The sequence below is a fragment of the Labrus mixtus genome, chromosome 13 (genome assembly GCF_963584025.1).
Source record: "Labrus mixtus chromosome 13, fLabMix1.1, whole genome shotgun sequence".
Classification (NCBI taxonomy): Eukaryota; Metazoa; Chordata; class Actinopteri; order Labriformes; family Labridae; genus Labrus; species Labrus mixtus.
In genome coordinates, this window is record NC_083624.1 from 11,266,551 (window position 1) to 11,337,618 (window position 71,068).

Here is a 71,068-nt window from a genome sequence, read left to right on the forward strand (position 1 = left end):
CTCTGTGTACCTTCCCATCCTCCCACTACCTGCTATCCACAGTCCAGATTAGGCCAGGAGCCCGGTATGATAATGCTGATCCATTTACCAGGAACAATTGAGGCTTTGGAAGTGTCTCATCACCTTGGAAACGCTCCATCACCAATATGCACGGCTCCTTATCCGTCTTAGCCAGTGCTGCTCATTGAGCTGCCATGGGTTAACAGTAAGACGTGGACTGAGCGTACAAAAATGAAACGGACATCATATACATCAGACAAAATCAATGCCAACACAGGAACGCATGTAGAAGAGTGCTCACGCATGGTCCTTCAACATGCATTAACCCACATGAGCATTTGCTGCTTCCGAGTAAATTATTGATCCAGAAGCACAATGAGGCAGCTCAGGCATAATGTGGTTTCAGCGCCGACTCTTCAGACTATAGCAAGAACTCATAACACACACTTTCACACCCACACACAGGCATCCAACATCTACTTTCTACTGTAGTTTAAAGGAGTGAAAAACACTCTGTTCTTGCTGCAACTACGGCTGAGGAATATGGGTCATGCTGCCAGGAAGGGAACAGCACAAATCTTTCACTTGATTTGGCCAACACGCTGTTTTTTCGCACAGAGCTAATCACCATGGTGAGGCCTTGCTCCTAAAACTCTGTTGCATAACTGATTTCAAACACACTCACTCACACAACACAACCCCGCGCGCGCGCGCACACACACACACACACGCACGCACGCACGCACACACACACACACACACACACACACACACACACACACACACACACACACACACACACACACCACCCACATACCATGACTTATTGCAGAATTTCAGGACAGATCTTTTGTTTTTTTACATTAAGCACGGCTGCCCTCTAGTGGTATGGTACCATTACTACAATGACATAGTCAAGTACATATATATATATATATATATATATATATATATATATGAATACGTCCTTTTTTTTTTTAGAAAAGCAGAACATTGACCAAATAAAAAGCAGACAAAGGAAAAGAAGACATGAATAAAAAAGGCAAAACAATGGACACCCACCTTTCCCACAGAGGGAATGGGGCAAACAAATATTTAGAAATAACCAAAGAAGAAGACACAGGAAGAAGGGGGCTCCAACTACAAAATAAGATACCTGAAAAAGTTCTCTCAGACAAACGTAAAACAAAGTCAGTTATCAGGTAATTTGGTGTAATTATAACAAATGAAGTGAAATAATCAGGTGCATTTTTGACCCTGTTACATTTACAGATATTGCTGGATTCCAGTAAATTATGGAAATTGCGATATTTGTAAATAATATATGTGGGCAGATCAAAGCACCGGTTACCGATTAACTTGATTGGTTGATGATGATGACTTGCTTGCAAACCGACCTAACATTTGCTGCGTGATGGAAGTTTCCGGTCGCCTCAAATCATCAGGTTAACGAACATCACTTTGTGGTCTAATAATTAATATAAAATATTTTCTCTTTATTGTAAAGGCGGTGAAAATGTCCTCCCATCAGCAGCAGGTAATCATTGTTTGAATATTATTTAAATATTAATTATTATAAAGGGTCAGTGGCGTTTTAACCGTTGACGTTGGTGACGTCGTTTACTTGGTCGTGTTTTTCCCAGACGCTGTGGTCCACTCCCTGGTCCTGCTGGCACCTTCCTCTGCCCTTTGAGCTGACCCTTCTCCGGCCACAGTTCTCGGCTAATGACCACGCAGGGTCGGCGTTTCCTTCCCGGCTGAGTCCATATTATTTCAAAACGGTGATAGAGAGTGCGAGTAAGTTACGCCGCCTAAAACACTGCTGATGAAAACAATGTCTGTAAAAAGTTATGTGCGTCGTAAAGTACGTCGTATTAATATTGTTAGGGCTGTTAGCATTAAAGAGGACATATTATACCCCTTTTCAAACAATGTAGTGCACAATATGGCAATATGTCTCAGCTACTACAGGAGGGTTGGTTAGGCTGACTACATAAACCAAAGAAAAACTGTAACATAGGTCCTTAATAAATCCAATGATTGTGTCTTTATCAACAGAAGAGAACAAGAGATTCTTTCTGGAGAGGTACACAGCTTCATCCTCACACACACATCTCTCTCTTGTTTAAAATGACCTTCAATATGAATAACAACAAGCTTTTGTCCCGTGTGCTCCAGGTCTATATTTGATTTGGTGGACGCTCATCGATACCTCTCTCTGACTGACCAGAAGCTGCTGGGCTGGTATCTGGGTCTGTCTCAGGAGGACAGGAAGCTCATACAAGGTTTGTTTCAGTACGGACACCCGGGTCACAACATCTGCTGCGAACATGTTTGAGTATCTCAGCCCGACCAAACCTGTTTAGACCGTCGTCAGTGTTTGATTAATTGTTAAGGTGGTGTTGTAAGCCTCTGTACCTGGGGCGCACGCACTGACCAGTAGGCTCCCACCGCCCCTGATGACTCTTCTCATTCGTGTTGTCTGTTCAATAGAATCGTTTTCCTTTCTTTCTGGTAGATGAAGGTGGCTTTAACCAGTTCCTGCAGAGACATCCTGCTCTACAACTGTCCAGCCATCATGTTTATGTGAAGTGTAAGTCTGTACAGCTTCATTAATCTTCTAATAGAGGAGACCGATCACACACTGACTGTTTTTAATTACCCACACTGCAGATGACATCAGACCTGTGAAGTCAACCAAAAGGCACACGTAAGTCTCACGTGAGGCGCAGTGAATGAATAACACAGCGTTTAGTTTTCTTGTTACAATCTTTTATTTTTCTTTTGAATCCAGAGAATCAGGAAGGAAGTGCGCATGTGGTAATGAGCAGATCTCACACTTTGACTTTTAACATTTGATTTAAACCATAACTTTATCCTGAGCTAAACGTGTCCGTCTGTCTGCTGCTCTTCAAGAAGTGACACAACAAGAGTGCAAAATGCTCCCCAGCAGTGTCAAAGACACCTTTAGTCTGTTCAACTGCAGCAGCAACAGAGATGGATCCCAAAAACCTTCCCATGAGCAGCTGGCTCATCTTCAAGGTGGCTTCCAGACGGCCTTCGACAGCCCCCTCACTCAGGAACTGAAGCATCAGAAGGCCCACGCAGTCACTGTGAGTAGTTTCTGTATTACACACGTCTAGCCTCAGGTAAGTCATCGAGCTTTATTCTTATTGGGCGGACGATGGATTTGTTTTGAAGGTTCCACCTCTGTACCAGCTGAGTGAAGAGAACACATGTCCGATGGCTAACAGTAGCAGTATAGCTGTGCGCAAAGACCCAGCAGCCCTGGCCAGCTTCTCAGTGGACGTGGAGCTGGAACGATGCAAACAGGTGGGGAAGGAGGAGCTCAGGAGCCACACTGCGGAGACACAAGACCAGACTACAAGCTTCTCATACGCTAAAGTTGAGACGTTACAGTGAGTAATCATCGTGTGCCTGATCGTACTGTATATCTGGCAGTTTGAACTCTAAAGCTATGGAGGGTGATTTAGTCTTCCCTCCATGGCCGCCACAGGCCTTTTTATTAAGCCATCCAATCATTTTCAGACTTGTTTGGATCTCGTCTGTTGAATAGCTCGAGGAGGGAAGAGAGAAGTTGGGTTTTTCTTTTTTTTTGCGATAAATTCTGACTGATCCTGCACCAGCGGTGAGGCAGAACGTGTTCATGTCTTCGTTGAATGTTTTTTGGACATCAGTGGTTTGCAAAGTGAAGAAGAACTTGTGTCTGGTTCAAACTAGAGGTGCACTGAATGACTGGCTGCTGATTTTCATCCTTTCTGGGTGTGTGCAGATACCAGATTAACACAGATGTTGCATGCCATGTGCACAGCCATACAGACACTAACAGCACAGTCTCACACACACACACACACACACACACACACACACACACACTATCATGTTAGCAGTGTTGATGCCCATCCCCAGAGGTGGAAATCATGGACCTACTGGAGGATAAACTAAGGCTGCTTCCCGGTGAATGCATGTCATATCAATCTAAGCACAGCGTTTCATGTTACAGGTCTGAGTGGCCGACGATTGATGACCAGTCTTCTAGATACTTCAGCTATGACCCTATCCAGTTGGATACAGCAGAGTCCAGTGACTCAAGCTGTGAGGATTCCGGTGAAAGCTTCCACAGCATCATGGAGGACGATCACAGCATACTCGCCTGTCTGCCCCTTGAAGAGGTGACGGCAGGAGCAGGCGTGGGTGATTCCTCGACGTCTGACCCGTCTGCCGGGAAGACGATCACTGCAGAGAAGTCCACCTCCCCTCTGCCGCGCCTCGCTACCTGTGACGTCATGGTGGGGACTGAGCAGGCAGCATGCACGCCAGCTTTCACCCAAACTGAGGAGCCACGGACCTCTGACAAACACATCATCACTGAGGTCCACATGGCAGATCTGGACTATCTAGCTGAGGTAACACTGAAAACAAAGAGACATCTTTTGTAGAAGCTTCAGCAAAATATGACATCAGCTTTCCATTTTTAACCTCTCAGGTATTTATCAAACTCAAGACAGCCGAAGAGAAAAGGAGAGAGCAGAAAGAGGAAGAGAAAATGAAAAGGTAAAGTTCCACACAGTCCTCCTTTTAGACGTTCTGCTGTTGAACTTTCACCTGTAATTATTTTATCAATCTGTTTTGGGCAGTTCTGGTTGTTTAACGAGGAAGGAATGCGAGTGTGTGGAGCGTGCTCAGCAGGCCGAGCTGTGCCTCCTGGCTCTGCAGTACAGCATGTGTAGACAGCACACCTGGAGACTGTACTGCACGTCTGCTGACAGGGACCAGCTCGCCACACTGTAAGGAGACGCCATTGAGCCGAGTGTACCTGTGTTCACCTTCACTGTTCCACTTAGACACTTCATTAGTACTTTAATAACCCCCCTCTGTGCAGGGCAGGTAGTCCACCTGCAGACATCGTGAATGTTCTGCAAAAACTGGAATCTGACTTCAACCAGATGAGGGATCAGATCGTAGCAGGGGTTCCTCTGGCTCAACTAAAGCCTCTGTCAGTGGACTGTGAGAAATTAACCACAGGAGCAAGTTACATCCCTGCACAGGTACGACTCGCACTACTAACCCTATAATGTCTGAAAACCTCAAACTGTACAATAAGTGTTAATCCGTCATTTCCCCGTTTAGACGTTGGGTGATCTGCTGGGAAATGTTCCTTTCAGGTAGGTCATCTTATTTATAATCGTGTCGTTCACGCTCAGCCCTGGTGGTAAACTGGACCGACACAGGGAAGTTTTCTGATCCACAGCAGCTCCCAGAAGACACAAAAACCAGAACCATCCGGGGAAGAGAAAAGAAGTCCTGAGAGTCAAAGCAGACCCGGCGGTCAGGTATGCTCCAGAGCGAGACAATAGAGCTGCAGTGATAAACATCAAGTAGAGCCATTTTCAACAGTTTTAATAATCGATACATTAATGAGTAGGGCTGGGAAGTTAATGGAGTAATCATTGAAGTTACAATTGTGTCCTCTCACGATCATGAAAACAAGATGAAACAATGAAAGTTGCATGTCGTGTTGCGTTCGTTTTGTCAACAGGTTCAGTCATCGATGAGTATTCGTGTTTAATAATCGGGATCTCGATATCAATCAAAATAATCGTGAAAATTATTCTCGAGCAGCCCTATTATTTAGTCTTATTTTTATTTATTTTATACGATATATTTTTTGGGCTTTTTATGCTTTAGTTAGAGACAGGATGGTGGATAGAGTCAGAAATCAGGGAGCGAGAGAGAGAGTGGGGAATGATATAAGGGAAAGGAGCCACAGGTTGGACTTGAACCCAGGGCTGCATACTTCAATGCCTGCAGCCTCTGTACATGACCGCGCAAACTAACCACTAGGCCACTCGCGCCCCATTTAGTCGGAAGTGTCAAACATCAGCTGATTCCAGCTTTGCAACTTTTCTTGTCATATGATATTAAATACATATTTGACTGGAAGTTGGACACTTTTATTGGGGCTAATTCATGTTTTTCAGTGACGTCACTAGCGCGGAGAGCTGGAGGTAGCTAGTTAGCGTTAGCTAGCGATAGTATCAGCTGTCAATCTTAGTGTTCTGGGGCAGTAATTTGAGTTAATGGCAGGAATATTTAGATTTAGTCAACACTATAATTGATGTCAGGATGAGGAGAAGTCCGATGTTTCCCGTCACAGGGAGAGTCTAACTGCTATAATCCACAAAAGTCCTCCTTTCTGTTTTGTTTTTTTCTCGGATTAAATTCTGTAGAAGCAAAACTCGGGCTCGTCTCCTCGTTGGTTAGTGTATCATATTAAACAACACCTGTATTGAATTTGAAAAATCAAAGAGATAAAAACAGTTAGGGGGACACTATGACCAGTAACCAGTACAGTGGTAGAGAGCCTTTCTTGCCCTCCAGGTGGGCAGTTCCATAAGAGTGTGACATCACGCAAAAATAGAATTTTGAAGTTTCATGTAATCCTCGTCAGTGTCCACAGCCCTTGTATTTGACTCTTTTCTTTCAGACGGAGGAAAAAGAGATGAAGACCGAACGACGTAAAGCCAAAACAGCTGTGACTCTGCTCCTCCAGGAGAGAAACAGCATCCACAATGAACTCAAGCCAGACGAGAAGCAGACAGGTGAGCAGAAAACAGAAACCCCTCTTCATATTATTACATCATTAACTTGTTAGAGTCCGAACAATAGAAGAGCTCTTTTTGTGAATAAGTTTCCTGCAAAGAGCTCAACAGCAGCGAGGCGTGGTACGACGCTGAAGAAGATCTGTGTGCTGCAGCAGCTGATGGGATGGCAGAGGACCCGGCAGAGGACCCGGCAGAGGACCCGACAGAGGACCCGGCAGAGGACCCGGCAGGGGGCCCGACAGGGGTCACAATAAACATCAGTAAGTAAGTAAGTGGTGAGTAAGGGTCTCAAAATGTTTTTAATACCAGGTGAACCAGACGATACAATCTGTTATTTTAATGATAAATACTGAAAAGACCAGAAGCTAAAACTTCAGATCTTCAGTTGTGTTTGTAACGGATGGTCGTGTCTGTATGATAGATATATTTCACAACGTCAGCATTATTACACTTTTGATGTTTAGACATAGTGCAGGATAGAGGCTGACATTTTTTGGGGATGTCTCGGGATTCCCGGGGTATTCCCAAGGGTAGGGAGGGTATTTCACTACTAATCAAGGGATGGGACGAGAATCAAGATCACAATAGAACAGTTTTATCTGCACACACAAAGAAATGAATAAAGGCTGTTATTTCTATCAGATCTGGGGTCTGTTTACTGGTTAAATGACGACACAATCATGTGCAGCTGCCACGTTACTCAAACAACAATTCTGAGAAAGCACGTAGAAGTGATGAGGGAAAGGCATATCTGCAGCACAAAGCTAAAAACAACGAGCCGGCTGTTCAACTGACAGAGCTCTTATAAAAAAATAAAAATAAAAAGCGGGAACAGGATGAGACCAGAGTCCACTGGGATGAGATATTTTATTTATTTTTTTGGATTGGGATGGTAGTTAAAAACCAGAATAAACAGGAGTGCGGATGGCCCAGCGGTTATGTGGTGCGTCCCATGTACAGAGGCTGTATTTCTCGTTGCAGCGGCTGTGGGTTTAAATCCGACCTCAGCCCTTTGCTGCACGTCATCCCCCGCTCTCTCTCCTCCATGTTTCCTTTCTCTCTCTTGTGCTGTCAGGTCTCATTAAGGAAAAAAGGCCCAAGCATATATTTTAACAAACAAGAACAGAATGAACCCAACATTGGGTGCATAGGACTTCTGTTTTAGTTACCATGGTGTCCAAACAGATATCAATATTATTTGTTTATACTAGAATCAAAATTCTGGTGTCAGGACAACCCTAGAAGAGTTCAAGGAAAGTAGCTTGAGCACTTTGACCTCCAGAGGTAGAGCTTTGAATACATTTGGTAGCATCTTTGTATTGTTTTATTTTTTTACCCACAGAGTTATCTTCAGAGGAGGGCAAGAAGTCTGTCCTGTTTGTTTCCAACCTGCCCAGTAACGTGACAGAAGTGAGTTTATCATGTTGTACCGGTATGTGTTGGTTACAGCCAGCAGAGGGCAGTAGAGAGTGAAACTAAAAGTTTGTCTCCTCCAGCATGATGTGATGATGCAGTTTGAAAAATACCATGCATCAGAAGTCAGCGTGTCTGCTTTGAGGAACGGTGTGAGGTGAGCTGATGGTAACACTAAGATTCATGTTTGGTTTCATCTCGTCGTCTAAGCTGCTCTAAATATTTAAAAATGTGGAACCTTCTGTTCTCTCCTCCCCATATGTCGAACTCTTTCAATATCCGTGTAACAGCAGCCTGTATGTCTGGCTTCTGTTCTAGTGTTGCCATAGTGATGATCAGTGGAGCCCAGTGTGCCGAGGCTGCAGTGAGAGAGCTGAACGGCCGCAGCATGCAAGGCCACACTTTACATGTGGAGCACATCAACAGAACACCTGAAGGCCAGAGTCAGGCATCGCCCTCCATCGGTGGACCTGAGTCTCCAAGAACCTCCAACACTCAGTCCAACAAAACTGAGAGTCAGGTGAGGAGGATCAGGACAGGTAGATCTGAACATTCTGTCACTTCAGACATGCTGTATGATCCACAAGGTCATGATTAATCAGTATGAAGAGTAGAAGATAAAAGGACTTCAGATAACTGGCACATTTTGCCAGTTTTGGTAGAAAGCTTACTGACTGTTTTCAGTATTAAAGACGTCAGCTGCAGCTACCTGATAAGGTCACAATCTGAAACACTCTGACACCATGTGTTTTAAAACGCTTAAAAAAAATCTTCAGTCACAGTAGAGAGAGAGCAGCAGCAGCAGAGGGGATACATTCAAATTCACATGTTGGTTTACCTGGATTATCAAACATCGAGCTTCTAGTTGCGGTAAAGTCCTCTGTAAATCAAAGTATAATTTTTAAAGGTTGTGTCTCTTGGAGGCTGAGGAGGAGCAGAGGGTTCAGCCTCGTCAGCGGGGCCTGCGGTGAATGACACCCCTCTGAAAATGTACGCTGACTTGGATTTCTGTACTCCCACTTTTGTTTTCCACCAGTGGAGATACAGAGGACGACTGACCTGTTGGCAGCAGACTTTCAACACGACACAGACCCTCAGTCCTTCCTTTAAGTGTGTCTGCCTTTAAGATAAACATAGAACTGCTCTGGTTGGATCGATCCACCTGTATTGAATCATCTATCACCATGTGCCGTCACAGTTTGGATTTCACACGAGCTCTGCTGCACATTAAATGTTTTATTGTCATATTTTAGTTTCTGTTTATGAATTAAGGAAGATTTATCTTTAATCTAAAGATTAAAATCTGTTCACAGATATTATTAGGCAGCACGGTCACAAACACTGCTTTTAGAATAACGCTCTTCACCGACTCATCAAACGAGAGAAACAAGTGAAGATTTGCTCGACTAGTTGAAATGAACTGAAGTCACATGCTACGGTTCAGTGTTGACTTTACACCTCTACTAAAGACAGAACTTGTATCTAGCTGGTGTAACAGACCGCTTTAATATTTTAAAGAGGACAGATTATTTCTAGATCATGAAATAATCATCATTCTTTAAAATCTGAACAACTTCATGAAGAAGAATCTGTTTCCTGTTCTCTCTCTAGCAGACCGCTCAGCCGCTGCTCAGCTCCCCCACCAAGACCAGGAAGGTGGTCTGCATCTCTCCCATCGCAAAGGGAACATGCGTACCCCAACACTACTGCACCATGGGCAGCTTCGACACCCTGATGGCAGAGCTGACGCAGCGGCACCCGGACGTCGGCAGGCAGAGGATTGTGGACGCTCTGCTGGAGCTGAAGGCCAAACACCAGGGCGTCCTGAGCGGTCTGCCTCTCAGGACCATCAGGGACATGACGTCCCAGCTTCTGACCAGGCCAGCCAGTCCAGAACAGTTCTAAGGACGCCGCTCTTTAGAGGCTTTTTTTTTTGTTAGCAGTGATCTGTTTGAAGTTTTGTTGTTGCTATCACAGCTCCAGGTTTAAAAAAGAGGGGAGGGACTGAACACGTTCTTCTAAAGCATTTGGTCTAACGGACCATGTTTTGTGTTTTGTTTTTTTTGACAAGTCATCAGATTGTTAATTAATGCTGAAGAAGCTTTGATGATTGAAAGAGTCTTGTCTGCCAGGTTTGGAAGTTACTTTAGTTCATGTATGCACACGTTAATGCAGCAGCTCTGTTTCTTTCTGAACAATAAAATAAGATGCACATTAAAATGTTTTCTTACCTTTTTATTGTTCTCCTCCTGAGCCCCTCCTCTCTCTGCTCCTCCTCCTTTTTAATGTCATGTGTTTCCTCACCTCCTCTCCTCACCTCCTGCTCGCCATCTACCACGAGTATACAGTACATCCTAGACTTACTAGTGTTATTATATTAATTAACATTTCTTTTTAAAGATGACACAGAGGCACAGATGATTTATTCTCTTAGCTAGACTCATTTCTGTTAGTGTTTCTTCATCTCCTCCAAACACTTCTCTGAAGCAGAGCAGACTCCGAGTCCAGATCAGGATCAGGTTTTATTGTGATGAACATTTACACATCTAAGGAATGTGACATATTGTGTTGGTGCAAAACAATAAGCAAAGAAATAAAGCACAAATAATAAGAAGCTAGAAATGTGGAGAATAAAACTGAAACATATTTTGGAGAATAAAGGTTGAGTAAAAATGGCAAATGTCGAGAATAAAAGTGAACATATTGAAAATTTAGGGTTGAGCTATAAAGATGAAATGTTTGGAATAAAATTTAAACACGACCATTGAAATCTCAATTTTATTCTTGTACTTGTATTTTAGTTTATTTCTCGACATTTAGTCTTAATTCTTGAAATGCATAATGAAAAAAATTCTCATGTTTGGCCCTAATCCTCTTCGGTACTCCAAACAAGGACATTTAAATTCTGCTCGGGTTTCTGTTGATCGCAGTAGCACATAATGACCTGTGGCTGCAGTTCCCCAGAGCCACCACTAGATGTCCTCAAAAACAGCGGATGTCAGTCTCTCCCTGGTGCCAAGCGCTCAACAGAGCAGCGAAAGGGTTAATGTAATCCACAGGAGAAATGGGCGGAGATTACAGCTGGGACACAAACCGGACAAACCGCCAGAGAAACACGAATGTGGAGAAGAAAAAATCACTGCTAGTGGTTGCGTGAAATCATCTGTGTATCTCTTGGGCTCTCTTTGTTTCTTCTTCCAGCTCAACCTCTGCTCTGTTTGAGACCGAGGAGGTGTCTGAGGTCGATGGAGAAGTTGAGGAGTCGCTGTCAGATATGGGAGAAGTAGTCAGGACGTGGAGAGCCGAAGCTGCAGAGTCCGACCTGAGAAACTTGAGTTGTGGGAGCGAATCAACAGGACTGCTCTCTCTCTGCTGCAGGCTGTGAAACAATGGCAAACTGTCTGTGCCTGCACACGGATCCTCTGTTATAAAACCGGGAATACGCGCGTTACATGCGCTCACATGGAATAATAAACACACCTTCATCTTGCTTTTTTTTGGCACAAATCAACAGGAATACTTCCGATGAGAGCGCTCATTGTTATGTAATAAGTCCGTGTCAGCTGCAGAAGAAGTGCAACAGATCTGTTCCCCCCCCCCCCCCCCCCACGTCAGCGTTGATAAACACGCCGAGTGACACCATGTGCAGCCCGGGGACGTGGATGTGGAGAGCCGCTTTGTGCTGCGCGCTTCTGGAAACATTGCTGCACACTGCCAGAGGTAGGACAAAGCAGGCTTGTTGTGCTTTGAGCTAAATTCTGTATTCTCTGCATTCAGCCTTGTTTTTGCAGCGACAAACATAGAGCCTGTGTGTTGTGCAAACACGCACATGAACACACACACACACACACACACACACACACACACACACACACACACACACACACGCGGGGTGGAGAAGTGGAGACACATGGAGGCGAGACAAACAGGTCAACGCTGGGTTGTTTCTGTTTCTGGGCAGGTTACAAAGAAGAGCGCAAATCAACTCCTCCTGTCTTTTAAATGGAGGAGTTTTATAATATGACGGTATCTCAATATTCCCTGCACACAGTCTCACAGGTGCCTAAAGCCTTTGTGTCGAAATGATGTCACGCAAAACTGCAATTAATATGAAATCATTGTGTGAAAACAGTACAAGAAACACCTCTGCGGTGTCATGCAGACTATCATTAAATGCTGGCACTGTGTCAGATCTGTGACGATTGGTATCTAGGTATCCCTGCTGCATGTGAATATTTTTTAACATTATTTAAATGCACTGAGGAAGAGAAGTGGTAGAAATATCCTGAATTATGATGTAATCCCGTGCAAAGCCACAAACCAGAGCTTCAACCCTTAACACACAGCTTTAATTTAACCCTTCAGGAATGTTGCCAACAAAGTGTTTAACTGTTGAATCAAGGCGAGGGTTGCACAGACTGTTCTGCTTTTCTGTTGTGAGTCATTTAGTAGAGTTACATGCATGACGGCTGTTGTTACTGTAACCACCCCTTTCTGTGACGGTTCCAACACTCACAGGTCTCAACATGTGTATGAGTGGCAGCGCTACATCCTGTGAAGAATGCCTCCTGATTCACCCCAGTTGTGCCTGGTGCGCACAAGAGGTAAAAACCATGCCTACTGTGTCATTTTCAGGGATTTGCGATCAGCTGCAGTGTTTAGTTTTTCATAGAGGCGAAAAGTGTCTCCAAGCCTCGTGTGTCGTTATATTTAAAACCTTTCATCCTGCAGCACTTTGGGAGGGGTCGGACTCTGACATCGAGGTGCGACTTCAAACAAAACCTGCATAAGAGAGGCTGCGATCCGCTGTTCATAGAGTTCCCCAGCAGCAGCGTTTCTATCCTGCAGAACATGCCGCTGAGCGATAAAGGGTCCGGGGCGACCCAATACGATGTGGTCCAGATTATGCCCCAGAGCGTCTCTCTCAGCCTGCGGCCCGGTAAGTTTTACACACAGTCAGAGTCGAGGAAAACCACTGCACGGTGCACAAGTGACGGCACTGTTCTTCCTCTACTCCTGCGTGATGTTATGAGTGCACCAGCTGACAGATTCTTCTTCTGCCCATGTAGGAGAACAGACGTGGTTCGGGCTGCAGGTACGGCAGGTGGAGGACTACCCAGTGGATCTTTACTACCTGATGGACCTGTCTCTGTCCATGAAGGACGATCTGGACACCATCCGAAACCTGGGCACCAAGCTGGCTCAGGAGATGGGCAAACTCACCAGCAACTTCAGACTGGGCTTTGGTTCCTTTGTGGACAAAAACATGTCGCCCTTCTCCTACACAGCACCCAAGTATCAGGAGAACCCCTGCAATGGGTGGGTAGTTTCCTGAATTGTTGAAATGATATGCTGCCAACTGTAACCTGAGGCCTTTTTTTTATGTTCCTCCAGCTGATCTGCTGTGCTGGCAGCCACCACACAGCTGTTAAAACTCCAAAGTAATCCTTGGAATCAAATGCATCCAATCAAGTTAAGCCCAGGAGTGTTTGTGTTTGCCGCTTAAAGCTCAGATTGTTCCTGCAGAGATTGACCTTTTTGTTCACGAGTAGGATGCAGAAACTGGAAACATTGACTAAAGCTTTATTTGTAGCTAGCAGTTCTATGTCTCCCGCTGCCTTGATTTGTTTGTTTTACGCGTTATGCTGTGAAGCATTGCTCGTGTGTAAAGTCAAGAGAAAGTGCTGAGCTCGTGGAGCTTATTAGAAACATGCAGAGGCTTTTTAGGTCGGGTACAATCACTTCTATCTGAACCAGTTCTCTTGCCCGCTTCCATCGCTGCAACACCTGTTGGTTTGACCTGATAACTGCTCTCATATCTGGCAAACCGAGGGGCGTCCGAAACGGCCGTGTGGGGGTGCCTTAAAACCGCCTACCTTCTCTGGTCCAAACAAATCCAGAGCATTCAGGACCAGAATCTAAAGTTAGAAGGAGGACATACTGGCTGCTGCATTGTTGTCAGAGAAGCCAGCACTTCAACATAGCATGTTTCCTTAATGTCTGATCATATAGTAAGGTACCTTTATCATTTCACTCACTACACACCTTACTGATTGGACCTTTATATGTGAGGCGCTTTCATAACTTAGTTTTCCTTTAAATAAAACTGTTGAGCTCAAACACTTTCTCAGAAGGGTTATAACAAAGCTGGGCTGACAAACACAAATATTAGTTATAAGAAAGAATCAAAGGGGTTACATTCTTGTAGATTGATATTTTTTCTACATTAAGAAGTGTAGATTTATCAAAGGATCGATGTGAGTTTGAGCTAAAGATGTTTTCTACTGAAACAGAAGTGTCACCGCAGACGAAAAATGGAAATCCTGAAATAATAATTCCCCCTCGGACCATCGTTCTATTTCTGCACATTCATGAATCATGTATAGTTGAACATCCTGCAGATCTGTGGTGTGATGATGAGGCAGAGTAAAAGAGCACTCCTTGTCCTCCTGCACCCCTCTGCTTGTGGATGAGGTCAAACTGAAAGGCAGCAGAGCAGATTGGGGGGGTAAAAAGGCTGCAGCACACGGATGTTTGCCCCGAGGTGAGACAGCAGTGCACTAACGCAGCGCCCGCCATCGCGCATCACTGCCCATCTAGGTTATGGGTTTGGTTTAGCGTGTGTGTGTGTGTGTGTGTGTGTGTGTGTGTGTGTGTATGTGTGTGTGTCACACACAGAGAAGCACGGCAGGCAAATATTTAAAGAGATAGAGGAAAACGTTTTGACCCCAAAGTTCTGCCATTGCTCATCGAGGTTACACAAGAGGAGGAAAACATGCAAACGAATATCTAATATTTTAAGTTGCCTTTTTACAAAACCCTTTTTCCTTGTATAGTGATGGAATCAGAGCAGGTGAATAATAACTGATGTCCTGCCATGTGTGCAGAAAGGAGACTCTCCAGCTGTTGCAGATCGGATCTTTTAAAGCCTTTAGATGTGATAATATGTGGTAACATATATTTCTGCTTTGTGATCCTGATGTGACGCTCAGAGGGAGTATCTGGATCTGACCTCCCTTTCTCCCTCCCGCAGATACAAACTGTTTCCTAACTGCGTCCCCACCTTCGGTTTCCGTAACATCCTCTCGCTGACGGACAAGGTCGACCGTTTCAACGAGGAGGTGCAGAAGCAGATGGTGTCCCGCAACAGGGACGCACCTGAGGGCGGGTTTGACGCCATCCTGCAGGCAGCTGTTTGTAAGGTGACAACAAGTGGCTCATTTCTGTCTCTCTGATCTTAACGAGGCTTTAGTCCCCTCACTGTCGAGTCGTCGTAATATTGACTTTAAAATGAACCTCCATGAGTTTTGTGACACATGCTGGGAATGCAGTGAAAATACCAAACTGCCCTTGTGCGGCTCTTTGCTTGTTAATTAAAAGCGGGGGTACGTACAGACAGGATGTGCAGTCTAGTGCAGCTGGTTAAACACAAGAAAGTAACTCGCAGGCCGAGTCGCTCACTCAGCCAGTTGAACTCTTCCTACAGGAAGAGAGCGACTCCCTCTCAGTGGCTCCTGCCCTGTAATTTAGTCGAGCTGCTCTGTTTCAAACACCCTCTGGAGGCTGGGCTGCGTCTGTCCCAAGGCCTGATCGATTCTTATTATTGAATTCTGAATGAAGGTCAGGCCAGCGCTGTGAGGCCTATCACATGAATATGACTCAAATGAACTAATCAAATCAAATACTTGTTTTCAAACCAGAAGAGGCTGTTTTAATTAGAGGAGGAGCAGGAAGCTAGATTGATGTAGAGCACTCACACAAAACTCCTAAAAAAACCTCCTGAAGTTTTCTGGGTGAGCTGTATGTGTACGTATGTACGTAGACCGTGTGTATGTAGACCCCCCCCCCCCCCTCCTTTCTTACAGGGATAGTCTCCTCCTGTGAGGTGCATGTGTGAACAACCACATCAGGAGGATTTCAGGAGCAGTCCTCCTGAGATTATCTAGATATTTTCAGGAGTGCAGATGTGAAAACGGCTTTTTCCAATCAGCAATCTCACTAATACTACTAATAATACTGGAAGCTAACATGAATGATCTTTTGTATTGAAAATTTTAGGATTTTGAGCTAAAGTGCTGTTAAAGCTTCGGATGTTTTGTAACCACTAAAGCTTCAAAATGGACTGTTACTGCTTCAACATAATCCCTGAAGTTAATGATCACAGACCGTCCACCTAGAAGTCTTCAGTTAGAGACCCAATCTGAGCCTGTTACTTACAAAAAGCAGGACTTTCAGTGAAGGTGACTCATCTCTCGTATTTCGTGGCAGGGATCATGCTGCAGCCATTACCGCCCTTTTTGTAGCTGCAGGCTGAAGCACTGTGCTGAGGTCTGCATCATTTAGTATGAACATGGAGTCCTGGTTTTAAAATATAGAAATAAAGCCTTAAAGTTCTCTTTTGACTACAGAACTCTGTAACCGTGCCCATGAGGTAAACACAGTTTAGATCTTTGAAACCTAATTGCATGCCAGGACTCAGTCCCTGCTGTGTGTCATCCCCGTGTCATGCAAAGCTCGGCCTTCTCACACAAACATCTTTTCTGGTTTGCTAAACATTTACTGTAGTTGCTCATCACAGAGGCCTCTGATAGGATCATCCGCTGCTCTGTTGTGTTCACTCAAAACAAAGGAAGGACAACGTCCCTCTGTTCACTGGTAGAAATGTTCTGTTTCTTTAGTGCCGTGCATCAGTCAGCATTCTGTCAGTGCTCGACTTTGGCCTGCCTGTTGTTTCCTGTTGATAAAGACAGGATTGTGCTTGGGGCCGAAAACTCTGGCTGTTGTTACACTCCCACTGTTTAGCGTGCGTTTACATCAGAGGTTCTCGAACGTGTGGGAAGTTCTCATGATAAGCTTATAGTTCAAATTTTAATTAGATATCTTTATTTTGAACAGGTTAAAGGTCACATATTCTCCTCCTCTTCAACCAGTGTAAAAAAGTGTCAGTGCTCCTCAAAACATGTCTGTGAAGTTTCTTGTTCTAAATCCACTCTGATCCTGTATTTGATCATGTCTATAAACCTCTCTATTTCAGCCCTGCTCAGAACAGGCTGTTTCTGTGTCTGTACCTTTAAATATGTAAATGAGCTGTGTCTGATCACACCCCCTCTCTGGAAGGGCTTGGGTGTCTCGGGCTTTCTCGCTCCATGTCCTATTGTTTACTGTGAGAAGGCAGACTCAGAGGGCAGAACAAACACCTAGCTGTAGGAGTGTCACCCACCTGGGGGAGGGGTTACTGCCCTTTGTGATGTCATGAAGGGAAAATCTCCAAACGGCCTGTTTGAGCACACATTTTCTGAAAAGTGGAGCAGGCAGAAGACAGAGAGGATGGAGGGGGGCTTGTAGACAGACTAGAGACACATATTAGTGTTAGAGAAACGTGGAGAAGTGGATGTTTACAGAATATGTGACCTTTTAGAATGATCCTAGAAACAAAGTCCCCTGTAGAAATTAAAGTCAATGGTCCTGTGTTCTGTGTTCTGTAATCAGACGGAGATCGGGTGGAGAAAGGAGGCGTACCACCTGCTGGTGTTCACCACAGACGACGTTCCTCATCTCGCTCTGGACGGTCGGCTGGGAGGCCTCGTCCAGCCGCACGATGGAAAGTGCCACCTGAACGAGAAGAACGAGTACAGCGCCTCCACAGAGATGGTAAGAGGAGCTGCCCCCTTCTTCTTCTTTGTCGATGCACGATGTAAGTCAAAGAATAAAGGAGAGGTGTTATTATCAGAAACAAGCCGCTCTAAACGTCTGATCATGCCGGAGTGTCAGCTGGAAGGATCTGTAAGAAACACTTTGGGGGGCGTGGGTACCCTAGCTGTTACTGCTGAATTACACCAGATACTGTCTGGTCCATCACTGGCTCCGCTCCGCTGGGCTCTGTCTCAGCTCTGTCTCAGCTCCGTCTCAGCTTCATGTGTGAATCTGTAATTCCTGCGGGTACTCCTTGGTCTCAGGACTCTGCAGCTGTCCGGCAGTGCTGCTGTAATGGATTGGAGCTAACACATTTCTGGTGGAAGTTCTGGGTTAGTGTGTGCAGCCCATGTAGAGAGGCTTAAGTCCTCGAGAGCAGCCGGTCTGGGTTCTGACTCTGCCCAGTGTCCTGTCTCTAAAATAAACCTTTTACATTTATAACATTTCAACCCTTCAGTTTTAAACCCTGTTAGAAACCTCTCACCTTGAATTTACTGTAACACACGTCGGCACTGTTCGGGGAACTTCAGGCACTTTTCTTTACAGAGTCCAGCTCTGACTCTCGTTGGAATTTCCATTGTTTACTTAAGACTTCAAGATATGTCTGCTACTTCGAGCCATTTTTCATTACAGTATGCTAACTGTAGCTGGTTGTCATCCAAGACTACGCTAGTGGATCTGAGCCCATTTTATATCAAGTATGTGAGAAAACCTGTGTGTTAACCCGGCACATTGCGTATGAATTGAAACACCATGTGGAGGTAATTGCAGAGGGGAGGGCCAGTGGTTAAGTCAACACCTGGAGGCAGCCAATAAAACCACAGAGTGGACTGTAGACTGTAAACTACACCGGCACTTAAGGATGGATGTGTTTGTCTTTGACCTACATTAATAATCAAAACCTCAAAATGTCGCCAATCAGCTGCTCTGATTTGAGATAAGATGCCAAATCAGGTGATGGACATCATGTGGACGGCACAAGTTTTAAATACAAATTGGGAACTTTTTCATTTCTGTCTGAAATTTATTTCACATGACTCTTTGATAACCATGTTTATTATAACAGAGCTTCAGTAGAAACTAAGCGCTTTGAAAGAAGATAATTATTGCTTTATAATAATTATCTTTCACAAAAGAGGCGTGGCGAGACACCCGGCTCACGAGACAAGACGAGACACGGTATCGGGTTCAAAAGGAGGTGTGTGTTTGGGTGTGCATTAAGAGCCAGGAGTTACGAGAATGCGACGTTAATAGCAGCATCCTCCGGTGTTGAAAAACGAAGCCGATGCTGAAGTGTAAAATCCTGCAGTTCCTTGAGTGTCCACTAGAGGCTGGCTGCAGAAGCACAAGAAGTCACATACACACCCATTCTAAAAAGCCTGTTTTTAACAGCAGAGATTAACATGTTTACAGCCTGGTTCAAAAACACCAAACAGGTCTGATTAGCTCATGTCTTGATCGACACACACTGTACGGGGGGGGTGAATGTTTTGATGACTCATCAGTTTTGATTTGATGAAGGATAAGGGTTATTCACAATAAGGCGTGTAGCTGACCTGATTGACAGGCGGGCGCGGTGTAACAGTGTGTCAGTTGTTGATGTCTTGTACAACTTTTAAAAACGTGCAGAGTTAAACAAATACAATCGGAGATTCTCTTTGATGCTTCAGAAAAATCACATCAAGCTTCAGTGAGGTGTCAGAAGGCCAGCGGAGTGTTTACTGAGTCAACACAACACCGGGGTCAGAATAACATCAACATATGTTTGCCGGCTTCCTGACAGGAAACTCTGTATTCATTAGCCATAATGCCTCCCTCTCCGTCTCTGTCTCTCTATAGGACTATCCGTCTCTGGCTCTTCTGGGAGAGAAACTGGCTGAAAACAACATCTTTCTCATCTTTGCAGTGACCAAACGTTTCTATGTCATTTATAAGGTAGACCTTTAAAGAGTGTGTAATGTTCCTTTATTTTCATTTACATCCAGGAAAAAAACTAACGCTGCCCGTTTGTCTCCTTTCCCAAAGAATTTTACTGCCCTCATACCGGGGACCACAGTAGAAATCCTGGACCAGGACTCCAAGAATGTGATCCAGCTCATCGTCGCAGCGTACAATGTGAGTCCAGAGAGTCTGCTCTGACCGTCTGTGGTTTCCTGTTTGTGTGAGTGTGTGTGTGTGGTGTCCTGTTTGTGTGTGTGTGTGTGTGTGTGTGTGTGTGTGAGAGAGAGTAATGAGAGAAGATAAGACGAGGGAGGGGGGGGGGGGGGAACAGAGGGGAACAGAGGCAGATTCTTTCATGTCTTCCCACCGCTGTGACACATTTAACAAGCCTCCAGCTGACATGGGTGGCCGCTCACAGGCTGCATGTCTCATGGTGGTGGAGACTCTGAGGTGCCGACGTGCTTTTAACAGCTGACTTTGTAGCAGATTGGGTCCTTCACACTTATCTCTCACATGGATGGAAATAATTAAGTGACAGGGTGGTCAAAGGGATGATTCTGTGATACTTGTCAATATCACGTCAATGAAACAATAACAGCTCCGTAACTTTAACCTTTACAGGATCAGAAAGAACTGGAGCTTTAAAGTGTTAAACTAATGTTTTTAACTCATTTCAGACACCCAGGAATTCTTTTTTATTTTTAATCTGCCGCGGTATCGGTATCCAGATTGTGTATTTTTGTGCTCGCATCGTTTCAAAAATTCAAACTGGTACCCTGACGATGCTTTAAGATGATTCATCTATCCCTGATGATCAGGGACAAAACCTGAATTAATCATTCATCACATTAATCCTTCACACAGAGACATGTCTCGAGACATGCCTCGACATACTTCCATCCCGGGCCCTCTGCTGCATGTCGTCCCCTCTCCTTTCAGCTTTCTCAATCAGATAAATAAATAGAAATAACTGGACACATTGAAGCCTGATATTCATCTGCTTCTATGTCTTATAAAACTAAAAAAAGATTTTGAGCTGCCCTGCATTTAGTCAACTTTTCCCTCCGTGTTTTTCCGTGTGGGTGTTCAGATTTTGAGGAGGAGCTGCGTCTTTGGCCCCGTGGCAGAGTCTTCTCTGCGACTGAAACTCGTGTCAAACTCCGACTGTGACATGCCGAGTGTGTGGGTGGAAGCTTGAATGAAGTCCTTTGACTCCCTGCCTTATTAACATTCCGGCCGCCACGTTATATCCACCACTTGTCGGCTTTGCCAAACACTGAGGTTTCACTGTGTACCCCACAGGTTTTTTTTTCCTCAAGTTTGAAGCGTGGCACAAAGCTGCTGCCCGCTGTGATCGCTTTAAGGGTCAGAAAAGAGTCCGAGTGAGGGGATGAGGGAGAACTAATCCATGTGCAGATATCCTCATTTAGTAAATGTGCATGAAACACAGATTCCGTGGGCACGTGTCTATCAGAGCCTGCCACAGCTGGCATTGTATTTCACATCAAGATTCAGTTACAACCTGCATCCATGCACAGTGCCTGTGGTTTCACTCAGATTAACTGTAAAAATGTGCTACATTCCCCATGTTTCACTCTTTTCCACTCGAGCAGAATTACAGACCTTAAAGCCTCTGGAAAGCAAAATCCACAAAAAGCTTCTAACTATGTTCTGTATGATCTTACGTCCATAACACAAAGTCTCTAAAAGTATTAAACGTTACCTTCCAACCATAATTGAGATGAATGTGTGACATGTTCCACATAAATATCTCATAAATCCAGTCTATCCTGTGTAAATGTCTCTCTGAGTCATGACTGTCTACAATGAGTGAGAAGCTCGAGTCCCGCTGGCTGTGTTGTTTTTAGAGCCGTGTTTACATGGACGGGACGGCCGGCTCCTCCCCTTGTGTATAAAAGCTGTTTTAGTCAAGGACTAGAGAGAAGAAGAAGAACAGCTCGAGCCGAGCTGCAGAGTCCTTCGTGCGAGTGGAGGCTGGTTGGAGGTGTGTCTCTGTAGGAGAGCGGAGGCTTCAGTATGGAGGAGGTGTGGCCTAACAGCAGTTTGTTTTGGTTTCATGCTGGTGCTCAAGGGGGACATGATCAAAAAGTCGCACATTATTTAGGTTTTTGAACATTTTCGGACGTTTGGTGTGGAGTGGGCGGGGTTAGCTTAGCTTTCATGTTCCTGTTTGACGTTCCTGGCTGCACATCCTCTGGTGAAGCTGACAGCTTGTTGTGCTGTGGATTTGGAGAAACAGAGGTTGGCGTTTTGGTGTTTTGTGAAGGAAAGCTCCACTCTATGCCAAACGGGCTCCGTCTATCACCTGGATTCACTCAGTGTTTTGTGTATGCTTCATGATACATTACATTTTGATATCACATGGATTTTTAATATTTCAAGTCGGGTCACAGGAGGCTTTACATGACTCTCTGAGGTGGTTTAATGTGAATCTTATGAATGTGAGTCGAACTTCAGGACAGTGTGATAATGTGTATCAGCTGCAGAAGGACCTGAAAGGAGTTACTGTACCAAGCAGCAACAGTAATCTTTTGTAAAACCTTGAGTTGCTAACGTGTCCTGATAAAGTCTCGTGTTTTCCTCAGAACATCCGCTCCAAAGTGGAGCTGTCAGTGTGGGATCACCCGGAGGACATCAGCCTTTCCTTCACAGCCACCTGCCAGGATGGAAAACCCCTGCCGGGCCTCAGGAAGTGTGCCGACCTGAAGATCGGAGACACGGTGAGTCCCTGTCCCCCGCTCCTCTTTCAGACTCGCCTCGCAGTCTGCAGCGTGTCCCTGCGACCGGTCTTTCCTCTTAAGGCTTATGAAAACTTTATCAGAGGCTTTAAAGGGGGAGTCAGATATTTATAAACCCGGGCCCTTCTTTCACATCTTTTGGGGTCTCATGGGTACACACACCTTTTTACTCGCATCACCTGGACAACACTGAAGGGCTTCAATAACTACACGACAAGGTGTGAAATAAATGTTTTAACTAACTTTTCAGGCTCACCGTAGAAAGTCGTCCTCAGTGTCTCCCTGTAGTCTCAGTGATGTAAAAGAAGGACACTGCTGCATCTTTGAATGTCTCATTTCACTTTAACAAACTCTCAGACAGCTCAGCTGACGAGTCCAAAGTAATATCCACCTTATGACATCACACATTGACCTTATGACGTCACACATTGACCTTATGACATCACACATTGACCTTATGACATCACACATTGACCTTTGTTAGCGTTCCTTTGAGCTGTTTGACCTCACTTTGGGATCCCTAACCGCTTCCTGTTTCTGTGCTTAACTTCATGTCCTAACCTTCACTCTACAGGAAGGACCTTACTTCATTTCAAAATAAAAGCACGCAGGAAGTAAAGATCCTCCTCGTGTTTATTCTGCAGAAAGTCAGAGTGAGCTGATGTGAGAACGCAGCAGGATGTAATCAGGAGAATTCACCTGGAGCGAGTGTGAGGGGGTGGTGACGTTTATTCCCTGTGATCGCTGCACGACCATAGACTGTCTGCACGCCACCTCTACGATCTCCGTGCTCTAATGAACCTGCTGCATTATGTTTCCTGTTCTCCAGTACGTTCTTCTCCACTCTTTAGTTCAGATTGAGATTCTGTTAGACTACACGTAGCATTGATAGAAAGACACATATTCTCATTAGAGCGTCGTATAGAGGACTCTGCTGCTTCATCTGCTACTTCCGCATCTTTTTTTAACATCACGTCTTACCTCAGTAGACTCCGCCCCCCCCCCTCCTGTCTGACAGGGAAAGTCTCCAGCTGTGAGGTGCATGTGTGAACAACCAGGTCAGGAGAATATCAGGAGTAGTCCTCCTGAAAGTATCTAGAAACGTTCAGGAGTGCACGTGTGAAGAACAACAATCTGATGGTGTCAGTGGAAACACCTTTAACATGAAGTCATCACGGAGTATTTGTTTAGCAGAGGAACGACTACAGACAACAGAATGACATGACCTGTAAGCTGTTCAGGCTTTGTAGCTTTATTAGAACTAACAAATACAAATCTCTGAAGGGTTGCTTTGCATTAAACCGTTGTCCTGGTGCTGTGCAGGCTGTCGCTGTGAGCTGAAGTAAATCAGAACACATGGTGAAAACGTTCCAACTTGTTCTGCCAGGGATCAATATTTTCACAGGACATTCAGAGCAGCTCTGTCAGCTGAATAGAGGCCACACGGAAAGTGTTGTACAACAGTGGAAAACAACCTTTTGAGAGGTTTCAGATTGATGCTGTTGGATTTAGTAATGTGCATTCGTGCCACAAAAATATTTGTGTATTTTTCCAAGGAAGAATAATTTGAGGTTGGAGCTCACATCACATTCCTGATGTGCAGCACTGCGACTGTTTCCCTTCTATTGTTGCAGGAGACGATCATTTAAAGGTGTCTGTGTGTGAAAAAAGCAGAACATGTGTAATGTGTGGTGTAGTGTCTGTAGGTTACACGGGCGATGCTGCGATCACGGGTCATGTATTGTGAATTGGCTGCAGAGAAGCTCCTTGTGCAGTTATTTTCAGCATGCAGGGATGTGTTGCTATGGAAACGATGTCTGGAGTTAAAAGGCTCTGGTGGAGAATGTCTTCATACCCCTCATTGAACACCTTTTATGTGCAGGTTTATATGATGTAGTGCTACAATGGGAGACAGCAGAGAAACAAACTCTTCTTACTCGAGGAGTGAACACAAAGTTTTCTCGTCTTTTAAAGTCTGGAAAATAAAGTTTTACGGTATGCAAGGAAAAGTCTTTGATCTTTCCGAATTTGGCTTTGCAGAGGGAAATCTTCATTCGGGGCCTGTGTCAGTCCGTTAGGTGTGTTTAAGATGTTCAGAGTGGTGACTCGGCAGACTGGGCTGAACGCAGTGTGACCTTTTGAATCCAACACAAGTGACTTCCTGTCTGCTGAAAATCAAGCTGACATGGAGGAGGAGTGGAGGCGTCTCCTCACTGATACCACAGAGGTAGTCTCTGCGTCCTTTGAGGAGTAACCTAAGCCACGATGACGGGGCACACTGTCTGACTGTGTGTGTGGGTGTGTGGGTGGGGGAGTCACTCCAGGACACATACAGGGTGTTGGAGCCATGGATTGATATCATTGTCTTTGTGGTATTTATTTAAGGTTAAGGTAGTCTGTTATATATTGGTGTTTTGGGTTATTGATTATTATATCATTTATTAGGATTGTGTTGAGTGAGGGGATGTCGGGTCACATGGGTATGGGCGGAGATGTGTTGATTTAACTCACCTGTTCACTTTTTGTTCTCAGTGGAAGAGAGTGGGTGAGCTGGGTTGCCGTATTTTTTGTTGACCGCTATTGTTTCTGGTTCACTGTGATTATGAGTTAAATGCAACGTTATTATAAGTTAAGTTCATTATCTTTTTTTACGTTAATAAAAAAAGTCAAACTTATTTTTACGTATCACAGTATTCTTTTGGAAGCGCGTCGGACAAATATATTAGGCCCAACCTTAGCCTCTCAGCGGCTTCAGATTCAGGAACGCCGCCATACAGGGTGCCTCTCCTCTCTCCTGACCTCTAACACAGTCATTGTTTCCCCTGAGTGTGTGGATTTATGCTCCCTGATAATTCAGTTTTTACAACCTTATGATGCTTATCTAATTTCTCCAGAAGGTTCACTGTTGTCATAAAACACATTTCTTGGCAGAAGTCACTCGTTCCTCTTGGACTATTTCTTCTCTGAGCTGGATTCAATCAGCCGTAAGTCTCACGCCACGTCCTGGTGGCCCGGTGGAAATGTTTCTCCTGGCTGACCCTCTGCCTCACATTCATTAAGACTGTGGAGGAAGTCCATTACCGCGTCTCTGATTTTATTACAGTATCTGATAAGCCTTCAAGCTTTAGATCTATGAGTGGGGTGTGGAGCTTCTGGCGCCCACACCGAAATAAAGTCAGCCTGTTGTGTTCAGGATTTCCTCCTTCGGCTTGGAGGTAACGCTTGACTCTCGGTGGGGAAGTTGTAGCTGTGAGGTCATTGAAGGAATCAGAGGATTTTGTTGGAACTGACAAAGACGTGATGACCGCTGAGCTTAGCAGAAACGCAGTCAGTGAAGAGTTATAGAGAGAGAGGTCACTCATGATATGTAACGTAGTGTTTGATTTTTGATCGGTCAAATTATTCATTCTGAAAACGATTCATAATTCATTAATTGATCATGAACAGTAGTTTAAAGTCAGTCGTAGCTACACGCTTCAGCTGCGTTCGTTCTCAGTTGGTGTCTGTGTGAACAAAAGAAGAGGTGGGGGGGGGGGGGGGGGCGGTGGACAGGACGATCGTATACATCTTTTATAGATTTGAATTTTGCACAGACCTCTCTCTGGAGGTCACTTTATATTCTGTCCAGGACCCTCTATTAAGATCCGGATTGAGTCCTGAATCCATTGTGAACGCTTGCAAGGGGCAGCTCCATACATGCAGGCACACCATGAGCTCCAACGTGGTGGAATTCTTTACCCCCCCCCCCCCCCCCCCCCCCCGTGCTCTTCTCTGGGCTGCTTTCTTTTCCTAGTTCGGGGATGGGAAAGGGAAAGGGTGTAGAATAGAAGAACACCATTGAATAGGGGGGGGGGGGGCTTTGGGGTGATCATCCTTGCTCTAGTCTTTTATTCTCGGCGGTGAAAGGAGTCGGGGGGGGGGGGGGGGGTTGCCAAACTTCTCAGTCTTTCTGTGAGGAGGACATGGCCCGGTCCTCGTCCCAGGTGTCAGTCACTGAGCCCGCCGTTGGAGCCTCATGCTGCATCTCAATGACGGCACACAAAAGTAGGCAGGAGGGGGCCTGTGAAACTGCAGACCATGAATGAGGAGAGCTGGCAGCGGGAGAAATGTGAGCGCGGAGAGTGTGAAGCTGTATGCATATGAATGAAAGTGAGTCTGCGCTAACATACAGACGCTTCCACATTCGGGTTGTTTGTGTTTGACCTTCTCATCAGTTTTGTCCCGCCTAATTGAATTTAGAGCAGTCATAAGAATCCCATCATCCCAAAGGATTCTTCTCCATTTCTTCCCCAAACATAATGAAGTCTTTGATAGAACATGTTTGTGTTAACTGTCTTAAATCTTCGAGATTTAAAGTTGTAGCACATCATCTCGTACCCTCTTCTCTCATTTCTCTCCTTGAGTGAAGTTTGCATCCTGGGCTTTTTCCTCAATGACTAAATTGTGTTACTGCAGGATATTACATCCCCCCACTCGCCCCTCTCTCCGTCCTATTTTCCTTTTACTACTACTTCCGCTTGAATTCTTTTCACCCTCCACAACCTCATACTTGTCCTGACTCTGTCACATGATTTTGGGGGAACTTGCCTCCTCGCGACTCACATTTACAGTCAATTCAATTTTGTATCTCGTTAACTCGTTAAGCTTCTTCCCGCGCTTCTGTGAAGGGGGGAGTCCGGGCAGAATGTGACGTAGACGCACCGTGTATCCTGAAGCGGCTCGCGTTGTTTGTAGACGGGAGTTGTGGAGGTCAGAGGTGACCAGATTTAAAAGAGAGGCTGGAGCTTAATGCAGAAATGAATCAGAATGAATCAAAAGCCGTCTCTATCGATGAATGATTAAAGGGTTAATAATATCATTGAAGCTATGATGAAAAGCATGCATGGCTGCTGTAGACAAGATGCCTCTAAATTAAAGGACCGATGTGTAAGATATCTACACTGATGGCTGCCAAAACATGGCCGAGGTATTTATCCGAGGTAAGGAATGCAAAACAGGAAGCTCCCGTTTGAAGGATTTATTAAGTGATGTTTTGAGCCGACATGCTCCAGGTATTAATCCTACACATGAGGAACAGTTGTGGCATATTTGGCAACACGTCACAGAAACTGGCTCCACATGCAGGATGCTTTTAAATAAGGAAAGTATTCAGCTCTAAACTCACACGTTCTGGCAGAGAACAGCCGATGCTGCAGGGGAGGAATGTTTCCTCAGTTTGTCGTCTGAGGGTCGAGTTCTTCTAGTCGGCGCTTCAAAGCAGAACGAGCTCTCATCACTCTCCTTACAGATCCTGTAACATCTGTCGGTCTGTGTGTTTTGATATATAATGACTGCTAATCTGACATGGCTGTAAACACTCTCAAAGTTAAGCTGAAGTCTGGCACCTCACGCTCACAATCATTGTTCTGTTTCTGATCCAGTCTGGAGCGGAGCAGAGCCAAACCAGAGCACGACATGTGCCTTTCTTTCACTTTGTCACAGACTCGGTGTTAAAGTGAAAACATGCGTTAATGCAGCAGCACAGTGATGCTGATTAAAATCGGGACGACATGAAAGACTAACCCCGAGCTGTACATCGAGCGGACAGCGCTCTGGACGTTCGCTGTGGTCGTTATGAAATGAGGAAAATACCAGAAGAACGTGCTCATGCTGGAGCAGAACGAAGGCAGCCTGGGTTGGGTTTCTCTTCCTTCCTCCGAGCAATCAGATGGGTGTAGGTCTGTTGTAATGGCCCACTTTCTTTCTTACACACTGGTGTAAACAGAACCCAGGGTCGTGTGTAGTTCATGTTTACAGCCTGAAGCTGCCAACTGTTTGTGTTTCTGCTCGGAGGGAAAGCTGCAGGGTGGGATCAGGGTCACGATGGTGGTCCCTGAACTTGACCTGAACTCCTCCGATTACACGGATATGAAGCTGCTATCTCTTCTCCATCCCTGCCAGAGATTACACTTTTTTTTTTTGTATTTCCTCTTCGCAGGTGTCCTTCAATGTGAGCGTGGAGGCGAGGAGCTGCCCTCCCCGCAGCACCGACCAGAGCTTCACGATCAGGCCGGTGGGCTTCAAAGACCGCCTGGAGGTGTCTGTGGATTATCAGTGTGACTGTGACTGCAGCAAGAAAGCCCAAACCAACAGCAGCATCTGCAGCTCCATAGGTACGTCATCCTGCGTTTACAGGGTCTATTTATTTCAGGATGTGACACCCTGATCAGACAGAGTGAAAGAGTTGTTTAAATATTTTTTGTTGGAGACGGTATGAGTCTGTTTGAGTCGGGTGGTGGAAGAGATCAATTCTGAGAAGCTGTGTTTGATGTGTGCACATGAATAATCTTGTAGAAAATGAAAGGTCTACAGGGTGTGTAGCAGTCATGCATATTAATCTGTGATCAGTCGGTTGGGTAAAATGAATCTTGCCCTTGCAGGTACATATAACTGCGGGAAGTGTCAGTGCGAGCCGGGCTACCTGGGTGCCCGCTGTGAGTGCCAGGAGGGCGAGACCAGCAGCATGTACCTGAGCGCCTGCAGGGAGGCCGAGGGCAAGCAGATCTGCAGCGGGAGAGGAGAGTGCAGCTGCAACCAGTGTCTCTGCTTCGAGTCCGAGTTCGGGAAGATTTACGGGAGCTACTGCGAGTGTGACGACTTCTCCTGCGCCAGACACAAAGGAATCCTCTGCTCAGGTAGGAACGTCACCCACTGAGTTTCTCTATGTCCTCTGACGCGGAGTTTGAGGAGCTGAGCCTGTAGGAAGGAGGTGTTTTGATCCTCCCTGAGCGTCCAACTAAACGAGAAAAACAAGCTGACATCAAACACGCTCGTGCACTCCTCAGATCTGCTGCATGTTGTGGGTTATAATGAGATGTGTTTCCCGTTCATGATGTTGAGTCACACTCCCATACCTGCCGTGGGTGTGTCTCTGCGGCTTGGCCTCCTCCCGACTGGGGAAAAAACAGCTTTTTTTATTTTCGACTGAGCGGTAACTGTCACCTGGAGGGCTGCTGGCTTCAGTCCCAGAAGAAGCTCTGAAGGAGCTTCAGTAGTTGTTCAGATGTTCAGCTTGTGTTTTGTCTCTCCTTGGAAGGGGCTTGTTTTTGTATGATACTCGTCCAGGACCGGAGAGAGGGCGGAGGGACTTGTTTTGCTGGAATCAAAGGAAGAGATGTGCGAAAGAAGAAGACAAAAATCGGAGATTCTTTAGGCTTTCTTAGAGCTTTGAGCTGGAGCATTTTGTCTTTTCATTATCTCCATGGTGTCATCCTGAGGCGTAAACATGCCCTGTTGATCAGTCTTTGTTTATGTCGACTTATTCCTATGGAGACAGACCTCCTGCAGGCTGCTTCTGAAGATCTTTGTCCTGTTTTATGCCATTTACAATAAAAAACTTCATTAGCAGGAGCTGTCATTGTTCTTGCAGAGGAAATCTAAAACCGGGCGTACACTGTACGTTTTGAGGCCGATTTAGACCTGATTTTTGAGATGCAGGACGGATTTTGAAGTCGTGCTGAACGTCGTCAGTCGTGCGGCGTACACTGAGGCATGACGGTAAAACACTGACCAATCAGCTGCTCCCGACTGGTGGGATGATTTTCTGGCGTGTCTGATATTTTGGTCGTACGACTTCACGCCACGAGATGATTCCCCGCCCTGTGACTTTTTCTCCTGTTTTTACCTGCACAAAAAAACGACACATCCCAAATCACCATGGCAACAGCAGGCATGCCTGTTTAATCTGTTTTCCCCCACCGGTCATGAAAGAAACGTTGGGAGGAGATATCTGCAGACGTCCAGCTGTCATTAGTTCTGATGTAGCGGTCAGTGAGCGTGTGTTTGTTTGATGCTGAGTGTCATAATCTCCACCAGCTTGAGTTTTTAAACCTCTGAAACAAAACCCAAAGGCGTCTGTTTTTTGGGTTGTAACACTGTGTGTTTGATGATGAAGTTTGATGTTACATGAGATGTAAGAAGCGGTGAATATGGGCATCCCACATCAGTCAGGCCCTATAACAAACTATCAGCATCTTTCTTTGGGAGATTTGAAGCATCCCACAAATAACTTCACACTAAGAGAAAAACACATGCAGTCAGAGTATTTAACATGATGAAACATGACACACATTTTCTCTCTGATCATTAATAAGTGAGAAATACAAAAAGCCAAGATTTGAATTTCCCTCGGGATCAATAAAGTATCTATCCATCTATCATTCTCAAGCTTTTAAGAAATATTTAGTTTATTATTCGACTCTCAGATCACGATGTTGTGTCCATTTCTAATTCTTGAATTCTTTTCTCATTTTGAATCTCCACACTTTAATCACTGGTAGTTTTTTAACTTAGAGTTTTAGCTTGAACAGTACAGATTCTTAAGATGTTAAGCATTAAAAATACTCCAGGAAATGACATAAAAAAAATATAAAAAAAACATTGTGTTGGTTGTTGGAGTCTAAAGGGTTAAGGTCCTCTCTCTGAGCTCGGAGGCTAAAAGAGAGGCTCGGTTTGAAAAGGCAGGTTTGGCTCGGCTGAACCAACCAGGCCGAGGCTGTTGTGTTCCCAGGACATCGGGTCCAACACTCTGCATTCTGGAGCAGGACCTGCTGGATCGGCCCCAGGACAGCAACTGTTCCCCTGAAACCACAGAGAGCGCTTTGTGACGGAGGGGCCAGTTTTTGGCGTGATCCCCCCCCTGACACAATGCTCGCCTCTATTTATCTCTCTGCAGGAGGAACAGAAGTGTTTGGTTTAGTCAGCAGCGGGGACGGACACGCTGAATGCGCAGATGCAGAATGGCTGGATCATCTACAAGCAGTCATTAAATGTTAACAGTCCGCTACCTTCTGCTGCTCTCTCCTCCTCTCTCAGCGTGGGCGCCATAATGAGTCCTAATGACAGCAAACGCTACGCCTCCTCCACACTTTCCTCCCTTGCTCCTGGGATTCTGACAGTTAATTATCGTGCAGAGCCCGTGCGTGCAGCGGGCTCCGGTCCTCGCTCTTTCTAAAAAGATTCCACAGGATATACTATGAAGTTCTGCTCGCCCCCCTTAGCAAGCAGACTGATCCTGTAAATAGCATCGGGCTTCACCTGAGAGTCCGCCGTCTGGGAAGGTCTTCAGTGTTCAGTCGCGTAAACGGCCTCCAGGCTCGGCAGGTTTTATTAAAGAGGAAATCAGCTGGCAGCGTATCCAAAGCACGGCCTTCTTCTTAAAGAACTCCTCGTCTCCTTGAATATCTGAGAGCCAGCTCGCTGAGGTGAAGCTGTCGGTCTGTGGGTTCATCATGCCCGGCTGCAAAGAGTGTGCAACGACCGGATCAAAGATCACGACTGATGTCAGGTGTTGTTTCTTGTCGAGGACGCTTGTCAGAAGATACATTTAGTTGAACTCCGTGATAACAACATTAGTTTTGTTTTCCTGAGATCTCCACTTACTTCTCTGGTTATCTCTGGATACAACATGCTGCTTTGTCCCGTGATAAACAAAGTAAGTAGTTTAGATCTCTGTACTTGTTATAACGGGAAAAGGGAAAGGAAAAGCCCCTTACCACTTTGTTTCTGAAGAGTATGACGGGAATCTGTTCAAGAACAGGGATTTAAGTCTCAGTGAAAACTCTACCGGTGGTTTTGGAAGCTCCAGATTCACGTCAACATGTGTTTAACCTTTGACCTGACTCTTTTTTTTTTTTATAGCTGCTACACATCCTAAACACACAAACACACCCTGTAGTCTCTGAGAGTTGTGTTAGCTCATCTTTTCATCGACCACAAAGAGAGCTGACCTGAGCCCACACCGAGATAACCAATCAGTGACGAGCATCTCGAAAACATCCTTCGGTAACACTGACTACAATCTTTGAGTCGGTTACTGTAGCAGGTTTCTTTCAGTCCCGCTTCATTGGGAAGAGAGAAAGTGAGTCAATATGAAAAATCAGCGTCGTGTTGTTTTCCATCTCATGAGCTGCAGTAAATCTGAGAGGCTCACTGGGGAGCTGTGAGCTCTGGTGGGTTTGGCTGGTCGGCTGCCGCGTGTCACCACAGCGAATACACACCCATTTAGCGTGTGCTGCATGTACGCACACACACACACACACACACACACACAGCTCATAAGAACAGCCGGTCTGGTCAGCAGGTGTGAGCCACAGCTGGGCGAGGAGAGCGGCGTGCTTCTGTCCTCACGTTCACCTCCGACTGCTTCCGATTCAAAGAGCGTAAAGAGGAACTCACGAACAGTTTCGTCCAGCGAGCTATCGGGAAGCTGAACTCTCACCTCTCCACCCTGGACTTTAAACCTCCACCCCCACCACCACGAACAGGAAGTCTAAAGCACCCGACACTTTCACAGTTTGTACCGTGGCTGGGTGAGAAACGTTTTTTTCTGTATGTCCAGTATGTGGAAGAAATATTGTTCACAACCATTTATGATTGTGTGAAGAAAGTCATTGAAAGTTTGATCTTCATTATGTCTAAATCCACACAAACAAGAAATGCAAGTTTATTCCAAACTTGATTCAAGGAACTCGCCAACTTTAACCTCGACATCGAGGGTGTCATGATGTAACTCGATCAACGGGAAGTGTAGGAGGATGTGAGGGGATCAGTTGTTCCAGTTAAATCTGCCGTGTTTGAAATTAAATTTAAATATGACTCAACAAAAACAGGAACTGCTGAGTTTGAATTAAAAACAGATATTGTGTAAAGCAGCTTTGACCCTAAGGAAAAGATTTGGTTTTCAAAAAACAACAAAAACCACATAAAGCATCAAGTCTTCTTTAAAGGAGCAATATGTAACTCTGACACCTAGTGTTTGGGTACCCTCCTCTCTAGAGTCGATGCTCACACAGGTTGCCATGTGGTGGACACTGAAGCTTCAGTGTTTAGTCAGCTCTGTATCGGTCTGTAAACCTTTCTGTGTTCTAACCTCTCTCCATTTTTCAAAAGCATCTCCAATATTGATTCTAGTTTGAGCACGTTTCTGCTCGTGGAGCTTATTAGAAACATGCAGAGGCTTTTTAGGTCGGGTACAATCACTTCTATCTGAACCAGTTCTCTCGCCCGCTTCCATCGCTGCAACACCTGTTGGTTTGACCTGATAACTGGTCCCATATCTGGCAAACCGAGGGGCGTCCAAAACGGCCGTGTGGGGGTGCCTTAAAACCGTCTACCTTCTCTGGTCCAAACAAACCCAGAGCATTCAGGACCAGAATCTAAAGTTAGAAGGAGGACATACTGGCTGCTGCATTGTTGTTAGAGAAGCCAGTACTTCAACATAGCATGTTTCCTTAATGTCTGATCATATAGTAAGGACACTTTATCATTTCAGTCACTACAGGTCTTACTGACTGCTACGTTCTAGTTGTCGCTGTAGTTGTTAGCAGGAAGCTATAAGGAGGATGTTGTAAATCTGGGGTCAGATGACCTGTGCTGTAAGACTATCTGTCCCTGAATGTTCTTGTAATCTTATCCTCAGTATCCACTCGGCCATCTGTGCTTGTGTTTGTCTTTGTATCGCTCTGTGGAGCCTCGAGTCTCTCTGAGGAGATTCTTCAAGTTGAAGGATGGAGAAACTCTGACCTGAGCTAAACCTGTTATATATCAGTGCACTGATTACCTAGAAAACACTTGTTTGTGTGTTAAGTTTTCTCTTTAGAAAGTCGTGCAAATAAGAGTCTCACACTGACTGCATGTCCGCTGAGGGAACGTGTAGATTCAAATATTGAAACATTTAGGTAAGGATGGTATTTGCATCACAAAGTGTTTCCACAGGGCGGAGACGATATTAAATACTATCTCTCATATTAAAGTTTATTATTTAACTGTAAAGTATTTATATCCATGAAACCTTTTTTAGAGCGAGTATGAGTCACACTCTCCAACAGTATCAGCAGAAATATCAGATGTTGTTCCCCCTCACAGCGCAGATATCTTTATCGGCCTCCTGTGTCGTCGTTTCTCTCTCTGTTCTTAACGAGACTGCAGTTAGTCTCGTTTTCCTCGTCCTCCTGCCCCCCTGACCCACATCTCCTCCGTCGACTCCACAGCTGGTTCTAAATAATGATCTCAGCGCTGAGCAGACTCCTGATGCCAGAAATAGCGTCGCTTTCTTTTCCAGACTTTTCCTCCCATAAATAAAGCTGCTGTCCTCGACTCCTCATCCTGTGCATGCATGTGCTCCATGTGTACGCCTGCGTGCATGTGTGTTTCTCCTTATAGGGTAAACGGGAACATGTGTGTTTATTCATGTTCTCGCTGCGCATTACTGGAACTCAGGGTAACAGACCTCCTCGGGCCCTAAGTGCCTTCTGGGGAAATTGCTCTGTTTGTTTTGTTAAAGGAGCCGTCAGATAGAAACAAGAAGTAAAACTCCTCTTTGCTTTAACTGTCCGGTCTGCAGAAGAAGAAGAACTCCTCTTTGCTGTAACTGTCTGCAGAAGAAGAAGAACTCCTCTTTGCTCTAACTGTCTGCAGAAGAACTCCTCTTTGCTCTAACTGTCTGCAGAAGAAGAAGAAGAACTCCTCTTTGCTTTAACTGTCTGCAGAAGAAGAAGAACTCCTCTTTACTTTAACTGTCTGCAGAAGAAGAACTCCTCTTTGCTTTAACTGTCTGCAGAAGAAGAAGAACTCCTCTTTGCTTTAACTGTCTGCAGAAGAAGAAGAACTCCTCTTTACTTTAACTGTCTGCAGAAGAAGAAGAACTCCTCTTTGCTTTAACTGTCTGCAGAAGAAGAAGAACTCCTCTTTGCTTTAACTGTCTGCAGAAGAAGAAGAACTCCTCTTTGCTTTAACTGTCTGCAGAAGAAGAAGAACTCCTCTTTGCTTTAACTGTCTGCAGAAGAAGAAGAACTCCTCTTTGCTGTAACTGTCCGGTCTGCAGGTGTAATACAGATGTTTAAGTTGTTGCACTTGTTGTTTTAACACAGATTACAGACCTGAGAGTTACCATGAGGGAAAATGTGCAGCTTCAGTCGAGCTTTGGTCAAGATGGGTTTCAGCATACATCAATAAAGGCCACACAAATTAGCAGGTGCTATAACACTATGATTGTTGCCCCCATACTGTATGTATATAAATACTGGTGGACGCATTAATGCATGTATATTATGCATACCCTGTTTTTTGTACGTTTAGGGATCTCTTTCTGCTCATTGATCACCTACCACATGTTACTAAAGTCTCACATTCTTCCTTTAAAGAATGTACAAAAAGATGATTATATACCTGCTTTATAAAGTAATAAACAGGGATATTGTGCTGCAGACATAAGTCAGTGCAGACCCTCTCTGCTCTCTGCAGCTGCACAGCGTCTTTACGAACAATACAGACAAAAGAAAAACGTGCAGCGTGGAAGGAAAAATGAACATTTTCATTTCTTGAACTTCCCCAGTGATGAACTTCAGTCCTGTGTGTGTGTTTTATTGAGCAGCTTGTTGTGTAATGTGTGTGCTCTCATCATCATCATCATCATCATCATCATCATCATCATCATCATCTGGACTTTTAAACATCGCGTCACGGTAAAAATACATTTGATCAAACCAACAAGTGTTTTGTTTGTTCCCTCTGCATGAAACGGGATAATGAGTTCCAGTTTTGTTACGTTGGCACTTTTGCATTTTTGTAGCTCGTCTCTATTAAGAAGACTTCAGAACGGCGTGAAACACATTTCGATATTTACCTGACATGTGAGCGTGGGCATTACACACTGAAATACATAACAGGAACAGATACACCAGTTGAGTTGAAGTTGTACGTCAGCTGCTGGTGTAAGAGTAAAAAAGCACTTCCTGTATCTCTTTTTGAGCAACATGGCATCTGTAATGTGTTTGATTCTGTGGTTGTGGTTACCGTCAGTGTTTTATGAGTCATTACTCGAACATGCAGCGATTAGTGAGTCTGGACTTTGTTAACGTTTCTGCTCAAAGCCCCCCCGACGAGTCGCATTAAGTTTGTGGAGATATTTTTAGAATTGTTTGTGTTTTTTGTGGACTAAACTCCATGGAAACAAAAAAGCTTTAATGGTATATTTAACTCATGCAGAGCAAACCTATCAGACATAAAGTGATAGTTCTCCCTTTGATAACTTCCTTATTGTTGCTAATAGAAAGTACACGAGGATGTTGTTGTGCATATTAAAGTAAAGGAAGTCATGTTTCAGACTAAACAAAGCTACCAGAGCAGCACCTGGCGCTCAGTCTTCTTCAGTCCCTTCAGGTAAAACCAACACCTGATGACTCCTCCCCCTTCTCCTTGTCTGTGTGAGACTTGACTGAACTTGACCAGCGCAGACAAAGACTTGAGCTTCCTTTATCCTTCAGGTAGAAGGCGGCTCCCCGATCCTTTCACTGAGCGCACACTAAAGGACTTCCTATGCTAACACACCTGCGAAGGTGTTTCTTTGTGTTCTGGAGCTGTGGTGCGTTTGAGGTCTCTGACTCGCAGACTTTTATCTGAGTGGAGCTCAGACTGAGGTTCATAAAGAGGACAAAGACAGACGCTAAACTTTTATAGATTGCCCGAATGCTGACATGCAAGGGCCGTCGACTTTGATTCTGGAAGCAAAAACACATCCTACACAAAAAGTCAGAAACCTGTCTGACATTATGGATTTACAGAATCAGTCTCGAGGAGTGTTTGTCGACACAGCGGCTCATTCTGACATCTTTGTGTCCAGCTCAGCCTCCTCACTGCTTCCTCATCATCCCCAGAGGTCTCGGGCCTCAGGATTCAGCTCTTTAAAGCTAAACAGCTGACTGTGACTGACTCACAGGGAAAACACACACACACACACACACACACACACACACACACACTCAGCTGACTGTGCGATGCAGGTATGCATGCTGCGTCAAGCGCTCGTGTTTGTCATCATGTTTTTGTTTTGCACAATCTTTTCGGATTCTTCTACCCTCTCAGGGTGTCAGGTAAAAACCCTGAACCCTTTGAACCCTGCGCCCCCAGGTGAGACTTGAGCTTTTGTGTGGCTAGCAGGAGGTAAGCTTCCTCCTGTGATAGACGTGTTTGCAGTAGCAGCCAACCATCAGCTTTAAAGTATAATCTCGATAGAAGGAGATAATGATCAGTTTCTTCCTGCACTCAATGGAGTGTCAACAGTAGAAATGCTGACACAGCAAACGTCAGCATTTAACTAGCAGCTGGTTATGAAACGGAGGTCACAGAGAGCTCATTGTGCCTCCATGTGTCCCCTCTGGGATTCTGTTTATAGGCTGTTGTCTTCTGCTCGATGTGAGTGGACGTGGAGGCGTCGTGAGAGTCGCACACGTAAACACTGTTTTCTTGGCTGATAATGACTGTTGTCTGTCAGCCAAGTGATGTTCAGGCCACACTGCAGAGCTGCTGATATCTGTTATTGAAGCCTAACCCAAACGGTAGAAAAGACGTGGTCGTTTGTTTTTAAAGACTTCTACACCCCTCCCCCCCCCCACACACACACACACACACACCTCCCAGATATCTTCTGTTTACGTCTGGTGACGAGCAGCTCGGCTCAGCACACAGCGGAGCCTGTCTCAGCCTGCAGACTTTAATAGGAGACATTTTTCAGCTGTTTCAGACAGGCAGACAGACAGACAGACAGACAGACAGACACACAGAGAGAGACAGACAGACATACAGAGAGACAGACACACAGAGACAGACAGAGAGACAGACAGACAGACAGAGAGTGAGACAGGCAGACACAGACAGACAGAGAGTGAGACAGACAGAGACAGACAGACAGACAGACACACAGAGAGAGACAGACAGACAGAGACAGACAGAGAGACAGACAGACAGACAGAGACAGACAGAGAGACAGACAGACACACAGAGAGACAGACAGACAGACAGAGAGAGACAGACACACAGAGAGAGAGACAGACAGACAGACAGACAGTTCTGATTTTAAAGATGAAATATTCTCCTTCAGTCTCACAACATTTAACTCGACTTCTGGTCATTGTATGAAACCTCTCTGATGTACGTCGCTTTGGATAAAAGTGTCTGCTAAATGAATTGTAGAATTCTTCTTTATCCCTCGGTAACAAACAGCTTCAGTAGCTGTTAGAGACATTCAGCGTGTGTGTTGTTTAGTCTCTTTCTTATCTTCTCAAAACAGTTTGTTTCTGAGCCTTTAACCCTGAAGGAGGACCAGGAATCATTCCTCTCTGACAGACGCTGATGAAACTTTAATAAACCCACAGAACCACTTCTGCTCGGGAAGTGAAACAAACATGGCTTCCTTTTTTCAGATAAAAACAAACATATTTTATTGATTACTCATGTGGTGGTGGTGGGGGGGGGCAGGGGCAGTGCCTCATCAGCACTCTGTCTGTTGGCTGACTCGTCTTGTTTACAGAAGCCGCTGTCACTGCGGAGGCTTCGCAGGCTGAAGCTCGCTGAGTGTTCCTCATACTGCTGGCTGTTTGTGGTTCTTCTTCCTGTCATGAAAGCATCACTTCTGTTTCCATCTCGTGTTTAATTGACGTGTTTATCATAGTCGACCACAAATGAGCTGGATCTTCTCCCTGACTGTGCTGTCGCCTCAAGTAGCAAACTCCCAAGTGTTTGCTTCAAAGCCAATAAAAACTGAAAGAGTTTAAAACAAGGAGTCTTCAACCCGCTCACATCTGGAGAGAAATACTTTCAGCACAGCACCATTTTTACAGGTGATACCTCTTTGCTGATCATTCCCGATGTTGGACTCAAATCACGAGTCTTCTGAATGCTGAATGACTTTGGACCGCTCGTTGTAACAAAGCCAATAAGCTCGCCTCAAACCGCCATTTCAGAAAGTAAAACGAGGCCTCAAACCGGCGTCTGTCCCCGAAACCTTCCTGAGTCGCTCTTTCCCGCCTCCCTCACAGCGGGAGGTTTTGGCTGTCAGACGTGAGGAGGACGGGTCTCAGGAGTGTGACGCTATGAGGACAGTTAATCCTGTGAATCAATGCGACCTCTAATTGGACGTATTTACAGGATCAGTGAACACGCAGAAAAGAAGATGAAATGAAGCTGCTTTGGTTCAGGCCCAAAGATCACACCGGTCGTGCAGCAGAGTCATGACATCATTTCATCACCTCCAACTGCCCCCTCGCCGTGGTTCTTGAATACTACCTGCTCTGTTCACACATCGGCTCATCCCGACTCCTTGCAGAAATGTTCTAAAGTTGGTTTGGAAAGTTTGCTCATTGATGTTCAGCTCGCAGGGAAAGATCGGGGGCCTTTTTTTAAAGATTTTTGTGCTTTTGTGAAAACGGCTGAAAATCTCCGAGGCATAAATTCCAAACGTTTTCAGTTCTGCTTCTGTTAGAAACTGAGAGCAGAATGCTAACCTATACGAGCTAGCATTCACATCCCTGTTTCTGGTCTACCAGTCTGCTGCTTCCTGGTTGCTTCTGGAGAGAGCGTCCTGAAGTTTCCCATATTTTAAAGTCATTGAACTTAGCTCTCTCTGTAACTAAGACTGGGTTAGGTCATATGTAATAAGTTTGATTTTTGAACATCAAGTCCATAAAGAGAAAAAAGGTCCAAAAGAAGAGCTTGGACTAAACCTCATGACATCAAACCATCGTACCCCAACTCCAGGAAAACTTCCATGATTCCAGCTTTCAAAAAGTGTGTGCTCCAAACATTTAAAATGTGAAGTCTAAGGCCAGTTTGTTTTAGCATAAGAGCAAGGTTAGGTTGAATAGTTTTCACACAACAGAAAGAAAACACCCTGCAGCCAGTCTGAGGTTAGGAGCAACCAGTCCTCTGATCCCACAGCCCACTACAGCCCACTGTGTAATTACTGAGTGGTTCGGTCATATTGTTCTGCTGTCATTTAAAGACATACAGTCGTATTCAGCGCTGTTTCTCAGGCTCAGGGAGGGGCTCAGTGTGTGTGTGTGTGTGTGTGTGTGTGTGTGTGTGCGGGCCAGGCTCGTCTCGTCTGACGTCTCTGAACTTGATGCACAAAGCTCTCTGTCATTTGACGTCTGGACTTCTTCAAAATAAAGTCAGACACAGGAGCAGCTCCAGACGGTCTGCATGTGGTGGTATTGAGTGAAGCTTATTTTTAGAGTAAATGTGGAAGCTAATTATAATTTGAACTTTAGGCCATCGTTAAAGGAGCAGTATGTAACTCTGACTCCTAGTGTTTAAAATGGGTACTGCAGTCAAAATTTTAAACATTAGAGAGAGCTGTCCCCCCCCGCCCCCTCCTCTGTAGAGTCGATGCTCACGCAGGTTGCCATGTGGTGGACACTGAAGCTTCAGTGTTTAGCCAGCTCTGCATCGGTCTGTAAACCTTTCTGTGTTCTAACCTCTCTCCATTTTTCAAAAGCATCTCCAATATTGATCCTAGTTTGAGCGCGAGACTGTGCCGATGATTGACGTTTCTTGTAGCCAATGAAACTCTGAACACGTGGACTCACTGCTCCATCAGCCTTCCCCTTAAAGCATGGAGGGCGTTTCTAACTCTGAACAGATTGTGATCTGTGACGAACGCCTGCCTTATGTCAACAGTAGCGCGCATGTTTGAATGATGTTTTGGAAAGAATGTCGACACTTGACGTGATTAGTGATTGTAGTTCAAACGGTGTTTATTGTTTAGCCAGCTCTCAGTGTTTACAGGTTTACAGTTTTACAGACAGACGCCGACACAAACACTTGAAGGAATTTTGGTGTTCATGTGTTACTTTTAATGACAGCTGTCCTGTTCTATCACAAAGGTATCCTTAAATGACTTCTTTCCATGATTTCCGACTCTATCCACTACCCTATCTCTACAATAAAGGCACAAAAAGCCCAAAAATAAATCTTTAAAAAAACGCCCCCCTAATATAATGGTAGGGGAAACACTGGGCTCTGCATCGGTCTGTAAACCTTTCTGCGTTCTAACCTCTCTCCATTTTTCAAAAGCATCTCCAATATTGATCCTAGTTTGAGCACGTTTCTGCTCGTGGAGCTTATAGGAGGACCTTGTGGCTGCTGCATTGGTCTAGTTCTGGACTCGTCTGATTGGGAGACATTAAGTAATGTAGACTGGTCACTTACTGTAGGCGTGCTATTAACTCCATTCCTAATTCAAAAAGATAAATGCAGGTATGACAGGATTTCCCACAGGAAATAAAGCATTTTTCAATTCCTCCCAGAGACAGACTTGTTTCCTCTTTACTGGATTTTTTTAGATGTAAGTTCTTTTCTTTTTTTTTAGTGCAGGCGAACCGCTCTGCACCGCAACTATTTCAACTATTTCAAATATTTCATCAGTTTTTCATCAGCTGAGAGACGAAAATAGGGCAATGCTTCCTCCTGTAGCTGGAGACGAGAGAGGTTGGAGGCCGTGTTTTCTTTTCTGTGAACACACACACACACACACACACACACACATCTAAACACACACCTAAACACACACCTAAACACAGCCTCTGGGACGCAGGCCGCCCTTTGACCGCTGCTGCAGGAAGTTTTGCTCACTTGGGGTCAACAGTAGGAGGGCGGGAGAGCGTTTTATTTCAGCATGCTCCACATCATATCACACACTCTCTGCATTCCTGATGAGGGTGACTGAGTTCAGGGTGACGGCCTCTTTAACTCTGCAGAAGATGATTCCTCCAGACCAGATAAAGAATCCTGGCTCCAATATAAAACTGATGAAGAGGAGAGCGTAAGGGTCAGAGCTGAGGCAGGACAATAAAAGTATGTTTTTAAGGCATTTTTTAAGAGCCAGATAATGTTAGAAATCGAAGTTAAAGTATGCAACATGAATATTCCAGTGAGATGCACGCCGCTGCAAACTCGGCTCATCATGTCAGACTTGGACGATAGAAACACGGATCATTCTACACCCAAAGGGGTTAAAAAGTAGAAGCTGGTGTTCGCCTCGCTGCCGAGGCACCTCAAGGCGAGGAGAGAGAGTGAGTGAGGAGGAAAGGGAGAGCTGTTTACACAAGGAGTGTAGCAGCTGGATGACACTAGCTTGCAACTTGACTGTTGCCAAGGAAACACCGAGCATTCTCCTCGCATCAGAACCGCTGTGATTGGCTAGTTAGAGGCAAGCTAACCCCAATTGGTTGAAGAAAATCTCAAAACAAACGAGGGCTCTCGGAGACACATTTTAATTCATTAACTGCTCTTTTTTTTTTACACTGACTTTCAGAGCTTCTCACTGTTGCTAGGTTACATAAATTTGCTGACAGCACTAGTTCTTCCGACGTGCCGACGCCTGTTGCTGTCAGACGTTTGATGCGGTTCTCTTTGTTCACATTCTGTGTATTCAAAATGCTCCTTGTGAAACGTGCAGCTTGAGTTCAGCTCCTGTTTGTTTTTTCGAGTCCTGGCTGTCTGGCAAATTTTGAGGAACCAGCGCAACAACCTTCCTTCTAAAAATAACCCGACAGCTCATTTCCTCTTCGTATAATCTCCAAATATTTAGTGAAGCCCGTTTAAATGGGATGTTGAAATCCAGCGTGTCTGCAGGCTGAAATATGGGAACGCTGTTCTCTGGGAGGAAAATATTCTTAAGCCAATAATTGAGGCTTCAAAGGGACCCAGTGTGACAGCCCATGATTTGTTATTGATGTTTGTCGGGAGCTTCTGTCGCTGTGGGTGTCAAACACAAGATGAACAGCAGGAAGAATAACAGCGTTCGAGGCTCACGCGGCTCTCTAAGCTGCTCCACACGGTTTACGTTCACATGCATGTAACTGCATTCAGCACACATCTTCCATGTTTGATGTGCATATTTGTGTTGTCTCTATTTGGTTCTACTGTGGGGGAAGCGACTGCATGTAGTGCTACACTACAAAGAGAAGTTTCCTCAAGGAGAAAACAAGGAGCATTATTTTTTGCTTCTGCAGTCAGCCTCTAGTGGACACCCGAGGAACTGCAGGATTTTACACTCCAGCTTTATTTTTCAACACCGGAGGTTGCTGCTTGAACGCACCTGATCGTATCGCATCGCATCTTTCTACTTTGTGAAATGAAGCACGTCTCCTCCATGCTGGTTTTGAAAGATTATCGTTGATTTGGGAAACAGAAAAAACTCTCATAGAGGCTCCTCAGGGGAACGGATTGTATTCATGAGGCCTCATCATGGAAGAACTGAAAGTCGAGGAGCTTAACTATTCAGCTTGTCTTGATGTTTCTTCCTCTTGCTTTCTTCTTCGCTCAGCAGCGGCAAAATGTGAATGAAGTCGGTGATCCGCAAGCGTCTCAGCGGGGGAAGAGAGCAGCATGATGCTCTGACAGCCGGCTTCCTGCTCTGATGAGATTATTCTGCTGCTCACTTGTTTAACGGCAGGCAAGCATGAAGACAACAAAGGGGGATGGGGGGGTTAGTGGTAGCCTAGTGGTTAGTGTGCGCGCCCCCATTTACAGAGGCAATACTTCTCCAAGCCGGGTGACCAGGGTTCGAATCCGTCACGTGGCCTGCATGTCCTCTCTCTCTCTCTCTCTCTCTCTCTCTCTCTCTCTCGCAAAGATTCACACTATCGCCTTTAAAGGACGCTTTAAAGGAATCAGATCTCTGATCAGATATTTTAATCCCAGCTCTGAAAGTGACTTTGCCCTCAACCCGTGGCTGTTATGAAAACCTGAGTCATGGCTGCATAGTCACGTACTGTGTCTAACCTACAGCAGTAGATATGAGTTTTATTTTACTGCCTTCTGTCTGAGGTCAAAGTCTCAGTTAAATTAGTTTCTAATGGCTCCGTTTTTCTTCGTCTTGGCTTTTCGTCCGGGCTGACTGAATGTCTGGAGAAACGTCATGGAAAAGTCAAACACAGAAGAGGATCTGAACTCCTCCTCTGTCACAGCTGTGTTTATCATGAGCTGTGTTTAATCTCGCCGTCAGAGAATCAAAATGTCCCGGAGAGACGGCCAAGAGAAATGGAAGGACTCAGCGGCTCAGTGACTGACAGAATGGCGTGATAGAGGCACGGCACTTCCTCCAGACATCTGTTTCGAGGCACGAGGACGGATCAGACGGAGGCTCGTGTGCTGTTGTTGAGTGCTCGTATTCTTTGCTGTCACCTCGGGGGAAGTGAGGGGAGCCGAGAGCCGCGCGTCGTTGGAGACAGAGGCAGAGGCGGCACCTGAGTTTAGTGAAGTGAAGAAAACCATAACCTGACACCCTCGAGCTGCTCTGAAACCAGAAGTTGCCAAACTGTTTTACTTTTAATTTAATATGTGCAAATCTAATATTGAACAACCTCAGAGCAGAGAGTGCCTCAGGCGCCTCACCTGAGAGGGGGGCCCGGAACGCAGGTTGGAAACCAATGGTTTAATCCATCAGTATGAGCATGATGAGGTCTGTTTGGTGTTCAGTGTGAGTTTTAGAAGACTGCTTGTGCTTAATAAGATGATGTCATGTTTTTTATTCTATTGCTTTCTAAATCCTCCTAAAACAGTCTGGATGCATCAACGGAAAAACTTCAATATTTGCTTCAGGTCAAGGGGTCATACTTACATATAACACATGCACACCGGTTCACATTTTTTGCCGCCTTGGCGATTAGAGTCACAAGCTACAAACGACACTGACAAACTGTAGCCATATAGTTGATCTTTCTTTTAACACTTGAAGCAGACTTATTTTGGCCACTTAAGTCCTTTTTTCCCGTCGCTCTTTTTTTGGTCAAAACAAAATCCCGTGAGAGATGTCAGTCTCTTCGCTTCCTGAATGTTGGGCTATGTTCACCAGCTACTTGCTAAAAACACATCTTGCTGCTGCAGTCGTGAAGTTAAACTTAACTAACTGTGAAATGAGACACACGTTTTAATATCGCTTTCTTAATCTAGAAAGTTGGCAGTGTCCTATTAACCGATGTGACCAATAAAATGAAATGCTGACAAACAGCTGTCATTACAGAGAGCGCAGCTGTCGCCGTCACACACCGCACGCCACCAGGCCCGTGTTTATGCCAGCAGCTCGTCTTTGACAATAAGCTGTTTGTCAAAGCAGCGCCACATCTTTCATCCTCCTCTCACTCTCACTAATCAAACACTCACTTCTCGCCCACTGATGCCCTCATTTAAGGACACGTTCCCAGCGACGCTGCGATGACTCAGCTGCTCGCCGCTCGTCGCGCAGACCGGCAGACCTCCTCTGACCTCGGCCATGTTTCTGGGAGTGGCGCGCCAAACTCAAAACCACAAAGCCTAAAAGCAAGGATCATTTTTTCCACCTGCACACACTCGGCTCTGCAGCTTGATAAATAAGAAGGCGGTGGTGTTAATGTGAAACTAGAAAGAATGTGAAGCACGGCCTGTTTCGCAATCCTGACCGCTGTGCAGCCCATTAGACCAAACGTTTCCTGTTTCAGTCATTTAGAGAAGTCTCTGGGACCGGTTTGAGGATCTTGGTTGAATCGTTGACTCTGTTTGAGTTCCCCTGTCTGTCTGTCTGACGCTGACTGGCGCACGCGTCCTCCGACCGTTTTTATCCCTCATCTCAAGTTGACCGAGTGTTGGACAGACGGTGCAGCCACTCCTCGACAGACGGCGCTGATTTCATCTGTCGCTGACCTAGTTTCTCCTCGGCCTTCCCTCGTGTTAGATCATAACTCTGTCATTTCTCACTCTGTTTCCATTTAAACGGCGAAGAAAAGGATGTTGACTGGCACTTATTGAGAAAACATGTTTTTTATTTTCCAAGATATTCATGATTTTTTTTTTTAAAAGCACGTCTGGAGCCCACCAAAGCTCTGAAGTCGAGACAGATGACAGAGGAAAGTATCGTTGATCTTCTTGGTCAGTAAAGTAGACGATAATCTCATAAGTGATCTGATAAATCAAATGTTAGCAGGCTGTAAACATTCACCCTTTCACGTCCCTGAAGTTTGGGACGATGTACAATCGACCGTCTAAAAACCAGAAACACATGATTTTCTTGTCTTTCCCAAACTCAGAATCTGTTGAATCAAAACTTCCAAGTTCAGCACCAAACCAAACTCCTATATCAGCCTACATGAGCCTCATGTTTTAACCAATCACTCTGTTAAACATGGTGATGAGGCCCAATGGATGGATGGTGGCCATACTGGAAATGATATCTACGCCTAAAGAGGCGGGCCTTAAGCCTCCTGCTGTCAGTCAACTCGGCCTCTACTCATGCTCCTTTATGAAGAACTCTCAGGCTTGATTTAATCCAAACAACTGCATCATTAAAGGATTCATCCCGGACATGTCTTCACCTCGGTCTGTGTGGTCTGAGACACCAGTCCAGACACTGAACTGTCACGTGCCGCCATATTTGCTTCACTCCCAGTAAACAAAAAGTGAAACTGGTATCTTCATAGATTCTCTGTACGTCAAAGTATTTGCTGCTTTACCTTCGTTACATCAACAGGATCTGTTTCTTGATGTTCAGTTTGTATTCATACAGAAACTGTCTCACAACACTGCGTGTATTTCCCACGTGTTGTCATGACTCCAGGCTCCCTAATGAAGCCTAATGAATTTTTTACAGCAGCTCAGCTCCAGTGTGGAGTTCTGTTAGAGCAGTTTGAAGCTTCAGGATGATCAGCCGGCTTGCAGCAGCTGTTCCACACGTCAATGTTTCTTCTTTTTTTTTTCTTGCATGTTTCTTCACCATAAAATCTCAGATTTGAGCCGCCTGCAGCCTGCCTCCCCTCTGTCCTCTCCTTCTTATCCTTCCGAGATAGCAGCTTAGTGAATGTGCTCTTTGTGGAGGATCCTGAGACAGCTAGTGTGAAATAAGCCTGCAGAGTAAAGCGTCCGTGCTTACAGCTGCTGTCCTCCCTCCGTCAAGGATTCTTTTTGTGTCCGAGATGACCGAGACGAATCGGAGCATCAACATGACCCCGTCAGGCGCTGCTTTCTGCCTCAGGGTTCCTCCTGTTGGATTTATCGTCGGTGAAGATAACGGGATGTAATGTGCAGAGCTGGTGGTACATGTACACGTGTGTGTCCACCCCCTGTCACACAGGAGCCAAGAGATATGTGTCCATTCATACTAAAACTGAGACATTCAAAGGATAAAAAGAGTGACAGCGGATCACATTTTGGTTACTAACTATGAGGTCAAATGTAACTGAAGACACCTGAAATGTTGTGCTTTAAGCCGGCTACAGCCTGGACGATTTTTTTATCCTATGTTAAAGGACTGTTATTCCACTTTGAACGACTCTGTGACTTATTTGTGGAAAGCGCTCAAAGAAAGGTCCATGATACATAGAAGAGAGTCTCAACTTCAACACGTCTACAAGTTCAGGTTTTATTAAAACATTAAAGGAGCAGTATGTGACTCTGACCCCTAGTGTTTAAAATGGGTACTGCAGTGTAAATTGTAAACATTGTAGAGAGCTGTCTCCCCCCCCCGCCCCCTCCTCTCTAGAGTCCATGCTCACACAGGTTGCCATGTGGTGGACACTGAAGCTTCTACAGGTGTCGTCACTTTTTCGCCTTCACAATAAACAATAAAATAGGGTCACTAATTTGGAAAAAAAAAAACACACATTTCTTTCTGTTTTAATCACGGCTTCACATTTTCTAACCTTTTCATTTCTGTCTGAAGGTCTAAAACAAACATTGAGAAGAGATATCTTAAATAAATACTGGGTAGAGGGATGTATGACAAACGCCCGCAGGGCAGTCGTACCTCGTTGTAAAGACACTTGCTGACTTCCTCGTTCTCTCTTTTCTTGCTCAGGTCACGGAGAGTGTCACTGCGGGGAGTGCAAATGCCACGCCGGGTTCGTCGGAGACAACTGTAACTGCTCCACGGAGACGTCCACGTGTGTCTCGGACGACGGGCAGATGTGCAGCGGGAGAGGAAACTGTGTGTGTGGACGCTGTCAGTGCACAGAGCCCGGAGCCTTCGGAGATACCTGCGAGAAATGCCCCACCTGCCCCGACGCCTGCGGCACCAAAAGGTAACTGTGACGAGTGTAGTTTGTGAATCTCAGTAGAGGAAGCTTTTTTTTATTTCATGAAGAGGAAGGTGGAACATTGAAACAAGGTGCAGCCCCTTGTTCTCAGGAATCAGAAAGGTCAGACCGTCAAACACAGAAGGTCCACACTGAGAGTAAAACCTCCAGATAAGTCTCTCTCTGGTGGACTTATCTGAGCTTTGATGGCGAGTGCTTCAGATAGCCCTCGTGCCATTCCTGACCTGAAGAGATTAAACAGTTTGAACCTTCATCAGTCAGACGGGCAGCTCGAGGATAAATGTCCATCAGACGTGTAGTAAAGAGAAGAAGAACTGCTCTCTGCACATGGCTCCTGTTTCTTTACAGAACGACCTTTGACCTTTGACCACACATGAGTTTAGAAAACAGGACATCGCTGCTCTGTCTGCAGGTTGAGCTGAACACGGTATGCACACTAGATGTTTTCCTCAAGATAAAACGAGGCGGAGCTGCAGAAACAAATCTTCAGAGGAGATGGACTGATGCAAAGATGTTTTTCACATCCGGTTCAGGGTCAGGTGACTTTATCTGTACCTGTAGGTAAATGTGTTTGCAGGGAGAGTCACTTAATAAAGCACAGACAAAAAAGAAATATAGAAAGAGTAAATGCACACGGGCAATAAGAGCATAAGGTGTGCCGACTCCAATCGTACGTTTTGATGAACATGTTGATCTGTAAAAGTTACAGAGTCTAGAGCAGGGATGGGAAACTTTGGTCACAGCAAGGGCCACATTCATTTAATTCTAACTGCCAGAGGGGCCAAATTGTAGGATACACAAACGATTACAGTCAATTATGTCTCAAATTAACTCAACATATACCAGTCATCAAATATTAATGTGGGCATATTTCTGGTTTTCATGATTTCATGGCCATGTTTTGCCATGTTTTCAATTAATTGATATGTAAAATTTGACCTGAGGGCCACGTTGATGGGGGCCGCATTTGTGGCCCACCCCTGGTCTAGAACATCAAAATAAATGAACAATTAAGAAGCCTGACATCAGCTCTCCAGCCTGCTATCTCCGTCCCTCCTTACAAGACCTTCATGAAATGACCAGCAACCACATCCAGCAGAAATAAGAAAACTAAACCTGATACCCACAGATATGCTACGACTTGTTCCGCTCAGTAACGGCTGCTGAGACAAAGCCTGCTCTTTAGAGCTGAAAGTCCTCGGCCAGAATGGAAGAGGCTCAAACTCAAACTGCAGAGGACTCGTCTTCTAACTCCCCAATTTCCACATCGTCCGCTGCCAGTCTTTTTCTAACGAAGCACACTGCAAGGAATCACCCAGAGCGCCCGGTCAATTTCAAAATAAAACACAATATACAGACTCCTGATCACATATAACATCACCTTATCAACATAACATCAAATGTTTTATGTGGAAAGGAGGCATGAGATTAGAGTGCTCTTCATGAACCGTTTGAACTACAATCACTAATCACGTCAAGTGTCGACATTCTTTCCAAAACATCATTCAAACATGCGTGCTACTGTTGACATAAGGCAGGCGTTCGTCACAGATCACAATCTGTTCAGAGTTAGAAACGCCCTCCATGCTTTAAGAGGAAGGCTGATGGAGCAGTGAGTCCACGTGTTCAGAGTTTCATTGGCTACAAGAAACGTCAATCATCGGCACAGTCTCGCGCTCAAACTAGGATCAATATTGGAGATGCTTTTGAAAAATGGAGAGAGGTTAGAACGCAGAAAGGTTTACAGACCCATGCAGAGCTGGCTAAACACTGAAGCTACAGTGTCCACCACATGGCAACCTGCATGAGCAGAGGGGGCGGGGGGGAGACAGCTCTCTACAAAGTTTAGAATTTAGACTGCAGTACCCGTTTTAGACACTAGGGGTCAGAGTTACATACTGCTCCTTTAAATATCACAGAAGCTACATGATTAGTAAATGTAGCAGACGGCCACTTTGCTTTCGTTTCTTAGCGCTTAAAAACCTAAAGACGAGTTTCATTTTGAGTCTGTTGTGGTTGAAATCTTCGGACAGCTTTTCTGAATCTTCCGCAGAACAAAATAATGACATTCAAATGCGGGTTTCTTCCAAACGTGATCCATCTGTAAAATGTCACGGAAGCCTGAAGAGACTGAACGGTTGAACGAGCAGCTGCTGTTTGTTTGTGTTCATCGAGCTTCCAGTGTTTAACGACGGCACGCTGGGACATTTCTAACAGCTGACGTTCCAAAACAAGAAATAACAAAACAGCATGAAGTAAGTCAACACATGACGAGGAGTGCAGAGTGGAAACAAAAAGATTAAAGATGATGTTTGTCTCTGGTCTGCTTCAGGGAGTGCATCGAGTGTCGGCTCTTCAACTCAGGACGCCTCGCAGACAACCAGACCTGCCAGCGCCTGTGCAAGGACGAAATCATCACAGTGGAGACCCTCAGTGAGTAAACACACACACACACACACACAGAGCAGCTGGCTGGAAGTACTAACATCTGGGGCATCTGTAACAGTTTGTTGTCTCCCTCACGTTCCTCTTCCTCTGTCACTTCTGATTTGACCTTTCATCTTGTTTCTGTGGAGCAAACGTTCAGTGAGCCACGCAGTCCCGCATGTGAACATGTCTTCAAAAGAATAACGTAGAAAATAAAGTCTTGACAGCAGAGGCATGCTGGTGAAACGCGTTGCTTGTTTGAGGATGTTATTAAATCAGGAGAAGAAGTCGGTCACACGGCGTCCATGTTTGTATAATGATAAAGTATTTTCAGACTGAGAGAGAAACGTATCCAATTGGTAAAATGTTCTGAGTGGTATCGGCTCTGGCTCTGATTGTCCCCCGATCCGTGCGTGTCTAGAAGGTCACAGGTGACCGTTGTATCTCGCAGCTGAAACTAAAATACTGTTTCACACAAAGCAGCTAAGTCCACGATCAGATGTTGGAAGTAATCGAGCTGGAGCACCACAGATATATTAGATTTTTTTTTTTTGGAGTCAAACCTGACCGCACCCTGCTCACCTCAGGGTGCGGTCACGTTCTCATTTCCCTCTCTGAAGTTTCTGAGGTTGATGTTGTCACACGATGAATCAAAGAGTTTAAAACGTGATGAAGTGCACAGAAAGCCTTTGACTGTATGAAACCTCCCCAGTGAGTCTCGTGTCCTCTGTTGTCTAATGAGTCCGCTCCTCTGGTTCCAGTTTAATGAGGGTTATAAATCCTTCATTATGGATTGTCTCTGTTTTGTTAGCACTGTGTTCGGAGCATCAGAGGCTTTCAGGGCTTATTTTTAGCTACAATAGGGCAGCTCATGTTGTGCCAACACTTTGGTTTGGACGAAAATATCTCATCAACTATCAGATGGATTATAATGACAGTCTGTGTAACGTTCATGTGTTAGTGGAGGATGGATCCTCATGACGAGTCAAAAATCTTCACAGCTTTGGAGAGATGACAATCACACTCCAATGACGACTGGTAATAATTTTAGTTATCCCTTAACTTTACATCTAGCTCCATTATTGGTTCATAGGAGTCAGTAGAAATGTTTGTAAACATTCAAACATGGCCCCTCCTCCTGGGCTCATCGCTCCCAGAAGCCCCGCCCCCTGCAGGACGTAAAGTAAACTCTGTGTCGGTAACATTTCTACATAAATTATTTATATAAATTCAATTGGACCAAGTGTTTTTACCTTTCAGATATTTTATAGACCAAACAACAACTTAATCATTAAAGAAAAAAAATGAGCCCAGACCTTCTGTAGTTTAACTTCTCTATGCTGAGGAATGAGAGCTCACCCACAGAGCTGCTCGCTCGGGTCCTGATCTTCATGTTATGTTAAGTGTCAGGTGTCTGGACCTCGAGCACCTTCACCTCTCACAGCAGGATGCAACAACCAGCTACGCAACCTCATTAGGTTCAAAGAGTTCAAAACCATTCAGGGATAAAAAACCTTGTGCGTCTGCAGAATCCTCCCACTAAACAAACATGAACCTGCAGCTCAGAATGTCTCCATTAAGTGTCATTTTAAAAGCAAAGAGCTCGAGTTTAGGATCCGCCATTCAAGCTTTTAGCTTCCATATTTTCAGCGCCCCTCAGCCTGGAGGGAAACAGTGTGGAGATGTTTGAGGAATGCATTAATAAGAGCGCACGCTCTGATTTATGGTGGTAATCGGGGCTGTGGTGCAGCGTGGTGGTGCACAGAGGAGATGTGCACACTGACAGTTGTGTGTTCAGATATACAGACTATTCTAAGAGCGCTCCATGTCAGCCCAGCATGGCCCCCGGCCCAGGTCTGACGTCTTTCATAGCATTCCCGGCGAGTTCAGCCATCTGACTGGCCTTAATGGACTCCACATGTACATTCCAGATGCTTTGTGCATGAAACAGAGGAAGAGGAGGAGGGGCTGCAGAGGGGAGGGGAGGGGGGGGAGGGGGGGCCGGGACGCCGTGACCTCACCCTCCCTCCTGAGCTTTGAGTGGGTTTGGCTGATGAAGATTGACTGAGACTCTGCATGCCCTTGTAGATCAAGCTGTGATTTCACAGCCAAGACACTCGGACTATGTGACCATGATTCATGACTGATATCTGTTTTTTCCCTCAGAGTGAGACCTCCCTTTTATTTGACCTCATCGTACTCTCTGTATAACTTCATAATATCTCCTTAAATACATGTAAAGTAAAACAGGAGACACACAGACACAGATCTCTCTCTTTAAAGGATGCACAGATCTTTGTTAGAGAAGGAGAATAGTTTCTATAGATGAACATACAAAGTCAGAATGCAGGATATTTACTGAGCCAACAGTTTCCTGTTATATCTGTCCTGTAGTTTTGTGCACCATAATAATTATAACAAGTTTAGTCTAGGGCTGTCAGCATGAACTAGTTAATCACGATTAATCTCATGTTATTTTGTCCCTTCAGGCTCACCGTAGAAAGTCGTCCTCAGTGTCTCCCTGTAGTCTCAGTGATGTAAAAGAAGGACACTGCTGCATCTTTGAATGTCTCATTTCACTTTAACAAACTCTCAGACAGCTCAGCTGACGAGTCCAAAGTAATATCCACCTTATGACATCACACATTGACCGTATGACATCACACATTGACCTTATGACATCACACATTGACGTTTTGTTACCGTTCCTTTGAGCTGTTTGACCTCACTTTGGGATCCCTAACCACTTCCTGTTTCTGTGCTTAACTTCATGTCACTCTACCAGAAGGGCCTTACTGTATTTCAAAATAAAAGCCTAACAATTGTAAACTTTTTAAGGTTTATGTTTTTGTTTCTCTCTTTATCCCCCCCCTCTTCAGAAACGGAGGAGCCTGGCGCTGTTCTCTGTCTCTTTAAGACGGACAACGATTGTGTCATGAAGTTCACGTATTCTGAGCACGTCAGCGGACAGTCCATCCTCACGGCGCTCAAAGAGCCAGGTCAGTTCCGCGGTCACCGTGTGAGGCGTCTGGATTTAACACCTGCTGAGAAATGAATGTGTTCATTGTGCAGGAGGACTCCCCTGAAATTCTCCTGATATGGTTTGTTCCCTCGCAGCAGGAGACTATCCCTGTTAGAAGGAAAGGGGGCGGGGTCTCCTCCCCCCTTATACCTCTTTGTACATGATGTAAAAAGAACCATGAGGAAGTGGTTGATAGAGTGCGTCTGTGCACAGGTCTCACTGAAAAGCAAAATGAACGACAACGTCATGAAAACACAAAAACATTGGAGCTTGCTCTGGTTGTTGTTGTTGTTGTTGTTGTTGTTGTTGTTGTTGTGCATTTACAAAATAAAAGCCCTCTATGTCCTACAAAGTCTAAATCCTTTCCCTCTCCCGCGTCAGAGTGTGGAGGTGGTACTGATGCCATGATGGTGCTGCTCGCGGTGGTCGGCAGCATCCTGCTGGTGGGAGTCATTCTGCTCGCCGTCTGGAAAACGGTCATCACCGTCCACGACCGGCGAGAGTTTGCACGCTTCCAGAGCGCACGATCACGAGCCCGATATGAGATGGTGAGAATGATCCTGATCACCTGGAATCGTTTTTTCTTTTTTTTTTATTCGGCTTAAACGTCCTGATGTCAGAATGTCTCATGAGTGTAACTTTCTGTTTTTAATCACACCTGCAGGCCTCCAACCCGCTGTACAAGCAGCCCGTCTCTACTCACTTTGTGGAAACGGACTTCAGCATGTACGGGAAGTCTTACAACGGAGGGGTCCACTGATCCCTCGGCACGGGGCGCGGCAGGACCGGTCCAACTGAACAGATCCCTGGAGGACAATGAGGGGGGGGAGGGGGTGGGTGGGGAGGGTGGGGCACATGAGGTGGAGGGCGGACTGATCACATACTCATCCCTCTGCTCGGGTCACAGATGATAAAAGGAGAGACTTTGTGGGAGTGGGGAATCTGTGGCCTTTTTTTTTCACCTTTTTCTAGAGGACATTCAGGCCGACCACGGAGACGTGACGGGACGTCTCCTTTCAGACGGCGGTGGAGCGACGAAGCGTGAACTCATCACTCCTGTTTAGAGAGAGAGAGCGAGAGAGAGTAGAGTTAGTGGTGAGTCTGCAGTTAAATAAACAAGATAAATAAACTCTCTCATCATAAAACGCAGAAACATAACTCCAGCCACATTAAAGCATCACTTCCTGTTTGTACGGAGAAGGCGGGACATCGACTTATATTTGTATATTTTTATAAACACTAAAAATGCCTTTTTTCTTTTTTAGTATAAACTATGCACCCGACAAACAGAGACTCTGAACATGACTCTCACTCCACGTCAGGTCGGATGATTTCAAGCACATTTCTGTCACGGTTGCTATGACGACGCTGTGGTACTACTAACATTTACTAAGCAATACTCTTCTCACCTTCATTTTGCACAGAGAATATTTAGAGTCAGGTGACGTAAAGATTTACATTTTCTTTTGTATTTTGTTTGTATGTCGTCGTTCTGCTCGGCTCTCCTTCAGTCTGACTCACACGCTGACGATTCTCCCGCCAGCCTCGCGCCCTTCAAAGTAAAAGTCTGGGGTTACTCTGTATTTTGTATTTTTGTAAACAAACGCCATGAGAAGAAGAAGAAGAAGAAGAAGTCCTCCAAGACATCAGACTTTTTAGACTGTTTTTTTACAGTGTCTGTGGCAAAGCAGAGGTGAAGCCCCTCCCCCCCCCCCCCCCCCCCCCTGGGCTCTACGTCCAATCAGAACAAAGAAGCGCGACGTAGCAGAGGCTGCTGGCTCAAACACCCGACATCAATAACACAGATATTTGGCGTTACATCATTTAGCAGCCAACGCTGACTTCATAGCTAGGGCGGTCAAACTATTCCATATTTAATCCCCATTAATCACATTCTTAGTTCATGTTTAAGGCCCCGTGTTCACCTGGCGTTTTTTTTTTTCTGAGCGTCACCGTCTTTTTAAAAAAAATTGTTTTCAATGGGTAGAGAGCGTCTGCAGCAGAAAACGGCCGCCTGGAGCAAAAGTGCTGCGCCCAGCGTCTTTATCGAGCGCTCTGCAGTTTTTCTGCGGCGGCCCCCGAGCGCTCGAGTTGAAAATCTTTCAACTTTTCAGAAAGGCGCTGTCGACGTCACCGGCGCTCTTTTCAAAATGTAGTTTAACCTCCTGCAGATCGTGTCTTGTACCCACATCCTCCTCGCTCCGAGTCTGATCGGGAAATGAAACGATCTCAGATATAAAACATGCAGTAAAAAGTAACGGAGCAGTGTCGCTCATACAGCGGCCGTTGAGAGCGGAGAGTTTGTCACGGTGGCGTCGGGACATCGGCCGGTTGTAGCAGAGGCTTCAAGTTGTTCTTCCCTCGTACAGCGTAACGTCCAAAATAACCAAAATATCGTCTCAGGAAAGATGCGGCCAATCAGAGACAAGTGTCTCGTCTTATTATGTTTGTTACGGCGCCGCCTCTAGTGTCCGACGCCACATGCAGCACGTTGTGAAGCGATCAGATCTGGTGATCTTCAGGAGAACAAAGTCTCGTCTTTTCAGTTTCTGAGGTCACTTCAGGGTTAAAGTACAAACTAACCATCTGCTCTTAGAAGTCGACTGAAAAGAAGGAAAGTGCACGGAAAAGGAAGTCCCGTACCGCTGACAGTGAGCCGTACCCGAGGGGCTCTGAGACCGCCCCCCCCCCCTGACCTCGTCTGTCGTAGCTCGATGGATCTCTAGCGTTAAGGACTAAAACAGCGCTCCTATCCTCCTTTCTTGCGGTTCTCAAGGGTTTTCTAATCGGCCTTACTGGAGAGGAGGAAGAGGTCACAGCGTGTCTGTTCGATAATCAACACACTCTAACGCTGCAACAGTGTTACACCGCCAGCTCGCCGTGTAAACCACACAGTGCTGCAGTCACCTGTCAGTCAAGGCGTGGCGTCGTAGATGTGCACGGTCCTCCCTCTCCAACCAGGACGGCGTTCATTAACAATCGCTAACAAGCCAACACTTGTTCCGCCACAACGTCGATTTTAACAAACAAAGTCGAAATAGTCAACGGCTTTTTGACTTCAACGAGGACAATCCAACTAAAGGCCGTCCTCCAAACTCCCTGTTTGGTTTGTTCCACCTCGGCGGCGGGATAAACACGGCGAGCCAAAATGTCGACGTAGTAACGTTCTGCACTAACTTTATACATTCTCTATGAACACTTTGAATAAAATGGACGCTCTATGGAGACGGGCGATATTTAAAACCAGCAGCAGCCTCTTTGCCCTCCTCACATGTTGTTTACTGAGCGCCATAATAAGCACCTTGAAGCGTTCTGGTTCTGATGTCCTTCAGAGTAAATCACCTCGGACTTCCACTCACACGCAGCACTTTGAGGTTTGGTGGTTTGGTGCTCACACTCTGATTGGCTGCTACGTTGTAAAGAGGCTGAGAGTCCACCCTGCCTGCAGCGTGGAGAGAGAAGAGGGTGGAAACTCTGAGAAACCTCAAAGGATAGATTCATAAATCCACCGGCAGGCGTTCCCACAGGAAGAGGCGGGGTCTGAGCTGCCACAGGGAGACGTTGACAGCGAGAGATGAAGGTGACCCGGAGTCTGTATGTTTCAGAGAGTGTAAATATTCTAACACGGTTTGCACAGTGCCAGATGAAATGTGGGGTGAAATGCTCCCTGCCCATCCACCCACGCGGTGTTCAGCTCTGACATCTCCTGTACAGTCGAGAACATTTTCACACCAACGAGGACTCACTCCACGCCATGTTTCTGTCAAACACAGAGCAGCAACAATAAATCAGCTTACGTCAGAAGTCAGAGAGAGTCTGTTTTTATTTGCTCACATGTGAATATATGTATTTAAAGGAGGGGCGTACATCCGAGCTCTGATTTGAAACATCATTCATACAGTGACTCTGCACGTCACTTCAAAGTGCTGTGACCACTAACAGACAGGAAGTGTCCTCTGACGCTGTCATTAACACCTCCCTGGTCACGCCCCTCCCTCATCCAGTATGATGAACTGAAACTTTGACGGGATGACCCTTTAATTATGTTTTCAGTTTCTTGCCTCAAAGAAACCCGTGGCTCAGTCGTTTGCAAATGTTTGGGGCTTTGACTAAACTGAACCACACGAGGCAGAGCTTTAAAAAAACAGTCCAGGTGGGTCAGCGGTGCAAACAAATCCAAAAGGGGCAAAAACCAGAAGGCAGGCAATGGTTTAAAAAAAATAGAATAAAATACAACAGAAGACTCAAAAAGAAAAGGCTGGAATGAGGCGACACACAGCGAGCTGGGAATAAGAGGGAGGACACAGGTGAGCACCACCAGTACCTCACATGAACATCTGGACCTGTCCTCTGACGAGCTTCTTCCTGCTTCAGGTGAACTCTTCAAACTCCTCACCCGTCCGTCTCCCACCCCCCCCCCCCCCCCCTTTTTGGTGGTTTTGAGAGTCCCCTCCCTACTGACGGCGGGTGGAGTCCTCCTCCAGTACAGAGACGGAGCACGGCTTTAATGTGGCTGACTCTCGTTAGCGGAATCAATGCTCTGATTGGCTGCTGCTGACTTCACACAGCTAAGAGGGGGGGTGGGATTTTCAATATTACGACTTCTACACTCAACATCCAGGAGCGTTCAGGGATCTGTAAGGCCTGCAGGTGGGGGGGGGGAGTTTGAACATTTTGTGTCCGAGGTCTGCAGTGATCCTACCTGCCCGTTTCCTGACCCTGGATCGGTATAAGTCCTGGTCCTGGATGGGGGGCAGGTTGACACCAAAAAGCCAGACTGAATAAATATGGTCTAGTTTTGTATTTAAAGCTCCACCTGCAGACTGCTCCAGTGAAAGAGACGGAGCCGGAGGGTCTGAGATGTGATCATGGCCGTGGCAGTGCTTCATTAACTAATAACAAGAGTTTTTAAAAACAATACAAAAACTCACAGGCAGCCAGTGTAAAGATTTTAAAGTGTGAGGTCGCCTTCTGTATTTTGAATGAATTGCAGCTGATCATCTCCCTCCTGCACAGAGCACCCAGAGTTTAACAACCTCTTTGGTATCCTGACCTCTGCTGCCCTCTTGTGACAGAAACCTGCAGGTAAAAGCTTTTAGATTTGACTCTCCGAGGATCAGACCAGAAGTGATGTCGAGCTGTAAGAGCGTAGACGAACGTGGACAAGGAATGTGTTTGTAAATTATTACACATCAGGGCTTCAAGTGTGCAGAAGGGGAGCTGTGTGGACGCCTCACTTTTCACACAGGAATACAAAGAAAGGCACACAAAGAAATCAGAGTACGAGGGTTGATGCAGTAGAAGCGTGTGAATGTGTTATATCTGAAAAACACCCAGAAGCTGACAAAGTTAACAACAAAGCTAATCAGACTTCATGTTTAAAAATGCAGGAATTTAGTTGAACCAAGCCAAAACAAATGAGATGTTTTATGAAACAAAACTCTGTTATCATTGTTTAAATTTAGGATGTTTTTGCTAACCTTCTCAGGCCCCTCATGCAGCGGGGCCCCAGAAAGCGTTACTTCTATATTTAAAGCTTTAGCAGGTGAACCTTCCTCCACTGAAGGATGATGTTGGTGCCTCAGTACTGCTGGTTTGATCTTTGAACACCAGGAGGCGCCAGCTCTCTGAGAGAACTGAAAACTCTCACCGTGCTCCAGCTCTTCACCTGACTCCATGATATCAACCGGAACTAGCAAAAGAGTTTTCTGTTTCAGAGCTTTTTCTAAAGACACACAGGCATGTCTTAAAGTCCTACAGTCCTGAAGAAACATGAAGGATCACCTGGTCTGTACCACTTTTCCTCACAAAGAGAAATCCAGTGAAGACACACACTCCCGCCGCCTCTTTCAAAGGGAAACTGTGACGACTGATAATTTTTCTCCTGCCCATACAGCTAACATGTTTCCCATCCACAGAGTGTTATCTATGACTCACTGTCCCTGTGGACTTTGTTGGGAAAACTAAAACAACGGATCAGTGAGCACAAAAGCCGTATATGCAGGAACAAGCGAGATTACCCAACTCAACTTCAATCAGGAGAAACTTCATTAAGAATCAACAATTATTTATTTAACAATACAGGAAATAAATGTGCAAAGTTTTAGACTCCATCATGATGACCTCATGTAGAGAGGCCAGCTGGATAGGATACCCCTCTATGGAGTCTAGACCCTGGTGGTGGTGGTGGTGATACCCCTCTATGGAGTCTAGACCCTGGTGATGGTGGTGATGCCCCCCTATGGAGTCTAGACCCTGGTGGTGGTGATACCCCTCTATGGAGTCTAGACCCTGGTGATGGTGGTGATACCCCCCTATGGAGTCTAGACCCTGGTGGTGATATGGAGTCTAGACCCTGGTGGTGATATGGAGTCTAGACCCTGGTGGTGGTGGTGATATGGAGTCTATACCCTGGTGGTGGTGATACCCCTCTATGGAGTCTAGACCCTGGTGGTGGTGGTGATACCCCCCTCTGGAGTCTAGACCCTGGTGATGGTGATGATACCCCCCTGTGGAGTCTAGACCCTGGTGGTGGTGATAGAGGAATGCAGCATGTGATGAGGAGGGGGTTTCTGGGCCTGTATCTTCTCTGCTGAGCTGGACTGGAGGGGATCGGGGCGGAGGACGGTCGCAGCGATCGCACTGAAATGACAAACTGACTGAGGAAGAGAGAGAACAGATTTTAAAATGTGACAGCAGCAGGATGATTGGTTGAGAGAGGTTGTGGCAGAGTCGGGTTGGATTATTACTTAAAGAGTAAACGTCCCAAATCAGCTGATCACCAGGGCAGGGAGACGGAGGGCGAGGTAGAGAAGGAGGGGCTAAGATGAATGAAGGAATTGAATAAACGTGTGAGAGAATATAACCAGTGTTCCTGCTTGAACTTACGCTGAGCTCCATTAATATTTACCCGTAATATTTTATACATAGTCCCAAACTAGTTCTACCTGATGTTTGATGACTTTGAACATTAATAAAACACTTGGCTGAAGTTGCATGGAGATGTTCGGCCTCCACTGCAGGAAACATTTCAGACCACCTGGCTTCAGAAAAATGAACCCTGTTCAGTTCAGGATAGATGGACTCTATTCATGTAAGAGTCTGATGAATTTTATGAATCCTAATGTAAGAGTGAGTGTCTGATGGTCCAAACCAGAGTTTTACACATTTCATAGTAAACAAATAAAAACAAGACAGGATCTCCTGTTGACGTCATTTCATGTGCATGAAGGGAGAGAGGTGTGTGTGTGTGTGTGTGTGTCATAGACCACCAGAGCGAGGAAACCCCCCCCCTGCTTTGACACTAGCGTGTGCCAGGATGTTGAGTCATGGAAGTCAGAGAGTACAAACTGTAAGAATTAAACAAAGACACTATTATCCTCTCCATCCCTCTTTCCATCATCTCTTCATCCAACTCGCTCTTCATCCATCCACCTCTCTATCCATCCATCCAGTCACCCATCCCTTTTTCCATCCATCAATCCATCCATTCATTTTGCTCTTCATCCAACACTCCTTTCCTCTGTCCATCCATCCATCCATTCATCCATCCATTCATCCATCCATTCATCCATCCATTCATCCATCCATTCATCCGTCCATTTTGCACTTCATCCATCGCTCCTTTCCTCTTTCCATCCATCCATCCATCCTTCCATTCCATTCATCCATCCATTTTGTTCTTCATCCATCGCTCCTTTCCTCTTTCCATTCATCCATCCATCTATCCATCCATTCATCCATCTCTCTCTCTCGATCCATCCTTTCTCCGTCTCTTGTATTTGACACGTTGATATATTTCACAGTAACGGTCACCCCGTCAGAGAGAATCTGACCACTAAAACGAACTCTGCTCCTGAAACATGTTCAACACATGTGGCTGTAATGAGCGACCACATGTTCACCCCCCAAAAAACGCCCGGGGGAATTCTCCAGAACTTCAACAACCACTTCCTGATTCTGATGATAATCAGACAAAGTTCAAGTTCAGAGACACTTTAACCACTGATGCTGAAACGACACCATATGTATGAGGTCAAAGTCCAGCTGGTCAAAGTAAAGTAGCGTTTAGAAGAAGGACCGAGCTTAGTCCATATTTTGCCGTAGTTTACGGTCTGATTATCGACTTTAGAAGAGGAAACGGAGCTGAGGCTGAGAGACGACGAGTCTGGCTACAGGACTACAGGAGAATCAGACCGACCTCCTTCCTGATAATCTGCGGGGTGTTCCCGGCCTCGAGGCTGCTCAGAACAGAGAACCTGCCCAGATTAAATACCAACTGAGCCCAGGGCGGCTGTGGCTCAGTTGGTGGAGTCAGTCATCTCCTACCTGGAAGGTCGGGGGTTCGATCCCCAGCTCCTGCAGCCACACGTCAGATGTGTCCAAGAAACTTAACCCTGCTCCTTCGACCACTCTCACCGAGACCAGAGTGCTCCAAGACTAAGATATTGAGGGACAGAGACCGAGTCAAGACGAAGACCAAGGCAGGGCCAGACCGAAGTTAATCGTTCTTTCAGAAAGAGGCGCTTTCCTTCTAATCACAGTAATGACGTGGAGAAATAGCTAATCAGTGGTGGTCTTGATTTAAAATCCGGAGTCCGCCTAGTCTGAGACGAAGACAAGACTCCGAGACGAGACCGAGAGCTTCAAAAAGTGGTCTTGAGACCAAGACCGTTTTCGAGTACTACACAAGACACCACACAGCGTCCTCTACCGTGTGAACGTGTGACCTGCGGTGTCAAAGCGCTTTTGAGAAGTCAGAAGACGAGAAAGCGCCATACAAGCTCAAGTCCGTTTACCATTTAGCGTTTATATCAGACATGTTTGATTTTTAGGATTCATAATCTCGACCATTACGCCGTGAAAGGGTTTGGAGGAAGTCACGCTTGAGTGCAATACAGTGAGGCACAAGAGAGGACTGTAGTCATGGCGACCTCCAGCTCTCCCTGAAGAATAGACGATCCTGGTTGCAGCGTCTCCACAGACATTACATCACCTAAACTGTTATAGTAAACGTGACGGCCCTTCCTCCTCATTCTGAGCCGATTTAAAACGTTCTTCTGATGTGTGTGACGCGCGGAGCAGACATGACGTCAGGAGAGTAAATGATTTACTGCCCTTTGTTAATCACAAAACAGCCCCCTCACTCCGAGCTGAGTTACGGGTTCACCCTCCTCAATTTGTGGAAATGATGAATCGCTTATTCGACGGCGCTGTAATACACGGGGTGTCACAACCACCGCCATTGAGACGGACTTTCCATGTGTGGGTTTGAAGGGAGCGGCTCACCGGGAATTAAAACGGGCCAGATCATTTCCTCCCAGATCTGGAACCAATTCAGGACAATTTGTGTGTGTGTGTGTGTGTGTGTGTGTGTGTGTGTGTGTGTGTGTGTGTGTGTGTGTGTGTGTGTGTGTGTTTGAGTGAGTGTGTGTGTGTGTGTGTGTGTGTGTGAGTGTTTGTGTGTGTGTGTGTGTGTGTGAGTGTTTGAGTGAGTGTGTGTGTGTGTGTGTGTGTGTGTGTGTGTGTGTGAGTGTTTGTGTGAGTGTGTGTGTGTGTGTGTGTGTGTGTGTGTGCGTGTGCGAGTGTGTGTGTGTGTGTGAGTGTTTGTGTGTGTATGTTTGTGTGTGTGTGTGTGCGAGTGTTTGTGTGTGTGTGTGTGTGTGTGTGAGTGTTTGTGTGTGTGTATGTTTGTGTGTGTGTGCGTGTGTTTGTGTGTGTGTGTGTGTGAGTGAGTGAGAGTGTGTGTGTGTGTGAGAGTGTGTGTGTGCGTGTGTGTGTGTGTGTGAGTGAGTGAGAGTGTGTGTGTGCGTGTGTGTGTGCGTGTGTGTGCGTGTGTGTGTGTGTGTGTGTGTGTTTGTGTGTGTGTGTGTGAGAGTGTGAGTGTGTGTGTGTGTGTGTGTGCGTGTGCGTGTGCGTGTGTGTGTGTGTGTGTGTGTGTGCTCTCACATTCACCTGTGATGATCAGAAAAGGAGATTCATATTTTACTAAAAAATAAATTCATGACCTCATCGCTCGGCACTAAATTGACTCTATACATGCACGGATCATGGACGCCACCGAGACTCCACCTTAAAAACCACTGAGCAGATATTTGTTGATTTATAAAAATGAAATTAGAGTCGAAGTTAAACTTTAATTGGAAGAGTTGGGAGGTGAAACCAAAGAGAGCATAAAGTCATAACTGGCACTGAAACATCATATTAGTGTGACTGAAATATTCAACATCACCTTGTTAGGATGGTTTCTGGTTCCTTTCTCGTGTTACAGGATGACTATCGTTTCACTTTGACACCATCAGGACGACGAGTACTTTCAGTGCCCTCATCAGGCAGCTTCTGGCTTCTGCATTTCTGACACCTTTGTGGAGGCGACGTAACAAAGTCGTAGACAAAGCTGGCAACAGAAATCAAACAATTTCTTCTTTTTTAGTAATCAATGTTGCAGGTAAACTCCGGCACACTGTCTAAATTGCGTTTTGGCAATTTTGGAGAGGTTAGAACACAGAAAGGTTTACAGACCGATGCAGAGCTGGCTAAACACTGAAGCTTCAGTGTCCACTACATGGCAACCTGCGTGAGCATCGACTCTAGAGAGGAGGGGGCGGGGGGAGACAGCGCTCTGCAATGTTTAGAATTTAGACTGCAGTACCCGTTTTAAACACTAGGTGTCAGAGTTACATATTGTTCCTTTAAAGAAGAGTTGATGCTTTATGTGGTTTTTGTTGTTTTTTGAAAACCAAATCTTTTCCTTAGGGTCAAAGCTGCTTTACACAATATCTGTTTTTAATTCAAACTCAGCATTTCCTGTTTTTGATGAGTCATATTTAAATTTAATTTCAAACACGGCAGATTTAACTGGAACAACTGATCCCATCCTCCTATACTTCCCATTGATCGAGTTACATCATGACATCCTCGATGTCGAGGTTAAAGTTGGCGAGTTCCTTGAATCAAGTTTGGAATAAACTTGCATTTCTTGTTTGTGTGGATTTAGACATAATACACACTGTCTAAATTGCGTTTTGGCAATTTTGGAGAGGTTAGAACGCAGAAAGGTTTACAGACCGATGCAGAGCTGGCTAAACACTGAAGCTTCAGTGTCCACCACATGGCAACCTGCGTGAGCATCGACTCTAGAGAGGAGGGGGTGGGCGGAGACAGCTCTCTACAATGTTTAGAATTTAGACTGCAGTACCCATTTTAAACACTAGGGCTCAGAGTTACATATTGCTCCTTTAAATTAGATTTTTGCTGTGCTAATATTCAGGATGTTGCCTTTTAGAAATTCTTCTGAGCGCTCCAGAATATTTATTTAATCTCTGTCCAAAATCTTGGCAACACACTTCCCCGTTTTCAGCTCGCAATGGAATCATGTTGGTGTACTCTGTTCCTGAAGCTGCGGGGTAGATCTAACATCTGGAAAACCTTCACAGATGGTTTTGTGCACTGTTCACTTTATACAGAAACCCCCCCATCTCCTTCCACCCTCCACCCCCTGTGGTCTGTGTTGTTGAGCAACTGTGCTGACATGAGTCTGCAGGGGAACTTTACAGAGAAACTCCCTTTCCATTGTGCAAAGAATGTCAGTAAGATAATACAAAAAGGAGCCTTGATTAAACCGTGTCGTCTTTAAAATCCCTCTTGGGTCCAGTCTAGGTTGTTTTTTTGACTCTTTTAGCAAATTGTTTTGATTCATTGATGTCAAATGTAATGTTTTCAAGCTGTTGTCAAACAATTAGCATGAAGTCAATGCTGAGGTCTAAATTCCTGACAGTTCCTAGAGTGTCCCCTAGAGGCTGGCTGCAGAAGAACAGGAAGTCACATACACACCCATTCAAAACAGCCTGTTTTTACAGCAGAGATTAACATGTTTACAGCCTGGTTCAAAAAACCAAATAGGTCTGATTAGCTCATGTCTCGATCGACACACACTGTACGGGGGGTGAATGTTTTGATGACTCATCAGTTTTGATTTTGATGAAGGATAAAAGTTATTCAAAATAAGGCGTGTAGCTGACCTGATTGACAGCTGGGCTCGATGTAATGGTTTGTCAGGAGGCTTAAAACCCGCCTCAGCTCCAGCTCTCAGCCTGTCGTTAGGTTGACTGAAAGTTAGGCTGAGACAGCATTTCCAGCATGGAGGCCGCCATCGATGGGACTCCAGCGCCCCCTGCAGGAACAGACGCGTGACGTCACTCAGGCTTCAAATATTTATATTTATATTTACAGTCTGTGTCTATGTCCTATTGTTTACAGTGAGAAGGCAGAGTCAGAGGGCAGAACAAACACCTAGCTGTGGGAGTGTCACCCACCTGGGGGAGGGGTTACTGCCCTTTGTGATGTCATGAAGGGAAAATCTCCAAACGACCTGTTTGAGCACACATTTTCTGAAAAGTGGAGCCGGCAGAAGACGAAGAGGATGGACTTTTCTCATCATTGGGGGGTTTGTAGACAGAGTTAGAGAAACATGGTGAAGTGGATTTTGGATTATATGTGACTTATAATAGTTAGTCCACATGTATATGTTACTAGTATTCAAAGATGATGAGTGTGTGTTCCAGGCAACCTGTGAGTAATAAAAAAAATGTTATAATTACCCCCCAAGTCTCCCTGAGTTGTTGTAGTCAGTAGATGGAGTAAAGAGCCTGCCTGTGTGTTACCCTTCACCCTATTGGTCGGAAGGAGCAGCAGTGGCTCGTTGGGGAGGTCTTTATAAAGCAGCAGCTCCTGAAACCTCCTCTGCACACAGCAGTTGCTCTCCTCTCTCTGCAGGATGAGAGTCTTCACTCTGCTCTCTGCTCTCTGCCTCCTGCTGAAAGAGGCTCAGGCATGGGGCTACAAGAACGGAATATTTCATAACTCCATATGGCTGGGTAAGGAACTTTCTATCTGTATGTAAAAGTCATCGCAGCTTAAAATAACCTTGGTTAAAGAGTGAACAACATCTTTGTAGAGCTCAGTTTCTTCATTCATCTTTATTCCATTCTGTATAAAAGACGGCAAACGAATGAAAAACAAGGTGAAGGAGACAAAGTGCCAGTTAGCAGAGCAACAACTGCAGCAAGGTCGTTAAAATGTAAATGTCAAAGCCACTGAGTGGATAAAGAAATCAGACAAAAACATCTTTAAAATCCTCAAAACAAGTGGAGAAAAGTTGATGCATGAACTGTTCTTTCTTCCTGTGATTGTTCTGAGTCTTTTATTTATTTAACCAGTTTGGACCTGTTGGGATTAAGAACCTCTTTTCTAAGGGAGACCTGGTCGAGACAGTCAGCGGCAAAAACACAAAGTTAGACGGAGACACAAAGAGAGACAACAATTAACAGACAACTTTACACTACATTTTGCATTTAAAGACAGGGTCTCCTGTTTCCTCCAGATCCACTTTTTCAGGTTGAAATTGTCTTTAGGTCCTGACAGAAATTAATAACTCTCTGAAAAAGGAACAAAGAAAATCCGTCATCTGTACCAGTTGTAAGCCTGTAACAACTTTGACCAATGTCTGCCACGAGGTACCAATCTGATGAACATATCAGACACCTCTCTGTCTCCCTGCTCTCTCTCTACCTCTTGCGTGCTCTAGCCCACACTCAAAGCTCATCACAGATGACTTTAGGAGTTTATACTGTGAGTTTACTTACCGCTGAATGAGACATGAGACGATGTAGTTTCTACACAATGCAAGAGATGAGCTGAGGTCGCTTCTGGAGCAACGGCGCTCGTGCATGTAAGTGAGGGGTCGTGGCTTTAGAGGGAGCACAGAGGGCGGTGGGTGAAGACAGAGCACTGAGGGAATGCTACTTTCAAAATCATGCTAGTTTTTTTTAAATTACCAACCTTGCCTTTAAAAGAGAATCATCTATGAGTCAAATCTGAGAGAAGTTCAAGCAGTCGAGTAAAAGAAACAAGACCCTGAAGAATCTAGGTCTTTCATTCTAGATTTAAAAACCTTTAAGGACTCCAGCTCTTTGAGTTTCAAGTCATTCTAAAACAGATTCCAGGCTGAGGGTGCAGAATACACAAACGCCTTTTTCCCAGTTTCTGTCCGAGTGTTTGGGTTTGAGTGTGTTTTTGCAAACATAGAAAAAGAACTCACCTCTCACATAAAGCCATGTTGTGAGGAGTAACAGGATTAACAGGCATTGCAGCACTCCAGCGGCGCTCTCCTGTGCCAAGCGGATTGTTTATGACCTGACTGTGTGCTGCATGAGGCCAGTAAACACCAGGAGAATGACTTCACGTAAGGGTGTTCAGAGTACACAAACCAATCACCTCCTCTGTAACGTTGAAAATGAATTTGGTGTGATTATAAATGATCATACCTCTGACTTACAGAGCTCCGTTCTTTATATTTTTATGGAGTGAGAGGGAGACAAACAGAGCAGTGTGTTCAGGATGCCGTTTAATGACGTTTCTCGATGCACAGGGAAGGAAAGACTCCAGATATGAAGTCTCGTATGTCCAGAGGATTTCTTCCTTCACAAAACTGAACTTAATGTTTCATCAATACGACAGTCCGACCCTTTTCTCCAACTGTTATTCTCATAAAGATGCTTTTTGCATGCTCCTGCACGGATTTGTCTCACATAATGCACAAGGTCTATACAAACTTAAACTTACACATGCCTTAAATAAACAAGCCTTTATTGTCCTGAAACTGAGAAAACTAAAAACACACTCCCGGTGTGGGACTCTAAATATAAATAATTAAAGGTTTAAAAAGTGGTTCAAATGTTAAAACAGTTTAAAAAACGGATCAGGGGCCTAGACCACAAAGCGGGTTCAACATACCTCCAGCCCGGAGCAGGTTAGGTTTGCAGCATCAGTTACCATGGCGATAAACCTCGCTAACCCCAAATCCTGCTTTCTAGTGCAAGACCCTTTAAAGCCTCAAAATGTGACGTGACGTGCAAAGGAGCTCGTAAATGAGCTTATAAAGGATCCTCCATTCATCTATTATCTTCACAGCTTTTCCTGTCGTGGTCGTGGGGGCAGCAGTCGACCCCAGCTGGTCTTTATAGAATAGAATTACTTTATTAATCCCAAACTGGGAAATTGTGGCGTTACAGCAGCAGGTTATCCAACACACAATATGAGTAAAAAAAAACACAAGTCGTTTAAAATCACTAAATCACTTTAGTCGTTGTGGATTCGTGTGCACTGCGGTTGTCATCAAAACGTTGTCGTCTGCATGCAGAACTTTTTGGAAAATGAAAACACAAAACGGTTTAGTTTTCAGTGGATCGTTGTCGAGTAAACGTGGCCTTAGGTTAGTGTTCCTCATGTTCATAATCCGGTGCACACAGCGCATAACGCCCCCTTTAAAGAGCCCATATTATGCCCTTTTTGGGGTTCGTATATTTAATCTATGTACCTACTTTTGTACGTTCACAATAGCTAAAGTTCGAAAAAAGTGTCTGTTTTCATGTACTGCTCCTCCTTGCTCCCTCTACGCTATGAGTCCGTCAGCTACGCTCTGTTGAGCCCCCACTGCAGAGCCCCACGTGGGCCAAGTCTGCTCTGATTGGTCTGCCGATCCGCTCTGTCGTTATTGATCAGTTGCTCAGCACGGTTCTCAGAAATGTCCCGCCTCTTTTACCATATTGGGAATGCAGCCACTGGCTCCGTCCGAGGGGAGCATAAACATTAGCACCTTAGCACTACTGTGCTACCGCAGGCTGCAGCATATCGTCGGCGTGCTACAAAAGTTAATGGGTGTGCAACATGAGCTGCTGGGCTTGCCACAACGAGCCAATGGGCTTAGATCAGTGATCTCACACTGACAATGACGTCGGACTGACACATTTTTTTTCGAGGGGGGCTAGAACCGAGCGTTACATGCAGCTAATGCTACAGCTAATAGGAGAACGTAGGAGAAGCCGTGTTTCCGCTGACTTTTAATTTTTGCACATAGATGTGCTTAAATATGCACAGGATACTTGGAAAACACACTAAAGAGCATATAAAACCAGAAAAAGCATAATATTGGACCTTTAAAGCATCCAAAAAACAAATTAAAAAAAGAGGACTTGAACACAAATCAGCGTGATAATTACGATCATTATGAGAAAAGGTTCAAGAGAGATTTATTTAATGTGTAGTTAGATTTTATAGTTTGTTCTATCTGTCAACATGGAGGACGGGGAGCTTATTCCCCATACTACAGCCAATCAGCAGTGGGCACTCTACATATTTTGGCTTCGCTTGAGGCGATGTGTTGCCCTGTCCATTCTTTATACAGTCTATGGTTAAGGCAAAGATGACTTTCCATACTGAAGTGCTAAGATTACGTTGCACCAAGTCCCAATATTCTCCTCTCCCTTTTTTAAAGTTACAGACGTCGTGGTAAACTGCACAAAAAGGCAGCAGCTTCCCCTGGTCGGAGCTGAGGAGTTTAATTAGTCGAGAAAAACTTTCATAAACTGGGTTTTAAAAGATCAAAATATCCACATGAAGCTAATTTCTGCACGGTTTGTAGTCATGCATAAAGCCAAAACAGGATCAGCAGAGGACGCCCTGCTGAGGAGGCCGAGGGAATAAAACGTTGGTACACTTCCAAGAAAATGGAAATAAAACTCATACAGTTTCCTCCTCTAGAATAAAGTCATGCCTCGCTTCGGCTTTATTGATGTGTTCTGCCGAATCCTTTCATTTGAAGTTCTGTAGCTTTGGTTGGCACTGAAAATCACATGCAGGCCGTTGTTTCTTTGTCAGATTTAAGCAGAAGCAGTACCTGGTTTTGTGTCTCTCTCTCTTTTTCAGAGCAAGCAGCTGGAGTTTACCACCGGGAATCACGCAAAGGGCGATACCAGCTGTCATATAAGGAGGCCAAGGCGGTCTGCAAGTACGAAGGAGGGTCGCTCGCCACATACCAACAACTGGAGGCGGCCCGTCAAATAGGTCTGCAGCACATTACACACAGACACATCACGCAGAGCAGAGCTACTCCGTAACACACTCAGAGACTCTCTGATGGAGTCTGCACGAGTCCCTGAGATCTGTTTGGTGCATTCAGGGGACAGACAAGTGGGGCTGTATGTGGTTATTATTATTAATGGTTATTGTTTAACTACTGTGATCAGCAGAGCTAATGTTTGTAGAAGCTAGCAGGAGCACCAACACAGACCCGCTCTGTGTTTGGAGGAAAATATATTATAGTGGCACTAAAGAAGACATTTTAAAGGACCAATCAGTGAGATGTGTAGTGAGTGAGATGATAAAGTGTCCTTACTATATGATCAGACATTAAAGAAACATGCTATGTTGAAGTGCTGGCTTCTCTGACAACAATGCAGCAGCCAGTAT

General features: G+C 45.3%; 3 protein-coding genes across 3 annotated transcripts in view; all 3 read left to right on the plus strand.

The window, feature by feature from the left end:
- Positions 1 to 1,431: 1,431 nt before the first annotated feature.
- rbm44 (RNA binding motif protein 44) lies at positions 1,432 to 10,258 on the plus strand. Its single transcript, XM_061054631.1, has 21 exons — positions 1,432 to 1,537; positions 1,644 to 1,797; positions 2,059 to 2,086; positions 2,179 to 2,285; positions 2,519 to 2,607; positions 2,679 to 2,710; positions 2,795 to 2,820; positions 2,884 to 3,113; positions 3,202 to 3,419; positions 4,025 to 4,427; positions 4,508 to 4,575; positions 4,659 to 4,808; positions 4,904 to 5,069; positions 5,152 to 5,186; positions 5,273 to 5,354; positions 6,509 to 6,623; positions 6,713 to 6,886; positions 7,969 to 8,036; positions 8,123 to 8,196; positions 8,358 to 8,559; positions 9,651 to 10,258. Exons 1-21 carry the CDS (start codon positions 1,517 to 1,519, stop codon positions 9,942 to 9,944), a joined length of 2,736 nt encoding a protein of 911 aa, XP_060910614.1. The 5' UTR covers positions 1,432 to 1,516; the 3' UTR covers positions 9,945 to 10,258.
- Positions 10,259 to 10,930: 672 nt separating this feature from the next.
- Positions 10,931 to 57,569, plus strand: itgb5 (integrin, beta 5). Its single transcript, XM_061053678.1, has 17 exons — positions 10,931 to 11,759; positions 12,558 to 12,643; positions 12,771 to 12,978; positions 13,109 to 13,358; positions 15,073 to 15,241; positions 17,529 to 17,690; positions 19,572 to 19,667; positions 19,758 to 19,847; positions 22,280 to 22,414; positions 28,410 to 28,584; positions 28,852 to 29,106; positions 48,075 to 48,297; positions 50,645 to 50,745; positions 53,619 to 53,738; positions 54,143 to 54,309; positions 54,426 to 56,643; positions 56,905 to 57,569. Exons 1-16 carry the CDS (start codon positions 11,492 to 11,494, stop codon positions 54,519 to 54,521), a joined length of 2,601 nt encoding a protein of 866 aa, XP_060909661.1. The 5' UTR covers positions 10,931 to 11,491; the 3' UTR covers positions 54,522 to 56,643; positions 56,905 to 57,569.
- Positions 57,570 to 66,477: 8,908 nt separating this feature from the next.
- The window catches only part of tnfaip6 (tumor necrosis factor, alpha-induced protein 6), an 11,408-nt gene continuing 6,817 nt past the window's right edge, over positions 66,478 to 71,068 (plus strand). The window contains exons 1-2 of the mRNA XM_061053681.1: positions 66,478 to 66,636; positions 70,526 to 70,663. Coding sequence (XP_060909664.1) covers positions 66,537 to 66,636; positions 70,526 to 70,663 — 238 coding nt within the window. The 5' untranslated portion in view covers positions 66,478 to 66,536. The remainder of the gene's footprint in view (positions 66,637 to 70,525; positions 70,664 to 71,068) is intronic.

Excerpts from the sequence above, each read along its gene's own strand:
- rbm44 (XM_061054631.1), top strand. The coding sequence starts at position 1,517 with ATGTCCTCCCATCAGCAGCAG. Across the intron at positions 3,114-3,201 it reads AGAAGGCCCACGCAGTCACT|GTTCCACCTCTGTACCAGCT; the intron begins GTGAGTAGTTTC and ends TTTGTTTTGAAG. Across the intron at positions 3,420-4,024 it reads GCTAAAGTTGAGACGTTACA|GTCTGAGTGGCCGACGATTG; the intron begins GTGAGTAATCAT and ends TTCATGTTACAG.
- itgb5 (XM_061053678.1), top strand. The coding sequence starts at position 11,492 with ATGCGCTCACATGGAATAATAAACACACCTTCATCTTGCTTTTTTTTG. Across the intron at positions 15,242-17,528 it reads TGCAGGCAGCTGTTTGTAAG|ACGGAGATCGGGTGGAGAAA; the intron begins GTGACAACAAGT and ends TTCTGTAATCAG. Across the intron at positions 28,585-28,851 it reads CAGCATCTGCAGCTCCATAG|GTACATATAACTGCGGGAAG; the intron begins GTACGTCATCCT and ends TTGCCCTTGCAG.